Source organism: Orbicella franksi, chromosome 13, assembly GCF_964199315.1.
Source record: "Orbicella franksi chromosome 13, jaOrbFran1.1, whole genome shotgun sequence".
Taxonomy (NCBI): Eukaryota; Metazoa; Cnidaria; class Anthozoa; order Scleractinia; family Merulinidae; genus Orbicella; species Orbicella franksi.
Genome location: NC_138157.1, coordinates 23,119,660 through 23,191,748, shown reverse-complemented (window position 1 = coordinate 23,191,748; position 72,089 = coordinate 23,119,660). Strand labels below are relative to the sequence as shown.

The 72,089-nt window shown below is 39.5% G+C and overlaps 1 protein-coding gene and 1 long non-coding RNA gene across 3 annotated transcripts; both read right to left on the bottom strand.

The window, feature by feature from the left end:
- Positions 1-28,740: 28,740 nt before the first annotated feature.
- Positions 28,741-43,088, bottom strand: LOC145465121 (uncharacterized). Its single transcript, XM_081448895.1, has 3 exons — positions 43,072-43,088; positions 42,519-42,668; positions 28,741-30,040 (listed from the first exon to the last, which is right to left on the bottom strand). The coding sequence occupies exons 1-3, from the start codon at positions 43,086-43,088 to the stop codon at positions 28,741-28,743; spliced, it is 1,467 nt and encodes a 488-aa protein (XP_081305021.1).
- LOC145465489 (uncharacterized) lies at positions 42,554-49,368 on the bottom strand. Of its 2 annotated transcripts, XR_014041617.1 has the most exons (4): positions 49,221-49,262; positions 48,131-48,173; positions 46,314-46,361; positions 42,554-45,057 (listed from the first exon to the last, which is right to left on the bottom strand). It is a non-coding gene; the product is annotated as an uncharacterized LOC145465489 (long non-coding RNA). The 2 variants fall into 2 exon arrangements; XR_014041616.1 differs by having other exon boundaries at positions 48,131-49,368.
- Between the last annotated feature and the right edge of the window lie 22,721 nt (positions 49,369-72,089).

The following is a 72,089-nucleotide window of genomic DNA, read 5'->3' as shown; positions in this document are numbered from 1 at the left end:
AAGTGAGGACGATTAGCGAAAGTCCAGTGGATTTTGTGTTTCTTACGCGCAAGAAATAAAGTGAGAAAGATCTGGGAAGGGCCAGTGGATTTTGTGTTTCTTAGGCGGAAGAAATAAAGTGAGAACGATTAGCGAAAGTCCAGTAGATTTTGTGTTTCTTACGCACAAGAAATAAAGTGAGAACGATTACGGAAAGTCCAGTGGATTTAGTGTTTCTTACACGAAAGAAATAAAGTGAGAACGATTAGGGAAAGTCCAGTGGATTTTGTGTTTCTTACGCCAAAGAAATAAAGTGAGAACGATTAGGGAAAGTCCAGTGGATTTTGTGTTTCTTACGCGCAAAAAATAAAGTGAGAACGATTAGCAAAAGTCCAGTGGATTTTGAGTTTCTTACGCGCAAGAAATGAAGTGAGAACGATTAGGGAAAGTCCAGTGGATTTTGTGTTTCTTACGCGCAAGAATTAAAGTGAGAACGATCATCGAAAGTTCAGTAGATTTTGTGTTTATTACCCGCAAGAAATAAAGTGAGAACGGTTACGGAAAGTCCAGTGGATTTTGCGTTTCTTACGCGCAAGAAATGAAGTGAGAATGATTAGGGAAAGCCAGCGGATTTTGTGTTTCTTACGCGGAAGAAATGATGTGAGAACGATTAGGGAAAATCCAGTGGATTTTGTGTTTCTTACGCGCAAGAAATAAATTGAGAACGATTAGGGAAGGTCCAGTGGATTTTGTGTTTCTTACGCGGAACAAATAAAGTGACAAGGATTAGCAACAGTCCTGTGCATTTTGTGTTTCTTACCCGAAAAAAATAAAGTGAGAACGATTAGGGAAAGTCCAGTAGATTTTGTGTTTCTTACGCGCAAGAAATAAAGTGAGAACGATTACGGAAAGTCCAGTGGATTTAGTGTTTCTTACCCGAAAGAAATAAAGTGAGAACGATTAGCGAAAGTTCAGTAGATTTTGTGTTTCTTACGCGCAAGAAATAAAGTGAGAACGATTAGGGAAAGTCCAGTGCATTTTGTGTTTCCTACGCGCAAGAAATGAAGCGAGAACGATTAGGGAAAGTCCAGTGGATTTTGTGTTTCTTACGCGCAAGAAATAAAGTGAGAACGATTAGGGAAGGTCCAGTGGATTTTGTGTTTCTTGCGCGCAAGAAATAAAGTGAGAACGATTAGGGAAAGTCCAGTGGATTTTGTGTTTCTTACGCGCAAAAAATAAAGTGAGAACGATTAGCAAAAGTCCAGTGGATTTTGAGTTTCTTACGCGCAAGAAATAAAGTGAGAACGATTAGCGAAAGTCCAGTGGATTTTGTGTTTCTTACGCGCAAGAAATAAAGTGAGAAAGATTTGGGAAGGGCCAGTGGATTTTGTGTTTCTTAGCCGGAAGAAATAAAGTGAGAACGATTAGCGAAAGTCCAGTAGATTTTGTGTTTCTTACGCGCAAGAAATAAAGTGAGAACGATTACGGAAAGTCCAGTGGATTTAGTGTTTCTTACCCGAAAGAAATAAAGTGAGAACGATTAGCGAAAGTTCAGTAGATTTTGTGTTTCTTACGCGCAAGAAATAACGTGAGAACGATTAGGGAAAGTCCAGTGTATTTTGTGTTTCCTACGCGCAAGAAATGAAGCGAGAACGATTAGGGAAAGTCCAGTGGATTTTGTGTTTCTTACGCGCAAGAAATAAAGTGAGAACGATTAGGGAAGGTCCAGTGGATTTTGTGTTTCTTGCGCGCAAGAAATAAAGTGAGAACGATTAGGGAAAGTCCAGTGGATTTTGTGTTTCTTACGCGCAAAAAATAAAGTGAGAACGATTAGCAAAAGTCCAGTGGATTTTGAGTTTCTTACGCGCAAGAAATAAAGTGAGAACGATTAGGGAAAGTCCAGTGGATTTTGTGTTTCTTACGCGCAAAAAATAAAGTGAGAACGATTAGCAAAAGTCCAGTGGATTTTGAGTTTCTTACGCGCAAGAAATAAAGTGAGAACGATTAGCGAAAGTCCAGTGGATTTTGTGTTTCTTACGCGCAAGAAATAAAGTGAGAAAGATTTGGGAAGGGCCAGTGGATTTTGTGTTTCTTAGGCGGAAGAAATAAAGTGAGAACGATTAGCGAAAGTCCAGTAGATTTTGTGTTTCTTACGCACAAGAAATAAAGTGAGAACGATTACGGAAAGTCCAGTGGATTTAGTGTTTCTTACACGAAAGAAATAAAGTGAGAACGATTAGGGAAAGTCCAGTGGATTTTGTGTTTCTTACGCCAAAGAAATAAAGTGAGAACGATTAGGGAAAGTCCAGTGGATTTTGTGTTTCTTACGCCAAAGAAATAAAGTGAGAACCATTAGCGAAAGTCCAGTGGATTTTGTGTTTCTTACGCGCAAGAATTAAAGTGAGAACGATCAGCGAAAGTTCAGTAGATTTTGTGTTTATTACCCGCAAGAAATAAAGTGAGAATGGTTACGGAAAGTCCAGTGGATTTTGCGTTTCTTACGCGCAAGAAATGAAGTGAGAATGATTAGGGAAAGCCAGCGGATTTTGTGTTTCTTACGCGGAAGAAATGATGTGAGAACGATTAGGGAAAATCCAGTGGATTTTGTGTTTCTTACGCGCAAGAAATAAATTGAGAACGATTAGGGAAGGTCCAGTGGATTTTGTGTTTCTTACGCGGAACAAATAAAGTGACAAGGATTAGCAACAGTCCTGTGCATTTTGTGTTTCTTACCCGCAAAAAATAAAGTGAGAACGATTAGGGAAAGTCCAGTAGATTTTGTGTTTCTTACGCGCAAGAAATAAAGTGAGAACGATTACGGAAAGTCCAGTGGATTTAGTGTTTCTTACCCGAAAGAAATAAAGTGAGAACGATTAGCGAAAGTCCAGTGGATTTTGACTTTCTTACGCGCAAGAAATAAAGTGAGAACGATTAGGGAAAGTCCAGTGGATTTTGTGTTTCTTACGCGCAAGAAATAAAGTGAGAACGATTAGCGAAAGTCCAGTGGATTTTGTGTTTCTTACGCGGAAGAAATAAAGTGAGAACGATTAGCGAAAGTTCAGTAGATTTTGTGTTTCTTACGCGCAAGAAATAAAGTGAGAACGATTAGGGAAAGTCCAGTGCATTTTGTGTTTCCTACGCGCAAGAAATGAAGCGAGAACGATTAGGGAAAGTCCAGTGGATTTTGTGTTTCTTACGCGCAAAAAATAAAGTGAGAACGATTAGCAAAAGTCCAGTGGATTTTGAGTTTCTTACGCGCAAGAAATAAAGTGAGAACGATTAGGGAAAGTCCAGTGGATTTTGTGTTTCTTACGCGCAAGAAATAAAGTGAGAAAGATTTGGGAAGGGCCAGTGGATTTTGTGTTTCTTAGGCGGAAGAAATAAAGTGAGAACGATTAGCGAAAGTTTGGTGGATTTTGTCTTTCTTACGCGCAAAAAATGAAGTGAGAACGATTAGCGAAAGTCCAGTGGATTTTGAGTTTCTTACGCGTAAGAAAGAAAGTGAGAACGATTAGGCAAAGTGCAGTGGATTTTGTATTTCTTACGCGAAAGAAATAAAGTGAGAACGATTAGGCAAAGTCCAGTGGATTTTGAGTTTCTTACGCGCAAGTAATGAAGTGAGAACGATTAGGGAAAGTCCAGCGGATTTTGTGTTTCTTACGCGCAAGAAATAAAGTGAGAACGATTAGGGAAAGTCCAGCGGATTTTGTGTTTCTTGCGCGCAAGAAATAAAGTGAGAACGATTAGGGAAGGTCCAGTGGATTTTGTGTTTCTTACGCACAAGAAATAAAGTGAGAACGATTAGCGAAAGTCCAGTGCATTTTGTGTTTCTTACGCGCAAGAAATCAAGTGAGAACGATTAGGGAAAGTCCAGTGCATTTTGTGTTTCTTACGCGCAAAAAATAAAGTGAGAACGATTAGGGAAAGTCCAGTGGATTTTGTGTTTCTTACGCGTAAGAAATAAAGTGAGAACGATTACCGAAAATCCAGTGGATTTTCTGTTTCTTACGCGCAAGAAATAAAGTGAGAACGATTAGGGAAAGTCCAGTGGATTTTGTGTTTCTTACGCGCAAGAATTAAAGTGAGAACGATCAGCGAAAGTTCAGTAGATTTTGTGTTTATTACCCGCAAGAAATAAAGTGAGAACGGTTACGGAAAGTCCAGTGGATTTTGCGCTTCTTACGCGCAAGAAATGAAGTGAGAATGATTAGGCAAAGCCAGCGGATTTTGTGTTTCTTACGCGGAAGAAATGATGTGAGAACGATTAGGGAAAATCCAGTGGATTTTGTGTTTCTTACGCGCAAGAAATAAATTGAGAACGATTAGGGAAGGTCCAGTGGATTTTGTGTTTCTTACGCGGAACAAATAAAGTGACAAGGATTAGCAACAGTCCTGTGCATTTTGTGTTTCTTACCCGAAAAAAATAAAGTGAGAACGATTAGGGAAAGTCCAGTAGATTTTGTGTTTCTTACGCGCAAGAAATAAAGTGAGAACGATTACGGAAAGTCCAGTGGATTTAGTGTTTCTTACCCGAAAGAAATAAAGTGAGAACGATTAGCGAAAGTTCAGTAGATTTTGTGTTTCTTACGCGCAAGAAATAAAGTGAGAACGATTAGGGAAAGTCCAGTGCATTTTGTGTTTCCTACGCGCAAGAAATGAAGCGAGAACGATTAGGGAAAGTCCAGTGGATTTTGTGTTTCTTACGCGCAAGAAATAAAGTGAGAACGATTAGGGAAGGTCCAGTGGATTTTGTGTTTCTTGCGCGCAAGAAATAAAGTGAGAACGATTAGGGAAAGTCCAGTGGATTTTGTGTTTCCTACGCGCAAGAAATGAAGCGAGAACGATTAGGGAAAGTCCAGTGGATTTTGTGTTTCTTACGCGCAAGAAATAAAGTGAGAAAGATTAGGGAAGGTCCAGTGGATTTTGTGTTTCTTGCGCGCAAGAAATAAAGTGAGAACGATTAGGGAAAGTCCAGTGGATTTTGTGTTTCTTACGCGCAAAAAATAAAGTGAGAACGATTAGCAAAAGTCCAGTGGATTTTGAGTTTCTTACGCGCAAGAAATAAAGTGAGAACGATTAGGGAAAGTCCAGTGGATTTTGTGTTTCTTACGCGCAAGAAATAAAGTGAGAAAGATTTGGGAAGGGCCAGTGGATTTTGTGTTTCTTAGCCGGAAGAAATAAAGTGAGAACGATTAGCGAAAGTCCAGTAGATTTTGTGTTTCTTACGCGCAAGAAATAAAGTGAGAACGATTACGGAAAGTCCAGTGGATTTAGTGTTTCTTACCCGAAAGAAATAAAGTGAGAACGATTAGCGAAAGTTCAGTAGATTTTGTGTTTCTTACGCGCAAGAAATAAAGTGAGAACGATTAGGGAAAGTCCAGTGTATTTTGTGTTTCCTACGCGCAAGAAATGAAGCGAGAACGATTAGGGAAAGTCCAGTGGATTTTGTGTTTCTTACGCGCAAGAAATAAAGTGAGAACGATTAGGGAAGGTCCAGTGGATTTTGTGTTTCTTACGCGCAAGAAATAAAGTGAGAACGATTAGGGAAAGTCCAGTGGATTTTGTGTTTCTTACGCGCAAAAAATAAAGTGAGAACGATTAGCAAAAGTCCAGTGGATTTTGAGTTTCTTACGCGCAAGAAATAAAGTGAGAACGATTAGCGAAAGTCCAGTGGATTTTGTGTTTCTTACGCGCAAGAAATAAAGTGAGAAAGATTTGGGAAGGGCCAGTGGATTTTGTGTTTCTTAGGCGGAAGAAATAAAGTGAGAACGATTAGCGAAAGTCCAGTAGATTTTGTGTTTCTTACGCACAAGAAATAAAGTGAGAACGATTACGGAAAGTCCAGTGGATTTAGTGTTTCTTACACGAAAGAAATAAAGTGAGAACGATTAGGGAAAGTCCAGTGGATTTTGTGTTTCTTACGCCAAAGAAATAAAGTGAGAACGATTAGGGAAAGTCCAGTGGATTTTGTGTTTCTTACGCCAAAGAAATAAAGTGAGAACCATTAGCGAAAGTCCAGTGGATTTTGTGTTTCTTACGCGCAAGAAATAAAGTGAGAACGATTAGGGAAAGTCCAGTGGATTTTGTGTTTCTGACGCTCAAGAAATAAAGTGAGAACGATTAGGGAAAGTCCAGTGCATTTTGTGTTTCTTACGCGGAAGAAATAAAGTGAGAACGATTAGCGAAAGTCCAGTGGATTTTGTGTTTCTTGCGCGCAAAAAATAAAGTGAGAACGATTAGGGAAAGTCCAGTGCATTTTGTGTTTCTTACGCACAAGAAATAAAGTGAGAACGATCACCGAAAGTCCAGTGGATTTTGTGTTTCTTACGCGCAAGAAATAAAGTGAGCACGATTAGGGAAAGTCCAGTGCATTTTGTGTTTCTTACGCGCAAGAAATAAAGTGAGAACGATTAGGGAAAGTCCAGTGGATTTTGTGTTTCTTACGCGGAAGAAATAAAGTGAGAACGATTAGGGAAAGTCCAGTGGATTTTCTGTTTCTTACGCGCAAGAAATAAAGTGAGAACGATTAGGGAAAGTCCAGTGGATTTAGTGTTTCTTACGCGCAAGAATTAAAGTGAGAACGATCAGCGAAAGTTCAGTAGATTTTGTGTTTATTACCCGCAAGAAATAAAGTGAGAACGGTTACGGAAAGTCCAGTGGATTTTGCGTTTCTTACGCGCAAGAAATGAAGTGAGAATGATTAGGGAAAGCCAGCGGATTTTGTGTTTCTTACGCGGAAGAAATGATGTGAGAACGATTAGGGAAAATCCAGTGGATTTTGTGTTTCTTACGCGCAAGAAATAAATTGAGAACGATTAAGGAAGGTCCAGTGGATTTTGTGTTTCTTACGCGGAACAAGTAAAGTGAGAAGGATTAGCAACAGTCCTGTGCATTTTGTGTTTCTTACCCGCAAAAAATAAAGTGACAACGATTAGGGAAAGTCCAGTAGATTTTGTGTTTCTTACGCGCAAGAAATAAAGTGAGAACGATTACGGAAAGTCCAGTGGATTTAGTGTTTCTTACCCGAAAGAAATAAAGTGACAACGATTAGCGAAAGTCCAGTGGATTTTGAGTTTCTTACGGGCAAGAAATAAAGTGAGAACGATTAGGGAAAGTCCAGTGGATTTTGTGTTTCTTAGGCGGAAGAAATAAAGTGAGAACGATTAGCGAAAGTTTGGTGGATTTTGTCTTTCTTACGCGCAAAAAATGAAGTGAGAACGACTAGCGAAAGTCCAGCGGATTTTGTGTTTCTTACGCGCAAGAAATGAAGTGAGAACGATTAGGGAAAGTCTAGTGGATTTTGTGTTTCTTACGCGCAAGAAATAAAGTGAGAACGATTAGGGAAGGTCCAGTGGATTTTGTGTTTCTTACGCACAAGAAAAAAAAGTGAGAACGATTAGCGAAAGTCCAGTGGATTTTGTGTTTCTTACGCGCAAGAAATCAAGTGAGAACGATTAGGGAAAGTCCAGTGGATTTTGTGTTTCTTACGCGCAAGAAATAAAGTGAGAACGATTAGCGAAAGTCCAGTGGATTTTGTGTTTCCTACGCGCAAGAAATGAAGCGAGAACGATTAGGGAAAGTCCAGTGGATTTTGTGTTTCTTACGCGTAAGAAATAAAGTGAGAATGATTAGCGAAAGTCCAGTGGATTTTGAGTTTCTTACGCGCAAGAAATGAAGTGAGAACGATTAGGGAAAGTCCAGTTGATTTTGTGTTTCTTACGCGCAAGAAATAAAGTGAGAACGATTAGCGAAAGTCCAGTGGATTTTGTGTTTCTTACGCGCAAGAAATAAAGTGAGAACGATTAGCGAAAGTTCAGTAGATTTTGTGTTTATTACCCGCAAGAAATAAAGTGAAAACGATTAGGGAAAGTCCAGTGCATTTTGTGTTTCCTACGCGCAAGAAATGAAGCGAGAACGATTAGGGAAAGTCCAGTGGATTTTGTGTTTCTTACGCGTAAGAAATAAAGTGAGAAAGATTAGGGAAGGTCCAGTGGATTTTGTGTTTCTTACGCGCAAGAAATAAAGTGAGAACGATTAGGGAAAGTCCAGTGGATTTTGTGTTTCTTACGCGCAAAAAATAAAGTGAGAACGATTAGCAAAAGTCCAGTGGATTTTGAGTTTCTTACGCGCAAGAAATAAAGTGAGAACGATTAGGGAAAGTCCAGTGGATTTTGTGTTTCTTACGCGCAAGAAATGAAGTGAGAACGATTATGGAAAGTCCAGCGTATTTTGTGTTTCTTACGCGCAAGAAATAAAGTGAGAACGATTAGGGAAGGTCCAGTGGATTTTGTGTTTCTTACGCGCAAGAAATGAAGTGAGAACGATTATGGAAAGTCCAGCGGATTTTGTGTTTCTTACGCGCAAGAAATAAAGTGAGAACGATTAGGGAAGGTTCAGTGGATTTTGTGTTTCTTACGCGCAAGAAATAAAGTGAGAACGATTAGGGAAAGTCCAGTGGATTTTGTGTTTCTTACGCGCAAGAAATGAAGTGAGAACGATTATGGAAAGTCCAGTGGATTTTGTGTTTCTTACGCGCAAGAAATAAAGTGAGAACGATTAGGGAAGGTCCAGTGGATTTTGTGTTTCTTACGCGCAAGAAATAAAGTGAGAATGATTAGGGAAAGTCCAGTGGATTTTGTGTTTCTTACGCGCAAGAAATGAAGTGAGAACGATTATGGAAAGTCCAGCGGATTTTGTGTTTCTTACGCGAGAGACATAAAGTGAGAACGATTAGGGAAAGTCCAGTGGATTTTGTGTTTCTTACGCGTAAGAAATAAAGTGAGAACGATTAGGGAAAGTCCAGTGGATTTTGTGTTTCTTACGCGCAAGGAATGAAGTGAGAACGATTATGGAAAGTCCAGCGGATTTTGTGTTTCTTACGCGAGAGACATAAAGTGAGAACGATTAGGGAAAGTCCAGTGGATTTTGTGTTTCTTACGCGTAAGAAATAAAGTGAGAACGATTAGGGAAAGTCCAGTGGATTTTGTGTTTCTTACGCGCAAGGAATGAAGTGAGAACGATTATGGAAAGTCCAGCGGATTTTGTGTTTCTTACGCGCAAGAAATAAAGTGAGAAGGATTAGCGACAGTCCTGTGAATTTTGTGTTTATTACCCGCAAAAAATGAAGTGAGAACGATTAGGGAAAGTCCAGCGGATTTTGTGTTTCTTACGGGCAAGAAATAAAGTGAGAACGATTAGGGAAACTCCAGTGCATTTTGTGTTTCTTACGCACAAGAAATAAAGTGAGAACGATCACCGAAAGTCCAGTGGATTTTGTGTTTCTTACGGGCAAGAAATAAAGTGAGAACGATTAGGGAAAGTCCAGTGGATTTTGTGTTTCTTACGCCCAAGAAATAAAGTGAGAACGATTAGGGAAAGTCCAGTGGATTTTGTGTTTCTTACGCGCAAGAAATAAAGTGAGAACGATTAGGGAAAGTCCAGTGCATTTTGTGTTTCTGGCGCGCCAGAAATAAAGTCAGAACGATTAGCGAAAGTCCAGTGCATTTTGTGTTTCTTACGCGCAAGAAACAAAGTGAGAACGATTCGCGAAAGTCCAGTGGATTTTGTCTTTCTTACGCGCAAGAAATAAATTGAGAACGATTAGGGAAAGTCCAGTGCATTTTGTGTTTCTTACGCGTAAGAAATAAAGTGAGAACGATTACCGAAAGTCCAGTGGATTTTCTGTTTCTTACGCGCAAGAAATAAAGTGAGAACGATTAGGGAAAGTCCAGTGGATTTTGTGTTTCTTACGCGCAAGAATTAAAGTGAGAACGATTAGCGAAAGTTCAATAGATTTTGTGTTTATTACCCGCAAGAAATAAAGTGAGAACGGTTACGGAAAGTCCAGTGGATTTTGCGTTTCTTACGCGCAAGAAATGAAGTGAGAATGATTAGGGAAAGCCAGCCGATTTTGTGTTTCTTACGCGGAAGAAATGATGTGAGAACGATTAGGGAAAATCCAGTGGATTTTGTGTTTCTTACGCGCAAGAAATAAATTGAGAACGATTAGGGAAGGTCCAGTGGATTTTGTGTTTCTTACGCGGAACAAATAAAGTGAGAACGATTAGCAACAGTCCTGTGCATTTTGTGTTTCTTACCCGCAAAAAATAAAGTGAGAACGATTAGGAAAAGTCCAGTAGATTTTGTGTTTCTTACGCGCAAGAAATAAAGTGAGAACGATTACGGAAAGTCCAGTGGATTTAGTGTTTCTTACCCGAAAGAAATAAAGTGAGAACGATTAGCGAAAGTCCAGTGGATTTTGAGTTTCTTACGCGCAAGAAATAAAGTGAGAACGATTAGGGAAGGTCCAGTGGATTTTGTGTTTCTTGCGCGCAAGAAATAAAGTGAGAACGATTAGGGAAAGTCCAGTGGATTTTGTGTTTCCTACGCGCAAGAAATGAAGCGAGAACGATTAGGGAAAGTCCAGTGGATTTTGTGTTTCTTACGCGCAAGAAATAAAGTGACAACGATTAGGGAAGGTCCAGTGGATTTTGTGTTTCTTGCGCGCAAGAAATAAAGTGAGAACGATTAGCGAAAGTCCAGTGGATTTTGTGTTTCTTACGCGCAAAAAATGAAGTGAGAATGATTAGCGAAAGTCCAGTGGATTTTGAGTTTCGTACGCGCAAGAAATAAAGTGAGAACGATTAGGGAAAGTCCAGTGGATTTTGTGTTTCTTACGCGCAAGAAATAAAGTGAGAACGATTAGCGAAAGTCCAGTGGATTTTGTGTTTCTTACGCGCAAGAAATAAAGTGAGAACGATTCGCGAAAGTTCAGTAGATTTTGTGTTTCTTACGCGCAAGAAATAAAGTGAGAACGATTAGGGAAAGTCCAGTCCATTTTGTGTTTCCTACGCGCAAAAAATGAAGCGAGAACGATTAGGGAAAGTCCAGTGGATTTTGTGTTTCTTACGCGCAAAAAATAAAGTGAGAACGATTAGCAAAAGTCCAGTGGATTTTGAGTTTCTTACGCGCAAAAAATAAAGTGAGAACGATTAGGGAAAGTCCAGTGGATTTTGTGTTTCTTACGCGCAAAAAATAAAGTGAGAACGATTAGCAAAAGTCCAGTGGATTTTGAGTTTCTTACGCGCAAGAAATAAAGTGAGAACGATTAGGAAAAGTCCAGTGGATTTTGTGTTTCTTACGCGCAAGAAATAAAGTGAGAAAGATTTGGGAAGGGCCAGTGGATTTTGTGTTTCTTACGCGGAAGAAATAAAGTGAGAACGATTAGCGAAAGTTTGGTGGATTTTGTCTTTCTTACGCGCAAAAAATGAAGTGAGAACGATTAGCGAAAGTCCAGTGGATTTTGAGTTTCTTACGCGTAAGAAAGAAAGTGAGAACGATTAGGCAAAGTGCAGTGGATTTTGTGTTTTTTACGCGAAAGAAATAAAGTGAGAACGATTAGGCAAAGTCCAGTGGATTTTGTGTTTTTTACGCGCAAGTAATGAAGTGAGAACGATTAGGGAAAGTCCAGCGGATTTTGTGTTTCTTACGCGCAAGAAATAAAGTGAGAACGATTAGGGAAAGTCCAGCGGATTTTGTGTTTCTTGCGCGCAAGAAATAAAGGGAGAACGATTAGGGAAGGTCCAGTGGATTTTGTGTTTCTTACGCACAAGAAATAAAGTGAGAACGATTAGCGAAAGTCCAGTGGATTTTGTGTTTCTTACGCGCAAGAAATCAAGTGAGAACGATTAGGGAAAGTCCAGTGCATTTTGTGTTTCTTACGCGCAAGAAATAAAGTGAGAACGATTAGCGAAAGTCCAGTGGATTTTGTGCTTCTTACCCGCAAAAAATGAAGTGAGAATGATTAGCGAAAGTCCAGTGGATTTTGAGTTTCTTACGCGCAAGAAATAACGTGAGAACGATTAGGGAAAGTCCAGTGGATTTTGTGTTTCTTACGCGCAAGAAATAAAGTGAGAACGATTAGCGAAAGGCCAGTGGATTTTGTGTTTCTTACGCGCAAGAAATAAAGTGAGAACGATTCGCGAAAGTTCAGTAGATTTTGTGTTTATTACCCGCAAGAAATAAAGTGAGAACGATTAGGGAAAGTCCAGTGGATTTTGTGTTTCTTACGCCCAAAAAATAAAGTGAGAACGATTAGGGAAACTCCAGCGGATTTTGTGTTTCTTACGCGCAAGAAATAAAGTGAGAACGATTAGCGAAAGTCCAGTGGATTTTGTGTTTCTTACGCGCAAGAAATAAAGTGAGAACGATTAGGGAAAGTCCAGTGGATTTTGTGTTTCTTACGCGCAAGAAATAAAGTGACAACGATTAGGGAAGGTCCAGTGCATTTTGTGTTTCTTACGCGGAAGAAATAAAGTGAGAACGATTAGCGAAAGTCCAGTGGATTTTGTGTTTCTTACGCGCAAAAAATGAAGTGAGAATGATTAGCGAAAGTCCAGTGGATTTTGAGTTTCGTACGCGCAAGAAATAAAGTGAGAACGATTAGGGAAAGTCCAGTGGATTTTGTGTTTCTTACGCGCAAGAAATAAAGTGAGAACGATTAGCGAAAGTCCAGTGGATTTTGTGTTTCTTACGCGCAAGAAATAAAGTGAGAACGATTCGCGAAAGTTCAGTAGATTTTGTGTTTCTTACGCGCAAGAAATAAAGTGAGAACGATTAGGGAAAGTCCAGTCCATTTTGTGTTTCCTACGCGCAAAAAATGAAGCGAGAACGATTAGGGAAAGTCCAGTGGATTTTGTGTTTCTTACGCGCAAAAAATAAAGTGAGAACGATTAGCAAAAGTCCAGTGGATTTTGAGTTTCTTACGCGCAAAAAATAAAGTGAGAACGATTAGGGAAAGTCCAGTGGATTTTGTGTTTCTTACGCGCAAAAAATAAAGTGAGAACGATTAGCAAAAGTCCAGTGGATTTTGAGTTTCTTACGCGCAAGAAATAAAGTGAGAACGATTAGGAAAAGTCCAGTGGATTTTGTGTTTCTTACGCGCAAGAAATAAAGTGAGAAAGATTTGGGAAGGGCCAGTGGATTTTGTGTTTCTTACGCGGAAGAAATAAAGTGAGAACGATTAGCGAAAGTTTGGTGGATTTTGTCTTTCTTACGCGCAAAAAATGAAGTGAGAACGATTAGCGAAAGTCCAGTGGATTTTGAGTTTCTTACGCGTAAGAAAGAAAGTGAGAACGATTAGGCAAAGTGCAGTGGATTTTGTGTTTTTTACGCGAAAGAAATAAAGTGAGAACGATTAGGCAAAGTCCAGTGGATTTTGTGTTTTTTACGCGCAAGTAATAAAGTGAGAACGATTAGGGAAAGTCCAGCGGATTTTGTGTTTCTTACGCGCAAGAAATAAAGTGAGAACGATTAGGGAAAGTCCAGCGGATTTTGTGTTTCTTGCGCGCAAGAAATAAAGGGAGAACGATTAGGGAAGGTCCAGTGCATTTTGTGTTTCTTACATACAAGAAATAAAGTGAGAACGATTAGCGAAAGTCCAGTGGATTTTGTGTTTCTTACGCGCAAGAAATCAAGTGAGAACGATTAGGGAAAGTCCAGTGCATTTTGTGTTTCTTACGCGCAAGAAATAAAGTGAGAACGATTAGCGAAAGTCCAGTGGATTTTGTGTTTCTTACGCGCAAAAAATGAAGTGAGAATGATTAGCGAAAGTCCAGTGGATTTTGAGTTTCGTACGCGCAAGAAATAAAGTGAGAACGATTAGGGAAAGTCCAGTGGATTTTGTGTTTCTTACGCGCAAGAAATAAAGTGAGAACGATTTGCGAAAGTCCAGTGGATTTTGTGTTTCTTACGCGCAAGAAATAAAGTGAGAACGATTCGCGAAAGTTCAGTAGATTTTGTGTTTCTTACGCGCAAGAAATAAAGTGAAAACGATTAGGGAAAGTCCAGTCCATTTTGTGTTTCCTACGCGCAAAAAATGAAGCGAGAACGATTAGGGAAAGTCCAGTGGATTTTGTGTTTCTTAGGCGCAAGAAATAAAGTGAGAACGATTAGGGAAGGTCCAGTGGATTTTGTGTTTCTTACGCGCAAGAAATAAAGTGAGAACGATTAGGGAAGGTCCAGTGGATTTTGTGTTTCTTACGCGCAAGAAATAAAGTGAGAATGATTAGGGAAAGTCCAGTGGATTTTGTGTTTCTTACGCGCAAGAAATGAAGTGAGAACGATTATGGAAAGTCCAGCGGATTTTCTGTTTCTTACGCGCAAGAAATAAAGTGAGAACGATTCGCGAAAGTCCAGAGGATTTTGTGTTTCTTACGCGCAAGAAATAAAGTGAGAAAGATTTGGGAAGGGCCAGTGGATTTTGTGTTTCTTACGCGGAAGAAATAAAGTGAGAACGATTAGCGAAAGTCCAGTGGATTTTGAGTTTCTTACGCGCAAGAAAGAAAGTAAGAACGATTAGGCAAAGTGCAGTGGATTTTGTGTTTCTTACGCGAAAGAAATCAAGTGAGAACGATTAGGCAAAGTCCAGTGGATTTTGTGTTTCTTACGCGCAAGTAATGAAGTGAGAACGATTAGGGAAAGTCCAGCGGATTTTGTGTTTCTTACGCGCAAGAAATAAAGTGAGAACGATTAGGGAAGGTCCAGTGGATTTTGTGTTTCTTACGCACAAGAAATAAAGTGAGAACGATTAGCGAAAGTCCAGTGGATTTTGTGTTTCTTACGCGCAAGAAATAAAGTGAGAACGATTAGCGAAAGTCCAGTGCATTTTGTGTTTCTTACGCGCAAGAAATAAAGTGAGAACGATTACCGAAAGTCCAGTGGATTTTGTGTTTCTTACGCGCAAGAAATAAAGTGAGAACGATTAGGGAAAGTCCAGTGAATTTTGTGTTTCTTACGCGCAAGAAATAAAGTGAGAACCATTAGGGAAAGTCCAGTGGATTTTGTGTTTCTTACGCGCAAGAATTAAAGTGAGAACGATTAGCGAAAGTTCAGTAGATTTTGTGTTTATTACCCGCAAGAAATAAAGTGAGAACGGTTACGGAAAGTCCAGTGGATTTTGCGTTTCTTACGCGCAAGAAATAAAGTGAGAACGATTAGGGAAAGTCCAGTCCATTTTGTGTTTCCTACGCGCAAAAAATGAAGCGAGAACGATTAGGGAAAGTCCAGTGGATTTTGTGTTTCTTACGCGCAAGAAATAAAGTGAGAACGATTAGGGAAGGTCCAGTGGATTTTGTGTTTCTTACGCGCAAGAAATAAAGTGAGAACGATTAGGGAAAGTCCAGTCCATTTTGTGTTTCCTACGCGCAAAAAATGAAGCGAGAACGATTAGGGAAAGTCCAGTGGATTTTGTGTTTCTTACGCGCAAGAAATAAAGTGAGAACGATTAGGGAAAGTCCAGCGGATTTTGTGTTTCTTACGCGCAAGAAATAAAGTGAGAACGATTAGCGAAAGTCCAGTGGATTTTGTGTTTCTTACGCGCAAGAAATAAAGTGACAACGATTAGGGAAGGTCCAGTGAATTTTGTGTTTCTTCCGCGGAAGAAATAAAGTGAGAACGATTAGCGAAAGTCCAGTGGATTTTGTGTTTCTTACGCGCAAAAAATGAAGTGAGAAGGATTAGCGAAAGTCCAGTGGATTTTGAGTTTCTTACGCGCAAGAAATAAAGTGAGAACGATTAGGGAAAGTCCAGTGGATTTTGTGTTTCTTACGCGCAAGAAATAAAGTGAGAACGATTAGCGAAAGTCCAGTGGATTTTGTGTTTCTTACGCGCAAGAAATAAAGTGAGAACGATTCGCGAAAGTTCAGTAGATTTTGTGTTTCTTACGCGCAAGAAATAAAGTGAGAACGATTAGGGAAAGTCCAGTCCATTTTGTGTTTCCTACGCGCAAAAAATGAAGCGAGAACGATTAGGGAAAGTCCAGTGGATTTTGTGTTTCTTACGCGCAAGAAATAAAGTGAGAACGATTAGGGAAGGTCCAGTGGATTTTGTGTTTCTTACGCGCAAGAAATAAAGTGAGAACGATTAGGGAAAGTCCAGTGGATTTTGTGTTTCTTACGCGCAAAAAATAAAAAGAGAACGATTAGCAAAAGTCCAGTGGATTTTGTGTTTCTTACGCGCAAGAAATAAAGTGAGAACGATTAGGGAAAGTCCAGTGGATTTTGTGTTTCTTACGCGCAAGAAATAAAGTGAGAACGATTAGGGAAAGTCCAGTGGATTTTGTGTTTCTTACGCGCAAGGAATGAAGTGAGAACGATTATGGAAAGTCCAGCAGATTTTCTGTTTCTTACGCGCAAGAAATAAAGTGAGAACGATTCGCGAAAGTTTAGAGGATTTTGTGTTTCTTACGCGCAAGAAATAAAGTGAGAAAGATTTGGGAAGGGCCAGTGGATTTTGTGTTTCTTACGCGGAAGAAATAAAGTGAGAACGATTAGCGAAAGTCCAGTGGATTTTTAGTTTCTTACGCGCAAGAAAGAAAGTAAGAACGATTAGGCAAAGTGCAGTGGATTTTGTGTTTCTTACGCGCAAGAAATGAAGTGAGAACGATTATGGAAAGTCCAGCGGATTTTGTGTTTCTTACGCGAGAGACATAAAGTGAGAACGATTAGGGAAAGTCCAGTGGATTTTGAGTTTCTTACGCGCAAGAAAGAAAGTAAGAACGATTAGGCAAAGTGCACTGGATTTTGTGTTTCTTACGCGAAAGAAATAAAGTGAGAACGATTAGGCAAAGTCCAGTGGATTTTGTGTTTCTTACGCGCAAGTAATGAAGTGAGAACGATTAGGGAAAGTCCAGCGGATTTTGTGTTTCTTACGCACAAGAAATAAAGTGAGAACGATTAGGGAAAGTCCAGCGGATTTTGTGTTTCTTACGCGCAAGAAATAAAGTGAGAACGATTAGGGAAGGTCCAGTAAATTTTGTGTTTCTTACGCACAAGAAATAAAGTGAGAACGATTAGCGAAAGTCCAGTGCATTTTGTGTTTCTTACGCGCAAGAAATAAAGTGAGAACGATTAGGGAAAGTCCAGTGGATTTTGTGTTTCTTACGCGCAAGAAATAAAGTGAGAACGATTAGGGAAGGTCCAGTGAATTTTGTGTTTCTTACGCGCAAGAAATAAAGTGAGAACCATTAGCGAAAGTCCAGTGGATTTTGTGTTTCTTACGCGCAAGAATTAAAGTGAGAACGATTAGCGAAAGTTCAGTAGATTTTGTGTTTATTACCCGCAAGAAATAAAGTGAGAACGGTTACGGAAAGTCCAGTGGATTTTGCGTTTCTTACGCGCAAGAAATGAAGTGAGAATGATTAGGGAAAGCCAGCGGATTTTGTGTTTCTTACGCGGAAGAAATGATGTGAGAACGATTAGGGAAAATCCAGTGGATTTTGTGTTTCTTACGCGCAAGAAATAAATTGAGAACGATTAGGGAAGGTCCAGTGGATTTTGTGTTTCTTACGCGCAAGAAATAAAGTGAGAAGGATTAGCGACAGTCCTGTGCATTTTGTGTTTCTTACCCGCAAAAAATAAAGTGAGAACGATTAGGGAAAGTCCAGCGGATTTTGTGTTTCTTACGCGCAAGAAATAAAGTGAGAACGATTAGCGAAAGTCCAGTGGATTTTGTGTTTCTTACGCGCAAGAAATAAAGTGACAACGATTAGGGAAGGTCCAGTGAATTTTGTGTTTCTTACGCGGAAGAAATAAAGTGAGAACGATTAGCGAAAGTCCAGTGGATTTTCTGTTTCTTACGCGCAAAAAATGAAGTGAGAATGATTAGCGAAAGTCCAGTGGATTTTGAGTTTCTTACGCGCAAGAAATAAAATGAGAACGATTAGGGAAAGTCCAGTGGATTTTGTGTTTCTTACGCGCAAGAAATAAAGTGAGAACGATTAGCGAAAGTCCAGTGGATTTTGTGTTTCTTACGCGCAAGAAATAAAGTGAGAACGATTCGCGAAAGTTCAGTAGATTTTGTGTTTCTTACGCGCAAGAAATAAAGTGAGAACGATTAGCGAAAGTCCAGTCCATTTTGTGTTTCCTACGCGCAAAAAATGAAGCGAGAACGATTAGGGAAAGTCCAGTGGATTTTGTGTTTCCTACGCGCAAGAAATAAAGTGAGAACGATTAGGGAAGGTCCAGTGGATTTTGTGTTTCTTACGCGCAAGAAATAAAGTGAGAACGATTAGGGAAAGTCCAGTGGATTTTGTGTTTCTTACGCGCAAAAAATAAAGTGAGAACGATTAGGGAAAGTCCAGTGCATTTTGTGTTTCTTACGCGCAAGAAATAAAGTGAGAACGATTAGCGAAAGTCCAGTGGATTTTGTGTTTCTTACGCGCAAGAAATAAAGTGACAACGATTAGGGAAGGTCCAGTGAATTTTGTGTTTCTTACGCGGAAGAATTAAAGTGAGAACGATTAGCGAAAGTCCAGTGGATTTTGTGTTTCTTACGCGCAAAAAATGAAGTGAGAATGATTAGCGAAAGTCCAGTGGATTTTGAGTTTCTTACGCGCAAGAAATAAAGTGAGAACGATTAGGGAAAGTCCAGTGGATTTTGTGTTTCTTACGCGCAAGAAATAAAGTGACAACGATTAGCGAAAGTCCAGTGGATTTTGTGTTTCTTACGCGCAAGAAATAAAGTGACAACGATTAGGGAAGGTCCAGTGAATTTTGTGTTTCTTACGCGGAAGAATTAAAGTGAGAACGATTAGCGAAAGTCCAGTGGATTTTGTGTTTCTTACGCGCAAGAAATGAAGTGAGAACGATTATGGAAAGTCCAGCGGATTTTGTGTTTCTTCCGCGAGAGACATAAAGTGAGAACGATTAGGGAAAGTCCAGTGGATTTTGTGTTTCTTACGCGCAAGAAATAAAGTGAGAACGATTAGGGAAAGTCCAGTGGATTTTGTGTTTCTTACGCGCAAGGAATGCAGTGAGAACGATTATGGAAAGTCCAGCGGATTTTCTGTTTCTTACGCGCAAGAAATAAAGTGAGAACGATTAGCGAAAGTTTTGTGGATTTTGTCGTTCTTACGCGCAAAAAATGAAGTGAGAACGATTAGCGAAAGTCCAGTGGATTTTGAGTTTCTTACGCGCAAGAAAGAAAGTGAGAACGATTAGGCAAAGTGCAGTGGATTTTGTGTTTCTTACGCGAAAGAAATAAAGTGAGAACGATTAGGCAAAGTCCAGTGGATTTTGTGTTTCTTACGCGCAAGTAATGAAGTGAGAACGATTAGGGAAAGTCCAGCGGATTTTGTGTTTCTTACGCGCAAGAAATAAAGTGAGAACGATTAGGGAAAGTCCAGCGGATTTTGTGTTTCTTACGCGCAAGAAATAAAGTGAGAACGATTAGGGAAGGTCCAGTGGATTTTGTGTTTCTTACGCACAAGAAATAAAGTGAGAACGATTAGCGAAAGTCCAGTGGATTTTGTGTTTCTTACGCGCAAGAAATAAAGTGAGAACGATTAGGGAAAGTCCAGTGCATTTTGTGTTTCTTACGCGCAAGAAACAAAGTGAGAACGATTCGCGAAAGTCCAGTGGATTTTGTGTTTCTTACGCGCAACAAATAAAGTGAGAACGATTAGGGAAAGTCCAGTGCATTTTGTGTTTCTTACGCGGAAGAAATAAAGTGAGAACGATTAGGGAAAGTCCAGTGGATTTTGTGTTTCTTACGCGCAAGAAATAAAGTGAGAACGATTAGGGAAAGTCTAGTGGATTTTGTGTTTCTTACGCGCAAGAAATAAAGCGAGAACGATTCGGGAAAGTCCAGTGGAGTTTGTGTTTCTTACGCATAAGAAATGATAAAGCGAGAACGATTAGGGAAGGTCCAGTGGATGATGTGATTTTAACTCGCAAGAAATAAAGTGAGAACGATTAGGGAAAGTGTAGTGGATGATGTGATTTTAACGCGTAAGAAATAAAGTGAAAACGATTAGGGAAAGTGTAGTGGCTAATGTGTTTCTTACGCGTAAGAAATAAAGTGAGAACGATTAGGGAAAGTCTAGTGGATGATTTGTTTCTTACGCCTAAGAAATAAAGTGAGAACGATTAGCGAAAGTCCAGTGGATTATGTGTTTCTTACGCGCAAAAAATAAAGAGAGAAAGATTAGGGAAAGTCTAGTGGATTATGTGCTTCTTACACGTAAGAAATAATAAAGTGAGAACGATTAGGGAAAGTCTAGACGATGATTTGTTTCTTTCTCGTAAGAAATAAAGTGACAACGATTAGGCAAAGTCCACTGGATTATGTATTTCTTACCCGCAAGGAATGATAAAGTGAGAATGATTAGGGAAAGTCCAGTGGATTACGTGTTTCTTAGGCGTAAGAAATAAAGTGAGAACAATCAGGGAAAGTCCAGTGGATTATATGTTTCTTACGGGGTAGAAATAAAGGAAGACCGATTAGGGAAAGTACAGTGGATGATGTGTTTCTTACGGGTAAGAAATAAAGTGAGAACGATTAGGGAAATTCTAGTGGATGATGTGTTTCTTACGCGTAAGAAATAAAGTGAGAACGATTAGGGAAATTCTAGTGGATAATGTGTTTCTTACGCGTAAGAAATAAGGTGAGAAAGATTATGGAAGGTCTAGTGGATGATGTGTTTCTTACGCGTAAGAAATAAAGTGAGAACGATTAGGGAAATTCTAGTGGATGATGTGTTTCTTACGCGTAAGAAATAAAGTGAGAAAGATTAGGGAAAGTCTAGTGGATGATGTGTTTCTTACGCGTAAGAAATAAAGTGAGAACGATTAGGGAAAGTCTGGTGTATGATGTGTTTCTTACGCGTAAGAAGTAAAGTGAGAACGATTAGGGAAAGTCCAGTGGATGATATGTTTCTTCCGTGTTAGAAATAATTCATACCACAGTCTAACAATAGAAATTGGATGACTCTTTTCCGAGGGAAAGTTCCGCTGTCTTTCTGAGAATGTCACGCATTCTTTATTGTACACGGGATATCGCCATGCGATGAAATCGTTCTTGTCAAACCATGAAAATTATCTACACCGATAATGATGAAATATAATCCACCATGGAACTGTACTGTTTTTTTAAACAACAAAAATTATCAAATGACTGATAAATACAGATGGCATAGGGTAAAATATAGACTGGACCATTGGACGCTTGGATCTTTGGACTATTTTTTGGACTGCTTTTCTGACTATTTCTTGGATTAAATTTTGGACTATTTTTTTAAGGGATGGGAAGGTAGTTTTGTTAGGGGGGTTGTTTATCATATGTTCTTCCTCAGGGAGGGGTAGGTAGATTAAAGGGAATGGAAATAACTCTTGTGACGGTTCTTATCCGCGAGAGAAATATAGTCGAGGCCAACTGGTGCAAACGATCCATTAGTTAGCAAAATATAAGCAGCAAGTTGCATTGGCACAAGTCAATAAGCGACACAGCGAACAAGAATCGAAAAATGTTTCCCTAATGCTGGTAACTTTTATGTAATAATTACGGTCCCCTCCCCTCATAGATGACAACTTTTACTTACATTCTCCTCTCGTGTTAATAGGTTGTGCGCATGCGAGGATGTGTTGTGTGACTATTGCTTTCAGATGGTTTATCATGTGTAATGATTCAAGTGGTGTAATTAGCACTTCTCCCCCTCACGAAAACTACGTACACTCCCCTCCCTAAGGAGGAACATATGATCAACCATTTCCCCTGACAAAACTTCCTACCTACCCACCTCTTCCTAAGTGTTAATTTTTGATGAGTAAGAATCATATATTTTGACAAGATTCCCCTGCCCACCCCTCCCAAAGAGAAAAAACTACCTACCCTCTACCTACCCCTCCCTGAGGAAGAAGATATGATAAACCACCCCCCTGACAAAACTACCTACCCACCCCTTGAAAAATAGTCTAAAATTTTGTCCAAGAAATAGTCCAAGAAATAGTACAAAAAATAGTCCAAAAATAGTCCAAAGGTCCAAGGGTCCAATGGTCCAGTCCCTATTTTAGCCTATGCCAATACAGACACCTTAGCACTAGACTGCACCAAAGGAATTTGAACATCACCAAAGATTTTCAAAAATTGGAGAATGAATTTATTGATGAACCAAAAACTTCAAGCGAGATTACTGCTGATTTTATTGAATCAAACGGTGACAATAGGCATAAGAATTAATACCATCATCATGAAGATATCATTTATCATCAAAACATGATAGTGATACTTTATTCAATTCATAAGATCCGATTACGTGATGATCTGACTTTATTGTTTTCATCTTATGAAACATTTGTGTATATTTTAAGCCATGACTTATGATGTGATGTCATCGCTTTATGCTGGCACGCTGAACTCCTTTGGATAGTGATTTCGTCACGTTTATGTTCCTCGCGCTTTTGTCGCGCATTTTTTATCCCTATGTGGAAGCGAAATGCACTCTGGGAGTTGCTGTTAGTGGGTTCAGCGGAGTGCTTTTAATTCTAGCTTTCAAAAGAGAATTTAGGATTGTATTTTGGTTTATACAGTATCGGATAAATTTGCATTCACGGGCAAACTCATAACAAGAACATATCCTCCATACATACAAGTTTAGATAGACAAGTAAGTCGCACAGGCGATAGGTGAGGGTTTTGCGGCGTTCCTTGGCTGTTTAAATTTGCGTTCACGGGCAAACTCATAATAAGAACATATCCTCCATACATACAAGTTTAGGTAGACAAGTAAGTCGTACAGGCGATAGGTGAGGGCGTTGCGGCTTTCCTTTGCTGTTTGAAGGATTAGCAGAGGGCCTTTAATCCATATGACAAGTATACAGTTAAAACAACAAATTAATTTCCGGTGAGGTAATTAGTGTTTCCAAATATTTTTAAAGATAATAGGGTGTCGATTTCAGAGAGAGCAACTTTTCGTTTGCTCTTTTCATTTTCTGTTTGTAGGATCAGCGGAGTGCTTTTAATTTCAGTTTTAAACGAAGATTTGGGGGTTGATTTTGGTTTATACACGGTCGGATAAATTTGGGCTTATTGGCGAACTCATAATAAGAACATATCATCCATACATACAAATTTAGATAGACAAACAAGTGGCACACGCGATAGCTGAAGGGTCTATATTAAATTTACAGATTGGTAGCGCAGTTGTACTTTTGCCAGTCTTGAAGTGAATTGAATGAGCATTGTGTGAACAGAATGAGCACCATGAGAGCACTGTATGAGCATTGTTGAGAACTGAAATATACTGTTTACAGTGGTGATAGTGAAGTCAGGGTACGATTCATTTGCAGTTTTTAGTTTTTATGAAGTTTTCGAAATGTGCTGTATTATATTTTTAAGCGATGACGTATTGTGTGACGTCATCGCTTTATGCTGGCGTGCTTGCATTCCTTTGGATAGTGATTTCGCATAGTTTCGTCCCGTTTATGTCGCGCACGATTCACCCTCAGTGGAAGGGAAATACACTCCGGGAGGTACTAAAAAAGCACTGTGTGAGCATTGTATGAGCTCTGAGATATCTGAACTAAACTTATGTTTGTGGGACACGCGATAGGTCAAGGGTCTACATTAAATTTATGTATTGGTGAGCGTTGTTTAGGGCTGAACTAAACGTATCTGTGGGCTGAAATAGTTGTGAAACTGAACTAGAATTGAAGAAGAACATTGAAGAGGTTCGCTGTGAAAGCAGTTGAGATAGCAAAAAGCAATAGGGAATAGTGTTACGAAAAATTGAGCTAGCTGAAAGTTTTGTCTTTATCAGAACTGGCTAATGTAGCTTAGATTATGGTCTCTTTAATGCAATACAGACTGGCGGTTCCGTTACACAACATTTACATGAAAGCCACAGAATACTCAAGTCGTGTAAGGGAAAAGTTTTGGTTTGTGCCATTGTTTACATTTTACCTGGAGGCAATGCAATGTATCTTTCAACTTTAAAAAAAGTAATTCGCTGAAGAACTAATCATTTTGCTGTAATGAAAACAGCTTATAGCTGTCGCGCATGATAAGAGCACAAATTAGGTTTGGTTTGTGAAAAACAACTAGAAGAGTCTAGAAGACGTGATTTAACCACAGGATTTTCAGCTGAAAAACACTCACAATGGAAAACAGGTCATTTTTGTAATAAAAGTTACAATTCATTTGCAGGTTGTAGTTTTTTGTAAAGTTTTACAAATGTGGTATTTTAAATTTTCTGTCAACGGAAGAGTGGTTGTGATTAAACAATAGATAATAGCTTTGTCAGAGGTAAATCAATAGGAAGGTTCATTAAAAACAGGTATAAGGTTAAAACAACAAATTAATTTCCGGTGAGGTAATTAGCGTTGCCAAATGTCTGTTATTTCAAGATATGGTGTTGATTTCAGAGAGAAACAATGAAAATACTGTTTGTTGTTTTCAAGTTTGCGTATGTTGTTGATGTACTTTAAACAACAAGTTTCACTTTATCCGGAGAGATGAATGTTTATTCATTTCTTTGCAGCTTCTAGGATCAGCAGAAAGAGTTTATTCGCCTTTCGGGGAACTAGGAACTTGTCCTTTGCGGCTGTCTTTTGCAGTTTGTAGGATCCGCGTAGTGTCTTTAATATCAGCATTTAAAAGAAGATTTTTATTGTGGATTGTGGTTTATGGAAAGTCGGATAAATTTGCGCTCACCGGCAAACTGATAATACGAACACATCGTCTATACATACAACTTTAGATCTACAAGCAAGTTGCACACGCGATAGGTCAAGGGTCAACATTAAATTTACGTATTGGTGAGCGCTGTTTAGCCCGGACTTTTTGCTGTCTTGAGGTGAATTCAATTGAATGAGCACTGTCAGAGCAGTGTATTAGCACTGGAATATCTGAACTATGCTTGTCTTTGAACTGAAATAAACTGTATTGGTGAAAGTCTGGATCCGCCACTGGATTTCTCTTGGGGATCTATCACATTATTCTTTTACATTGTTTTATTTCATAAGTCTCACTGCCGGTCATAATTTGAAAAGTAAACAGAAGGGAGAAAGGTGAATTGTATTAATCAGCTCAAAGAGGAACAATGGAACAAAGGGAACAAGTAAGCATTACATGCCGTTTACTGTAGTCTGCATGATTGATACTCTTTTTGATTATGATTTTTTTGATGCCCTTGGCGGTTTTACCATTTTCACCGTTGTCCTTGGTGTAAGAATACATCTTACTTCGAAGACCAATGAATTCTGTTATAATTATTTCTCCAGCAGCTTCATCCTTGAATGTGCCGATTACTTTCTTATTGGATTTATCGTAAAATTTACTGATTTCTGGATAATCACTGTTATCAAATTTGTCTTTATTTTTGAAGAAATCCTTATACACATCTTTTGTTTGAATTTCTTATGTTAAACTATCAGTGTCAGTGAATAATAACTTGGCTTTTGATTTATATTTTTGTTTGATGTAATTATAATGAAAGTCGTACATTAAAGTCTTACTCAAGACCAAAATACATATACCTATATAAGCAGGTCTATTCAAGGTGAGTGCTTCTTTGATTTTGTGTACTGCTACTAAATAGACTGTTCGCAGTCCCCTATTTTTCCGTAATATCGTAGATGTCGATCGTTGAGTTCGACGGGCCGCCATCTTGGTCTCTTGATGCCAGCGAAGCTAAGGAGAGTACAAAATGCCCGTGGGTAGTGGCGGTGGGGTTTATAGCGTGGGAATGAAGGGGCGGAAAAAATAGGGAGACCGTAACAGCTTCCCTCTGTCTCGTGTTCGCTGCGTTAGTTGTTCCAGCAACGGCAACACCGGATTGGTCGAAGGGACAATAGAGTTCATCAGAGCGTAGCAGAGCGTTGACAACTTGAGTAACAGAAAGTAGACTACGAGTAGTCCCTCTTTCGCTTAGTCCGTCGTGCGTGACGCGAAAGAAAACCGCGAGAAAAAAATGGCCGCGCGAAATCCTGGAGGCGAGGAGCGCGCGAAAGGAGGGACTACCGCCTAAGCCCAAGAGTTTGAATTACGCGTTGGTCTCACAACGCAAAAATATGATTGGCTTATGTTAGGAGCGTTGACAACATGTTGTCAACATTCGAGATACCTGTGACGTCTTGCAGGAATTTTTTGGAACCGGAGCAAATCGAAGCGTTGGATTCGAGCTTCGCAAGCCGTGATGTTCTTGCGAATCTGCCACCAGGCTTTGGAAAGATTTAAATTTATCCAGTGTTTCGTTTGGCAAAGCTTTCTGCCTCCAACTCGACTGCGAGCGTGTTAGTGATTTCGCCGCTCAACAGCATCGTCTAAGTCAGCAACGACTATAAATTCACTGAGCTTGGCCTTTTTCTGCCGTCCATTTGAAAGATTGAACCGGCTTCTTACTTGAAACCTGACATTCACCTGAAATTGTCCGCTGCTATCGGCAAACATTTCACCGCAGTTGGATGATCTCCTATGTATAATGTATAATGTATAATGTATAATGTAAATAAATTCTCGGTTGAAACTCTGTTGAAATTTTCGCGATAACTTTTAGACGCAGCGAAAATCGTTACAAGAGGCCTCTTTCGCCGTCTTCTTTTTAAAACTTCTTTGGCAGTTTCGCTGAATGAACACTGAACGCAGATATACTTCTCACGGCAAATGTTTTTGCCTGGCTACTTGAAGAGTAGAGTAGAGCAATTTTATTCAGATCTCCTGGGGCTATTGATAACAGGCGATAATAAGAGGACGTCAAGATGAGAAATCCTACACCGAAAAATCACTCGGCCGTGAAAGGGCAAACTCTTGGGCTTAGGAGGTAGTCCCTCCTTTCGCGCGCTCCTCGCCCCCAGGATTTCGCGGAGCCATTTTTTTCTCGCGAATTTCTTTCGCGTCACGCACGACGGACTAAGCGAAAGAGGGACTACTCGTAGTCTAAACAGAAAGTGACATTCATCACTTCGCGGCTCAGGCCAAAATGGCGTCAGTTTCAAGAGAATTTGCTGGAGAATGTTTTGATTTTGATCGTCTGTCTGCTTCTTGTCTTGGAGGATTGGTGTTAAAGTGCGAGCAAAAGGAGGCTGTTTCTCGTTTACTCGAAAGGAAAAGATGTTTTGGCGGTTCTTTCAACTGGTTTTGGCAAGAGTTTCGAATATACTAGTATCAAAGTTTCGTTTTGGCGAAGGAAATGGCTGAAAGCTCCATTGGTTGTTCTTCAGGCAGACCTTCCTGCCTTGTAATTGTGCCGCTACGTAGCATCATTAAGGAGCAGATCAGGTTTCTGAGGTTTTTTGATGTTTCATTGCGGTGAAACGATGTTCATTCTTTTCAAACGCTGTTCACCTTGACTTTCCGCGTCGGTGTTTTCGCGATTAAGAGCTGTCCTGATGAACTCGATCAAGGTACTTGCATTGCGAATCTTTAATGCGCACTTCGCGCAAACACGAGAGATTTCTCATCTTGTTGACTTCAACATCAAGATGTATTTTCAAAAGATCTCGCAAGGGAATTTTGTCAACTCCAACCCTTTGAGGGATCTTTAATAAATTTTCGGTCGAAATGTACTCTTCTTTCCCCCGAACTCACCCACTGAAATTTTACAATTAACGCCGCAAAGACGGCACGCATCTGAATAATTGGAATTCTCTGCGCGCTTTGCCGCTTTTTTTGGAGTCAGAGAAGAGTTCTTCTGTCCCGCATTCATTCGACTCAACTTAGTAAACGTTCAAAATGTTTCGAAATTCACAGAGGCGCCAAAATTCGGCCGCGCCCCTTGAACACGAGACACATTGAAGCTGTTACAGTCTCCCTATTTTTTCCCTCCCGCCGTGCCCTCCACCACCCCTACCCACGGGCATTTTGTACTCTCCCCAGTTTCGCTCGCGTCAAGAGACCAAGATGGCGGCCCGTCAAACTCAACGATCGACATCTACGATCTTACGGAAAAATAGGGACTGCGAACAGTCTAGCTACTAAATTTTTATCGAAAGTTTTGGATGAAACATAAGTTGGCTTAACAAGTAACAAGCTTCACATCAACTCACTTACGAACATTCTCCACTGTCTTACCAAACACTGCATTATTCATCGGTTTGAAGAAGTCTTTTTCAAACGAGTTTTTAGCATTAGTTGTTTTCTGTGAGTTGAAATCAATGTAGCTCTTCAACCAGGGTGATTGATTGAATTTTAAAACACGATGGATTTTGGTCAGCTTTAATCCCAAGGAGAGATACAATTGTAGATTCCTATAGTGGAGAACATATTTTTGTTTGTTGCTTAATGTGGGGATCAATTTATGAACCTGCCCTATTGAGATATTAAATTTGTCTTTTATTTGCCGGCAATATTCTGAAAGCATATTTTCGGTGACTTTTACCTGTTCAGGAGCAAGAAGAAAATCGTTGTGTAGATCATGCAATTCATGAGGGTATACCAGTTCCACTTATAAAATCAATCCTGTTTTGCCATCATCTGTGTATTTACTGAGATCTACTTTATTGGCCTGCTTGTCTGTCATCCATCTGAATTTACCAATTAGAAGATACTGACTCATAGCCCAACCATATAGGTTATTAGCATCAAGATAAGTGATGTACTTTGACGGTTTGGTCTTGTCATATGATTTCATGTACTTGTTATTAGCCCCACCAAATTTGTTGGCGATATAGCTTGTTCCTCCACGCATACCCTTCTCAATAAATTGAAACATATCAATATCACTCATTAATTCAAGTTCAATATTTGTCATCTTAAGCATGGCATCCCGAGATAAACCTGGACTCGTGAAATAATGAGCTGGATCGAGCTTATAGTATTCAAGGCATGGTTTCCTGAAATTTTCAAATACATCAGCGAGTAACAGAATATCTGACATCAAATATAGATCATGATACTCACCCATATTCTTGAGCTCAAATCCTTTCCAAACACGCTTGGCATGTTTATAGTCATCATCAGAGATATGTTCATCATTTAGAATACTGTAGAATTAATCTTTTGTTGGTAGCTTGGTTTCATTGAACTTTTCAAATGAGTCCATATAGTCGTATGGATAAACACCTTTCTTTGACATCAATTCAAGTGCTTTTCCTTGGAAAACTTCAGATGTGTATTTTAATGATTCCTTGGGCAGATTATCGACTAGTTTATCCAAACTCATGAACTGGAAACTATCAATAAATACCAAATTGTGGCCTAACATGAATGCCATATATTTCTCCATACTATTCGGGATGCAATTAATCTTCATTTCTTGCTCCTCACCTTTCTTATTGGTATAGGTGTTATTCTTAGCTATTTGACCAATCTGCTGCGTTATAAAATGGCTGTCATAACCTCTAAGATTATGAAATATGACTGGTATCTTATCTGTTAGTTGAAAATTGAGGTTGCAAGCTTCATGAGCAGACCCTCTGTATTTACCTGTCACGTGACAATGATCTCTGACTCTTTTGTCCTTGTTGTTATACTTCTTGCCACAAATGTGGCACTCTGTTGCTTGTTTGAAAGTCTCTTCGTCAGCAGGAGTCATCTTGATTGGTTTATTGAACTTGTATTTGATAGTATTTCTGCAGCATTTCACTTCATCTATTATTTTTTCCATGAATTTGCAAACCGCATTTTCACCTCGGTAAATTTGAGCTGGTTTGAAATACTTATCATCATAACAGCAGACGACTTTATAACTGAATCCACAATCAGTATGTTTTTGATAAGCTTCAGTATATGAATCATTATCATTTGGTTTACAAGAATCTACTTTTTCTGTAACTGCTTCGAAATCAGCATAAATCACAAATGGTGCTTGTAACTGTAGGCTGTGATTTTGAAACTTAATTTTCTCACCCTTCTCAGGCATTTTTATTGCTTGTTCACCGTTAATAACAATACACTCAGTCTTGTGTTTACTAAGAAGATCTTCAGATGACAAACACTGTAGACAGTACATACAAGAGTGTTTTCTATGCTCATGTTTGGTTTGATTGTACATGAACCTATCAAAGTCTTTGATCAACAAATAGTGTTGTTTGTCCTCATTGGTTATTAATAGAAGATTCAAATGATCATCAAATCGTTCTTTGGAAACATACATTGGATATGCTTGTTTATTTTCATAACCGAAAACATTAATTCTGATACTGTTCTGTTTCTCAATTTTATTGAAACTAGTGACTTTAACCGGAAATTCAACATTAGAATAATCTAACTTATTAATAAGTGATCTGTCTGATTTCTTGATTCTCTCCGGATGAATCTCTTGTGGATTCAAATACCTGATATGACACCATCTGAAACATTCCGATTGTCCTTATTTTTCACATTGATCAGGCGTTTTGTTGGGTTTCTCAACTCTTTCGGAAGTTGGATATATGACTTGGCTGACAGTGGAACATATTTGACAATATTCAGATAATGGTTATCAATTTTATCGATTTTTATGATTTCTAGAGGGGTGGCAAGAGTATTTTTTGGTAATGAGCCGATTCCGCACAGTGTTTCTAGCAGAAGAATTGTTTGATTTCTAGAGGGTTGGGAGACATGAAATTTCCTCATGAGAGGGCTTAGGACGGAACATACTCTTAGAGGCCTGAAAATACATTTTTCGAGTTGAGGCCCGGCGAAGGTATTTTTTGGTTTCTAGGGAAGTAAGAAGGCCGCTTTTTTGCATAATGTCCTAGTACCGCCGTTTACTATACTACTATCAAAGTCTTCTTGAATTAGTTTAGAGTCCCTAGGGCTGAAAAAATATCGCCCAAGTTCCCGGAAATCGACCCAAAGTTGGTCAAAATCGCGCTGCACGTAGCCCGCTCTCGGCGACACTCTAGTCATAATGATTGGACGGGACTACTGGTCATCGCTAACGACCTCCCAGGGGACTGCGGTCATCTCAGCAAGCCCAAAACATCCCCAGCAATGGTATATAATTCATGGCAGAATACCATATATGCATCCGCGTATAGTTACATGTAATAGTGAGTACTTGGTGTACAGCAACATATTATGTCCCCAGTTACTGTACCAGCTTCCTGTACTTTACTTACTTCGTATACTTAACTCGCTTGATCTACTCTGCTTGCTTGGTGACCTTTACTTTCTTGATTTACTTTACTTGCTTGATATACTTTACTTGCTTGGTGTCCTTTACTTGCTTGGTGTCCTTTACTTTCTTGGTGTACTTTACTTGCTTGATGTACTTTACTTGCTTGGTGTACTTTACTTGCTTGATGTACTTTACTTGCCTGATGTACCTCACTTGCTTGGTGTCCTTTACTTGTTTGATGCACTTTACTTACTTCATGTACTTTACTTGCTTGGTGTACTTTACTTGCTTGATATACTTTACTTGCTTGGTATACTTTTCTTGCTTGGTGTGCTTTACTTGCTTGATGTACTTGACTTGCTTGGTGTCCTTTACTTGCTTGGTGTACTTTACTTGCCTGATGTACCTTACTTGCTTGGTGTCCTTTACTTGCTTGATGCACTTTACTTACTTCATGTACTTTAATTGCTTGGTGTACTTTACTCGCTTGGTGTACTTAACTTGCTTGATGTACTTTAATTGCTTGGTGGCATTTTTGCAAGTGCGGCGCATTTTGCCAAGTGTGGCCAATTTTTTTTTTAAGGTTGCGCATTTTGACAACTTTGCCGCGTTTTTTGAAGTGTAGCACATGTTTCCAAGTGTTACTCAACTTTCCAAGTTTGGCACATTATGGCAACTTTAGCGCATTTTTCTAAGTGTGGCGTAGTTTTCCAAGTGTGATGCATTTTTTCAAGTTGGGCACATTTTTCTAAGTCTAGCGCATTTTTCCAAGGTTGCTTCATTTTACCAACTGTGTCGCATTTTTTCAAGTGTGGCACATTTTCCGAGTGTTGCCCATTTTTCTAAGTGTCGCACATTTTTCCAAGTCTGGCGCATTTTTCCAAAAATTGCGCAGTTTTCCAATTGTCGCGCATTTTTCCAAAAATTGCGCAATTTTCCAAGCGTGGCGCATTTTTCCAAGTGTGGTGCATTTTAACAAACGTTGAGCAATTTTCCAAGTGCTGCGCATATTACCAACTGTTTTGCATTTGTTTACAAGTATTGCCCAGTTTTCCAAGTGTGGCACATTTTTTGAAAGGGTTGCGCATTTTTCTAAGTGTGGCGCAGTTTTCCAAGTGTGGCGCATTTTTCCAACTGTGCCGCATTTTTTCAAGTGTTGCCCAGTTTTCCAAGTGTGGCACATTTTTTCAAGTGTGGCGCATTTTTCTAAGTGTGGCGCAGTTTTCCAAGTGTGGCGCTTTTTTCCAAGTGTGGCATATTTTTCCAAGTGTAGAGCATTTTTCCAAGGTTGCCGCATTTACCAACTGAACCGCATTTTTTTAAGTGTGCCACATTTTTCCAAGTGTGGCACAATTTTGGAAGCGTGGCGCAGTTTTCCAAGTGTGGCGCATTTTTCCAAGTTTGGTGCATTTTGCCAAACATAACGCAAAAACAGTTCCACGCTCGGTTTCGAGCTTCTAGTCCCGAAATATAGCCCCACTTTATTTTCAGACTTAAAAAGTAGCCCAGACCGCCTTACGCGTAGCGTGATTTTGACCAACTTTGAGTCGATTTCCAGCATCTTAGGGATATTTTCCCGTCCTGGGGACTCTAAACTAACACGTGATGGCCTTGGTTTTCGGTGAAATGGAGAGAGGTAAAACGATGGCACGCTCGCTTTCGAGCGTCTAGGCGGAAATATAGCCCCACTTTATTTTAAGACTGAAACAGTAGCCAGGACCGCTTTACGCGCAGCGTGATTTTAACCAACTTTGGGTCCATGTCCAGCAGCTTGGGGGATATTTTTCAGTCCCAGAGACCCTAAGCTAACTCGTAATGGCCTTGGTTTTTAGTGAAATGGACAAAGGAAAACTAATTAAACGCTCGGTTTCAAGCTTCTAGGACAAAATATAGCCCACTTCATTTTAAGACTGAAAAAGTACCCGACACCGCCTTACGTGCAACGTGATTTTGCCCAACTTTGGCTCGATTTCGAGCAAGTTGGGGGATATTTTCAGTCCCGGGGACTCTAAACTAACTCGTGATTGCCTTGGTTTTCGGTAAAAAGAAAAAAGGAAAAATATTTGAACGCTCGACTTCGAGCTTCTAGGCCGAAATAAAGCCCCACTTCATTTAAAGACTGAAAAAGTAGCCAAAACCGCCTTACGCGCAGCGTGATTTTTACCAATTTTGGGCCGATTTCCATCAACTTGGGTGATATTTTCCAGTCCCAGGAACTCTAAACTAACTCGTGACGGCCTTGGTTTTCGTTGAAGTGGACAGAAATAAAAATAATTTAACGCTCGTTTTCGAGCTTTTAAGCCGAAATATAGCCCCATTACATTTTAAGACTAAAAAGCAGCCCAAACCGATTATGCAAAGCGTAATTTTGACCAACTTTGGGTGGAGTTCCAGTAACTTGAAGGATATTCTCCACTCCCAGGGACCCTGAACTAAATCGATGTGGCCTTGGTTTCCGGTGAAATGACCAGAAAAAAATTTGAACGCTCGGTTTCGAGCTTCAAGGCCCAAATATAGCCCCACTTCCTTTTAAGCCTCAAACAGTAGCCGAGACCGCCTAAAGCGCATCGTGATCTTGACCAACTTTGACTCGATTTCCCGGAACTTCGGAGATCTATTCCAGTCCCGGGGACTCTAAACTAACTCCTGATGGTCTTGGTTTGCAGAGAAATGGACACAGGTAAAACGATCTTTGCTCAGTTTTGAGCTTTCAGGCCGAAATATAGCAAATCGAAAGGAAATCGAGCAGATGTTGCTTAAGATCGCGATGTGCGCAAGGCGGTCTCGGCTACTCTTAGGGCTATATTTCGGCCTAAAAGCTCGAAACCGAGCGTGCGATTGTCTTACATGTGTCCATTTCTCAGTGAACCAAGGCCATCAAAAAATTAGAGTCCCCGAAACTGGAAAATAACCCCCAATTTACGGGAAATCCAGCCAAATTTGGTCAAGATCACGATGCGCGCAAGGCGGTCTTGGCTACTGTTTTAGTCTAAAAATGAAGTGGGGCTATATTTCGGCTTAAGCTTTGAAACCGAGCGTGCGATGGTTTTCCCTGTGTCCATTTCTCTGCAAACTAAGGCCATCAGGAGTTAGTTTAGAGTTCCTGGGACTGGAAAATAATCCCCAAGTTCCGGGAAATCGAGCCGAAGTTGGTCAAGATCACGATGCGCGTAAGGCGGTCTCAGCTACTCTTTCAGTCTTAAAATGAAGTGGGGCTATATTTTGGCCTACAAGCTCGAAACCAAGCGTGCGATTAATTTACCTGTGTCCATTACTCTGGAAACCAAGGCCATCAGGAGTTAGTTTAGAGTTCCCGGGATTGGAAAATATCCCCGAAGTTCCGGGAAATCGAGCCAAAGTTGGTCAAGATCACAATGATCGTAAGGCGGTCTAGGCTACTCTTTCAGTCTTAAAATGAACTTGTGCTATACTTCCACCTAAAAGCTTAAAACCGAGCGTGCGATCGTTTTACCTGTGTCCATTTCTCTGCAAAGCAAGGCCATCAGGAGTTAGTTTAGAATACCCGGGACTGGAAAATATTCCCTAAGTTCCGGAAAATCAAGCCAAAGTTGGTCAAGATCACGATGCACGTAAGGCGGTCTCGGCTACTCTTTCAGGCTTAAAATGAAGTTGGGCTATATTTTGGACTAAATGCTCGAATTCGAGCCCCCGATACTCTTACCTGTGTTCATTTCTCTTCAAACCAAGGCCATCAGGAGTTAGCTTAGAGTCTACGGGACTGGAACATATCCCCCAAGTTCCTGGAAATTAAGCCAAAGTTGGTCAAGATCACGATGCGCGCAAAGCGGTCTCGCCTATTCTTTCAGTCTTAAAATAAAGTTGGGTTATATTTCGGCCTAAAAGCTTGAAACCGAGCGTGCGAGCATTTTACCTGTGTCCATTTCTCTGCAAACCAAGGCCATCAGGAGTTAGTTTGGAAAATATCTCCCAGTCCCGGGGACTGTAAACTAACTCCTGATAGCCTTGGTTTGCAGAGAAATGGACACAGGTAAAACGATGGCACGCTCGGTTTTGAGCTTTACGGCCGAAATATAGCCCCACTTTATTTTAAGCCTTAAGGAGTTGCCCAGACCGCCTTATGCGCGTCGTGATCTTGACCAACTTTGGCTCGTTTTTCCGGAAATTGGGGGATATTTTCTAGTCCCAGGGACTCTAAACTAAGTCCTGATGGCCTTGGTTAGCAGAGAAATGGACACAGGCAAAAGGATCGCATGCTCGGTTTCGAGCTTTTAGCCCGACATAAAGCCTCACTTTATTTAAGACTGCAAGAGTAGCCGAGATCGCCTTACGCGCGTCGTCATTTTGACCAACTTAGGCTCGATTTCCCGAAACTTGAAGGATATTTTTTAAACCCAGGGACTCTAAATTAACTCTTGATGGCCTTGGTTTAATTTGCAGAGAAATGGACAGAGGTAAAACGATCTTTCCTCGGTTTCGAGCTTTTATGCCGAAATATAGCAAATCGAAAGGAAATCGAGCCAAGGTTGCTCAAGATCGGGATGTGCGCAAGGCGGTCTCGGCTACTCTTTCAGTCTTAAAATGAAGTGGGGCTATATTACGGCCTAAAAGCTCGAAACTGAGCGTGCGATCGTTTTACCTGTGTCTATTTCTCTGGAAACCACGGCCATCAGGAGTTACTTTAGGGACCCGGGACTGGAACATATCCCATGAATTCCGGGAAAGCAAGCCAAAGATTGTTAAGATCACGACGCGCACAAGGCGGTCTCGGCTACTCTATTAGTCTTAAAATGAAGTGGGGCTATATTTCGACCTCAAAGCTCGAAACCAAGCGTGCGACCGCTTTACCTGTGTCCATTTCTCTGCAAACCAAGGGAAACAGGAGTTAGTTTACACTCCCTGGGACTGAAAAATATCCTTCAAGTTCCGGGAAATGGAGCCAAAGTTGGTCAAGGTCACGATGCGCGTAAGACGGTCTCGGCTACTCTTACACTCTTAAAATGAAGTGGGGCTATATTTTGGCCTAAAAGCTCGAAACCGAGTGTGCGATCGTTTTACATGTGTCCATTTCTCTGCAAACCAAGGCCATCAGGAGTTAGTTTAGAGTTCCCGCGACTGAAAAATATCCCCCAAGTTGCAGGAAATGCAGCCAAAGTTGGTCAAGACGACGATGCGCGTAAGGCGTTCTTGGCTGCTCTTTCAGTCTTAAAATGAAGTGGGGCTATTTTTCGGCCTAAAAGCTCAAAAGCAAGCGTGCGATCGTATTACCTGTGTGCATTTTAATGAAAACCAAGGCCATCAAGAGTTAGTTTAGAAGCCGTAGAACTGAAAATATCCCCCAAGTTCCGGAAAATCGGGCCAAAGTTGCTCAAAATCACCAAGGGCGTTAGGCGGTCTCTGCTACTCTATCAGTCTCAAAATGAAGTGAGGCTATATTTCAGCCTAGAAGCTCGAAACCGAGCGTTCAAATATTCTTCCTCTGTCCATTTCACTGAAAACAAAGTACATCACGAGTTAGTTTAGAGTCCCCAGGACTGAAAAATATAACGCAAGTTCCTGGAAATCGACTCAAAGTTGGTTTTTCACTTAAAACCATGCCCGTCACGAGTTAGCTTGGAGTTCCCGGGACTGGAAAACATCCTGCAAGTTCCTGGAAGTCCACACAAAGCTGGTGAAAATCAATGATGGCCTTGGTTTCAGTAAAATAGACAGAGGAGGAGGAGGAGGAGGAGGCTCGGTTTCAAGCTTCTAGGCCGAAATATAGCCCCACTTCATATCAAGAGTGAGAAAAGGCTGCCGAGACCGCCTTACGTGGAGGGCGATTTTCACCAACTTTGGGTCGATTTCCAAGAATTTCGGGGATATTTTCCAGTCTCGGGGAAACTAAACTAGCTCGTGATTGCCTTGCTTGTCAGTGAAATTGACAGAGGAAAAATATTTGAACGCTCGGTTACGAGCTTCTAGGCCGAAATATAGCCCCACTTCACTTTAAGAGTGAGAAAAGGTAGGCGAGATCGCCTTACGAGCAGGGCGATTTTCACCAACTTTGGGTCGATTTCCAGGAAGTTACGGAATATTTTCCAGTCCCGGGGTCTCTAAGCTAACTCTTGATGGCCTTGGTTATTAGAGAAATTGACAGAGAAACAATATTTGAGCGCTCGGTTTCGATCTTCTAGGCCGAAATATAGCTACACTAAACTATCAGGAGTTAGTTTAGAGTCCCCAGCACTGGGGAAATTTTTCTTACCCTTAAAGTAAAGTCGGGCTATATTTCGGCGTTGAAGCTCCTAAACCGAGCGTTCAAATATTTTACCTCTGTCCATTTTACTGAAAACCTAGCCCATCGCGTGTTAGTTTAGAACTCCCGGGACAGGAAAATATCCCGCAAGTTCCTGGAAATCGATCCAAAGTTCGCTTAAAATCGCCCTAGGCGTAAGGCGGTCTCGGCTACCTTTTCTTTAAAGTGAAGTGGGACTATATTTCGGCCTAGAAGCTCGAAACCGCGCGTTGAAATATTTTTCCTCTGTCCATTTCACTGAGAACCAAGGCTATCAGGAGTTAGTTTAGAGTCCCCAGCACTGGGGAAATTTTTCTTACCCTTAAAGTAAAGTCGGGCTATATTTCGGCGTTGAAGCTCCTAAACCGAGCGTTCAAATATTTTACCTCTGTCCATTTTACTGAAAACCTAGCCCATCACGTGTTAGTTTAGAACTCCCGGGACAGGAAAATATCCCGCAAGTTCCTGGAAATCGATCCAAAGTTGCTTAAAATCGCCCTAGGCGTAAGGCGGTCTCGGCTACCTTTTCTCACTCTTAAAGTGAACTGGGGCTATATTTCGGCCTAAAAGCCCTAAACCGAGCGTTCAACTATTTTTCCTCTGGCCAATTCACTGAAAACCAAGGCCATTACGCGTTAGTTTAGACTCCCCAGGACTGGAAAATATAACGCAAGTTCTTGCAAATCGACCCAAAGCTGGTAAAAATCGCCCTGCGCGTAAGGCGGTCTCGCCTACCTTCTCTCACTCTTAAAGTGAAGTGGGGCTATATTTTGGCCTTGAAGCTCGAAACCGAGCGTTCAAATATTTTTCCTCTGTTTATTTCACTGAAAACCGAGGCCATCACCTGTTACTTTAGAATCCCTGGGACTGGAAAACATCTCGCTAATTCCTTAAAATCGGCCCAAAGTTGGTGAAAATCGCCGTGCGCGTTAGGCGGTCTCGGCTACCTTTTCTCACTCTTAAAGTGAAGTGGAGCTATATTTCGGCCTAGAAGCCCGAAACCGAGCCAAACAGAGCGTTCAACTATTTTTCCTCTGTCCACTTCACTGAAAACCAAGGCCATCACGAGTTAGTTTAGATTCCCCAGGACTCGAAAATATAACGCAAGTTCCTGGAAATCGACCGAAAGTTGGTAAAAATCGCCCTGCGCGTAAGGCGGTCTCGGCTACCTTCTCTCACTCTTAAAGTGAAGTGGGGCTATATTTTGGCCTAGAAGCTCCAAACCGAGCGTTCAAATATTTTTCCTCTGTCCATTTCACTAAAAACCAAGGCCATCACGAGTTAGTTTAGAGTCCCTCAGACTGGAAAATATCACCCAAGTTCCGTCAAATCGAGCCAAAGATTTTCAAAATCACGATGCGCTTAAGGCGGTGTCGGCTTTTGCTCAATTTGCCGAAACTTGGGGAATATTTTCCAGTCCCGGGGATTCTAAACGAACTCTTGATGGCCTTGGTTTGCAGAGAAATAGACACAGCTAAAATGATCGCATGCTCGGTTTCGAGCTTTTAGGCGCAAATATAGCCCCACTTTATTTTAAGACTGAAAGAGTAGCGGAGAACGCCTTGCGCGCATCGTAATCTTGACCAACTTTGGCTCGATTGGCCGGAACTTGGGGGATATTTTCCAAACCCAGGGACTCTAAACTAACTCTTGATTGCCTTGGTTTGCACAGAAATGGACACAGGTAAAACGATCTTTGCTCGGTCTCGAGCTTTTAGGCCGAAATCTAGCAAATCGAAAGGAAAGCGAGCCAAAGTTGGTCTGGGTTACTCTTTTAGTCTTAAAATAAAGTGGGGCTATATTTCGCCCTAAAACCTCGAAACCGAGCGTGTGATCTTTTTACCTGTGTCCATCCCTCTGCAAACCAAGGCCATCAGGAGTTAGTTTAGAGTCTCCGGGACTGGAAAATATCCCCCAAGTTCCAGGAAATCGAGCCAAACTTGGTCAAGGTCACGATCCGCGCAAGGCGGTCTCGGCTACTCTTTCGGTCTTAAAATTAGGTGGGGCCATATTTCGGCCTAAAAGTTCGTAATCAAGCAAGGGATCGTTTTACTTGTGTCCATTTCTCTGCAAACCAAGCCCATCAGGAGTTAGTATAGAGTCCTTGGGACTGGAAAATATCCCCCAAGTTTTTGGAAATCGAGCCAAATTTGGTCAAAGTCACAATGCGTGTAAGGTGGTCTCGGCTACTCTTTCAGTGTTAAAATGAAGTGGGGCTATATTTCTGAGTAAAAGCTGGAAACCGAGCGTGCGTTCGTTTTACCTGTGTCCATTTCTCTGCAAACCAAAGCCATCAGGAGTTAGTTTTGAGTCCCCGGGACTGGAAAATACCCCGCATGTTCCAGAAAATCAAGTCAAAGTTGGTCAAGATCAGGATGCACGTAAGGCGGTCTCGGCTACTCTTTCAGGCTTAAAATGAAGTGGGGCTATATTTTGGCCTAAAAGCTCGAGTTCGAGAGTGCGATCCTCTTACCTGTGTCCATTTCTCTGCAAACCAAGGCCATCAGTAGTTAGGTTAGAGTCTCCGGGAATGGAAAATATCCCACAAGTTCCGGGAAAGCAAGCCAAAAGTGGTCAAGATCACGATGCGCGCAAGGCGGTTTTGTCTACTCTTCCAGGCTTAAAACGAAGTGGGGCTATATTTCGGCCTAAAAGCTCGAAACCGAGCGAGCGATCGTTTTACATGTGTCTATTTCTCTGCAAACCAAAGGCATCAGGAGTTACTTTAGAAAATCCGGGAGTGAACAATATCCCCCAAGTTCCGGCAAATCGAGCCAAAGTTGGTCAAAATCTTAATGCGCGTTAGGAGGTCTCGGCTACTCTTTTAGTCTTAAAATGAAGTAGGGCTATATTTCGGCCTAAAAGCTCGAAACCGAGCGTGCGATAGTTTTACATGTGTCCATTTCTCTGCAAACCAAGGCCATGAGGGGTTAGTTTAGGGTCCGCGGGACTGGAAAATATCCCCCAAGTTCCGCCAAATCGAGGCAAACTTGGTCAAGATCACGATGCGTAGAAGGCGGTCTCGGCTACTCTATCAGTCTTGAAATGAAGTGGCGCTATTTTTCGGCCGAAAACCTCGAAACCGATCGTGCGAACGTTTTATCTGTGTCCATTTCTCTGCAGACCAAGACCATCAGGAGTTAGTTAAGAGTTCCCGGGACTGGAAAATATCCTCCAAGTTCCGGGAAATCGAGCCACAATTGATCAAAATCACTATGCACGGAAGGTGGTTTTGGCTACTCTATCATTCTGAAAATGATGTGGGGCTATATTTCGGCCTACAAGTTCAAAACCGAGCGTTCAATAATTTTTCCTGTCTCCATTTGACTGAAAACCAAGGCCATCACCAGTTAGTTTAGAGCTCCTGGGATTGGAAATATCCCCCAAGTTCCCGCAAATCGAGCCAAAGTTAGTCAAAATCACGATGCGCGTAAGCCGATCTCGGCTACTCTATCAGTTTTAAAATGAAGTGGCGCTATATTTCGGCCTAGAAGCTCGAAACCAAGCGTTCAAATATTTTTCCTCTGTCCATTTCACTGAAAACCAAGGACATCGCCACTTAGGTTAGAGTCCCTGAGACTGGAAAATATTCCTTAAGTTCCGCCAAATCGAGCCAAATTTGGTCAAAATCACGATGCGCGCAAGGCGGTCTCGGCTACTCTATAAGTCTTAAAATAAAGTGGGGCTATATTGATTTAGAAGCTCAAAACCGAGCGTTCAAATATTTTTCCTCTGTCCATTTCACTGAAAACCAAGGCCATCACCAGTTAGTTTAAAGTCCCTCGGACTGGAAAATATCTCCCAAGTTCCGGCAAATGGAGCCAAATTTGCTCAAAATCAAGATTCGCGTAGGGCGGTCTTGCTACTCTATCAGTGTTAAAATAAAAAGGGGCTATAGTTCGCTCTAGAAGCTCGAAACGGAGCGTTCAAATATTTTTCCTCTGTCCATTTCACTGAAAACCAAGACCATCACGAGTTAGTTTAGAGTCCCTGAGACTGGAAAATATCTCCCAAGTACAGGCAAATCAAGCCAAAGTTGGTCAAAATCACGATGCGCGTGAGGCGGTCTCGGCTACTCTATCAGTCTTAACATGAAGTGGGGCTATATTTCGGCGTAGAAGCTCGAAACTGAGCCTTTAAATATTTTTCCTTTCTGCCTTTCACTGTAAACCAAGGCCATCACGAGTTAGTTTAGAGTCCCTGGGACTGGAAAATATCCCCGAAGTTCCGGCAGATCGGGCCAAAGTTGGACAAGATCACGATGCGCGTAAGGCGGTCTCAGCGGTCGATTTTCAGCAACTTGAGGGAAATTTTCCAGTCCCAGGGACTCTTACCTAACTCGTAATGGGCTTGGTTTTCGGTAAAATTGACAGACGCAAAGGGATCGCACGCTCAGTTTCGAGCTTCTAGGCCAAAATAGAGCCCCACTTCATTTTATGGCTGAAAAAGTAGCCTAGACCGGCTCACGCGCAGCGTGAGTTTGACCCAACGTTGGGTCGATTCTCTGGAACTTAAGTTTAAATGCTTGGTGTACTTTACATGCTTGGTGTACTTTACTTGCTTGATGTACTTTAATTGCCTGGTGTACTTTACTTGCTTGATGTACTTTACTTGCTTTGTGTACTTTAATTGCTTGATGTACTTTAATTGCTTGGTGTACTTTACTTGCCTGATGTACCTTAATTCCTTAATGTACTTTACTTGCTTGGTGTACTTTACTTGCTTGATGTACTTTAATTGCTTGGTGTACTTTACCTGCTTGATGTACTTTACTTGCTTGGTGTACTTTACTTGCTTGATGTACTTAACTTGCTTGATGTACTTTACTTGCTTGATGTACTTTACTTGCTTGGTGTACTTTACTTGCTTGATGTACTTTACTTGCTTGATTTACTTTAATTGCTTGGTGTACTTTACTTGCTTGGTGTACACTACTCGCTTGATGTACTTTACTTGCTTGGTGTACTTTACGTGCCTGGTGTACTTTAATTACTTTGTGTACTTTACTTGCTTTGTGTACTTTAATTGCTTGATGTACTTTAATTGCTTGGTGTACTTTACTTGCTTGATGTACCTTAATTCCTTAATGTAGTTTATTTGCTTGGTGTACTTTACTTGCTTGATGTACATTAATTGCTTGGTGTACTTTACCTGCTTGATGTACTTTACTTGCTTGGTGTACTTTACTTGCTTGATGTACTTTACTTGCTTGATGTACTTTACTTGCTTGATGTACTTTACTTGCTTGATTTACTTTAATTGCTTGGTGTACTTTACTTCCTTGATGTACTTTACTTCCTTGAGGTACTTTACTTGCTTGATTTACTCTACTTGCTTGATTTACTTTACTTGCTTGATGTACTTTACTTGCTTGATTTACTTCAATTGCTTGGTGTACTTTACTTGCTTGGTGTACTTTACTTGCTTGGTGTACTTTACTTGCTTGATGTACTTTCCTTGCTTGGCTTACCGTACTTGCTCGGTGTACTTTACTTGCCTGGTGTACTTAACTTGCTTGCTGGTCTTTACTTGCTTGGTGTACGTTAATACAGGTGAAACTTGTATTAAGCGGACACCCTTTGGACCCTCGCTAATGTCCTCTTGATATGGGTTGTTCGCTCTAAGCAGATTCAAATATATTGTGCAATAATATTAACCCGTTTGTAACATATTGTAACATATTGTAAGATCAAGGACTGCCGGTAGCACAATGTCCAGTCATTCAATGCATCAATCTGGAATAATCTGCTTAGCTTTAATATGACATCGGTGAACAATGTTGACGGAGTCTGAGCTGGGCTTTCAGAATTAAAAAGCCCTTGAAGTGTCTGCTTATTACAGGTTTTGTGCAACAAAATGGGTTAATATTGGTGTCCGTGTCCGCTTAACTGAGGTGTCCGCTGAATGCACGTTTATTTTGGAGTAAATGTAAGAAAAAAAGGTGGGACTTGAGCAGGTGTCCATTTAATAGACTGTGTCCGCTTAATATGGGGTCCGCTTAATACAGGTTTCACTGTACATACTTGAGACTTTTCGCCATCTCGATCGAGATGTTTTTGCGTACTGTTAATTCGTTGATTACTAAAGATGCGTTCCTTACTTTCCAGCTGTTGTTACTGAGAAGAAGCTAATTCAGGGCGTGGGGAGAGGGGTTTCTACCCTATATAAGGTATGTGCCGCCTTTTTGAAGGCTATGGCTTGTGAACCGTTTTGGTTTGAAAATGGGTAGAATGATTTCGCCGGTTTGGTCCGCAAAAGTATGGCTTAATTTTAAATAAACCATAATATAGACATTACTTGAAATTTATGTCTCTTTTTGTCGAGTTTATCATCTTCAAACAAAAACGAGAGGAATCAATTTTAATACCACGATAAAGCGCGATTTGCCTCGCAGAATACACTGAACGGTCATGCATATTTGAAAACAGCATTTTAGAGGTCAAGCCTAGAAAAGGGTATGAAAAGTGACATTTATTGGTCTGAAATGGGGTCAGGATTTAGAGAACTGGACGGCACGCGCCTGCCAATGATTCCAAGGAATACTGCACCCCCTTCCGGTATTTGGGAAGCCTACAGTGTTTATTATTTTAAAGTGCTCTACAGCCTGCGAATGCAGACGTATTTCCGCCTGTCGCTTGTCTACACCGAAAAATAACGTCAGCGAACTCGAGCCAGAAAACGGTTCTGTGACATAGCAACTTTTGTTTTCTGTTGGCCAATCAGATTTCATGATAGAATTAAACTCGAGTGGCTCGCGGCTAATCTCATACCCAGATTTCACTCTGTTTGACCCTGAGAAGTGAAATCTCCCTTCTGCTTGGTCTTGGAAGATCTGGGTTCTAGATTAATTCGCGGCTCCCCCGCTCGATGGTCGATTAATAAAACACCAACGAATATTTCTCATGTTTTCATTCCGCCGTTCCTCACTAACCAAACGCCTGGAACAGGCTATTTGCAGTTAACTGTAAGTCCGCATGTGTTAATTACACTGGACACCAACCGGAGGTGCACCAATCTCTGGTGGTTTCAAGTACGAAATTTGAAGCTAAAATTTGAAAGTTCTAACAAAAAAATTCTGTAATAGGAGATTTCGAGTCCACATGGAGGAGGGTGACTCACTATGGAAAAGCACTACTTTTCGGCGGAGAGGGGGACAAGACATGCTTTACAGCTGAAGAGTAAATGATTGCCATGCCGTCCCACATGTTTGATACCAAAAGAAAATATTCACTGTCAGTTTTGCTTTTTGTGCTCATGTTGACTTCATAAAATATCCAAAAACACTGACGTTCTCCTTTCAGCGCGCGCGGATTACTCGACTTTTCGTCCTCAGTGCGCGTGCCATCGTAAAACTATAGGGAGCCACCTTAAATACTGATTATGTGAAAAGAGTTTGGGGAAATACAACACTAAAATAAGGTGGCATTGTGGGAAGCTTTATTATAACAAAATAGAGAAATTTACAGAGACCGTGGTAGTGTGAAATTCTTCAGAATGTGCAATGCTCTTACTTACAAACACTATTGAGTACAAGCTGAATAATGCGATAACAGCCAATATCCCTCATTGGCACTGCTCTTAAAAAACATTTGCCAGGAGTTGTAAAATAAGCCCTATTTATATTCGATTTTAAGTAAACCAGTAATATTAGTGTTTTAATATAAATCACTGACTTAACGCTTTTCTCAGTACTGTGAAAAAATCCAATTTCATGTTAAATCACACCTGAAAAAAGTAAAAATCGATCTACATTTGTCAGGAACGGGAACGGGAAAAGAGCATTTCGACATTATTTAGCTATTCGAAGGAAGATATGATTATCAATCTTGTTTGACCATGCAGTCGTAGCCACCTTAATTGCATCCTCCGCAAGGCCTTTCGTTAGTACAATTACGAGACAAAGTCAGTTGGATGAATGATTTACAGTTCCCAGAACTGAATTGTCAGAGAAAAAGATTAATCCTCTTCAAGGTTTTTCTTCCAACTTTTTCCTTTACGGTTCCTCTTGCCTAGAAGATAATAAATTATAAAAGGTGAGTGCCTTTGTTCTTATTTGTTGTGTCTGTTGACTACTTGATCCTAGCAACTTTAAAGAAAAGTATCCAATGAAGACGCTTATTGAGAATAAGGGGAACCATCCTCGTAAATGGATCAAGAACGTTAAAAGGTTAAGTGTCTTTTCTTTGGCTCTTTCAAGTTAAAATACTGTGTATAATGTGTAATTATGAATCATAGTTGGCCAGGAAATATGGGATCCGTAGAGTAGGCAGCATAGAGGTTTCGGTGCTTCACAAATTCAACTGTGTTCGTTCTCAATTGGTTTCAAATTTTCTGGACTCCTAAACGACACTGGTCTGTATACGAAAAAGATCACCTTCCCTGGTTCCGATTGGTCATTTTTCTTCGAAGTGGCCAAATTCCATGCAGGTCAGAAATGGGTCGAGGGCTTCATTTTGAAATATTTGCAAAGCTCTATTTCAGTGCCCTCCAAACCGTCCACTTAAGTTCTATTCCTGTCTTAACATGTAATTAACGGCCTGTTGAGTTGATCTCTGTATACTGGAATTCAAAATGCTTCATTGTGCCCATACTAGTTCCACTCCTTTCTACAGCTAGAGACAATTTATGTATTTAAAAAGTAATTAGTTTTGCTCTGCTCCACCCCTTTAAATGTTGAGCTTACTGCAAAATTACCCACATGGAATTGTTTTGTGTTGCTACAGCATTGGAAAAGGAGAGGGAGGGCAGCCTATCAAAGAGTTTATGTTTGGTGTTTCCTGGGTTGAGTTTGCAAATTGCTGGAAACGTTATACCTTTAAAACAATCCCAAGTGCGTTTATCTTTGGAGAAAGCTGCTTTAGGTAGCCTTGCTGATAGCTTCAGTACAAGGCAGGAAAAAAAACACCACTTGCGATTGCCCAGGGCAAGTAAATTTTGCTCTTGGGCTAGTGAAAATGGAAGATTGATAGTCCGGTGGGCAAGTGAAATTAGCCTCAGCAGTCTTGTTAAGGCCGCTGCACACTAGCCGATTTTTTGTCGGCCGACAAAAAATCGGCTAGTGTGCGGCGGCCTTTAGTTGATAAGGAATGAACAAAGCAGACTTATTGGACAATTAATATTTTAGTGGGGGCAACTGAAAACTGAAATGTACTGGCCCACTGAGCAACAGGATTTCATTGTTTTCCTGCCCTGCAGTACCATTCATTTTCTATTGGTGCCATTTTGTTCAGTTCATTTTTCCACATTTACTTTGATGTAAAAATACCTGTTGTAAGACCTTGGTGTAGGCCATCTACTAACTGCTTGTCAGCACCTAAAACAACAAAGAAGTGAGTCAATTTAAATCACTATTACTGTTACTGTTATTAAAAAGCATAAAATGTAACCCCTTTACAACGACCACAGAGGAGAAACAAAACTGGGGTCGTATAACATGTGTACCAGGGTAGATTCTAATTATGATAGCAGTACTGATGTGCGTAATGAAATATGCATTTTCCTTTAAATCATGTGACCAACGACTACCTTTTGGAGTCCGAACATCATGCTTTCACTTTGAATAATTTACTTCTTTGATACCATCATCCAAAATGCCTGATGAGCAATTATAAATTAGGGACAAGAAAGGCGGCAAATAGTAAAGATCAATTCCATTGACGTCATGACGCGCGTTCCAGTACGACTTTCCGGCCTTGCTTTTCCCTCGTGTAAGCCAGCTGTTTACTCCTCATTTTAACGCTTTTTTCACTGTTTAAACAGCCTAGTTCGAAGATAAAGTATGGAATCATAAAATTCCGTCCAAAATAAATGTTTCTTTGTCATTTCGATTTAACCATCTACCGTGAGCGACAGTCGTATTTGTACCGGGCCGAACAGTCGCAGATGACGAGCTCCGTATGTACTGAGCTGAGCTATAACTGTTTTTTGCTGTTCAAAATGTATTTTATTAGGATCAAACTTTTTTTCTTGCTGATCACGTTGTACAAACACCCTGATCCTGCTGTAATCGAGCTGTTTATCAGTATTATTTTGTTTTGTGGTTGAAATTAAGCCTGAGAGGCAAATCTACATAGGTCTCGCAGATGTAAAATGGATGCAGGAGAAAGAAATCCTCGTCATTAATCAAGCCTATGTGGTAGAATAGAATAAATTCCCTGGTTTTGGTGAACGAAGCCATTTTTGTTAAGACTCGTAGAGGCCGCACACGCCGTTGCGCATGCCGTACAGCACAATCTCAATCAAGTCCGTCCTTCATTCATTCATGAGCGCGCACTTAAATAAATAACCACGCGTGACACCACGCGTGTTTTCCTGATTTTTTTGACGTCAGCGTGACCAAATAAATGCTAATTTTCTCGCGTTCCCTTGGGTGAATTTTTCTTTAATTTGGCTCAGTTCTAACCACAAACAATTCCAATAAAATACCCTATTTTTGTGAAAATCTCTCAGAGCTAATCTAATATATTTAGAATAATGACAAATTACAGATTATTGGAAAAACCGTCTGAACAACCTTGACTTTTTACCAATTCAAAGTGTCAGGCAGTATCGTTTCCATGATGTGGAGAAGTATGAAACAATTTCACCAAAGGAAAGTATAAATATTAAGGAGTTTAGGTCAAAATGAGGAATACATCTGCCTGTCATTAGATTAGATGTTGCCATGGTAACGGCGTTAATCCAAAAGTTGACAACCAAAACATAAGCCTTATTTTAACAGTACCCATACTGGTAAATCTCTTCGGGTAAAACTTTAAGAGAAATTAACTAAGTTTCCTTTTCTAACTCGCGCTCTATAGGGAGGGTGTTCGTAATTACCCTAGGGAGCCACCTTAAAAATAACCAATGAAAATGCTTCGTGGAGGCTGCTTTTGGTGTTTTTACTTTATGTGCACCACAACATAAATAGTAATTTTGCAATATATTGCTTATTTTGTTGCCTTTTAACGCAGCCTAACCTTAATAAATCAGTAACTGAAAGACTGACTGACTGATTTACTGACTGACTGACTGACTGACTGACTGACTGACTTACTGACTAAATTAATACATTAAGAAATAAATAAATATTATGACATTTACCTTTTCTAACCAGGGCAGCCTTTGTGAACTCTTCATCCAAAGCCTGTTGATCAGATGTTGATATAAGAATCATGAACAAGTACTGTGAAACTAAAACAACTGATATTTTACTAGGCAGAGTTCATACTTAAGTTTTCACTTGTATTAAATGATTCTAAAAACTCATCACATGTGATCAGTCAGTCACATTGGATGAATTTCGCACTCGGATGGTAATATTTACCACTAATTAACCGAGAGTGAGGTCTTTACGGGAAAATCTCAAACCGGGACCATGCCGCATTAACCGAGCAATAGAGAGTTTAAGAAAGCCACGACGGCAACGGCAACGTCGCTAAACAAAAGGTTTAATGAGCAGAACAATGACTGTGCACGCGCGTTATGATTCTTGGTACATTTCTTTGCCGTCCCCTGCAAAACAAGAACGTGAAATGGCCAAATTCCGCGTTGTCTGAACAACGTAAACCACAACAGCTAAGGTTTGAAATTTCTATTTCAAATTTATCTCTGTGTCCCAGATTCAGTTTCGTGATACTTTTGACAGTCATAAACAAAGTAAATGACTTAAGAGTATCACGAGATTCGTAGGTAACATATAAATTCATTTTTTAATCGACGTTTTCCTCGGCGTCGTCGTCGTAGCTTCTTAAACTCCCTAATAGCAAAGTCAATACGGCAAGGCCGTGGCTTGAGATTTTTCCTTATGGACTGAATGTTCGAGGTTAATAAGTTGTTTATTATATGGCTTTTTGCTTTAGTTTAGCAGGCCCGTAATCGACCCGTGGGCATTACGGGAGAATAATGCCGTATAATAAGCTAATCAGAGCTCGCATTCTAAAGGCTACAAACACAAGCCATCTAACAAAGCGTTGTATTGTTTTTCCATTTTTTAGAAGAGAAGTTTTCATTCCTTTTCATCCACCTTATTGCCAAATTACATCATTTGATTAGAAACTTCTGCAAGGAATTACTTTCCAACATGCCTGTCTGAGCATTTACTTAAACCTTTTGTGTAAAACATTGTGGTAACTGAAAAAACGTCAGTACTGTAGTGCTTTAATACACAGCTAATCCCAATAAACAGATTTACCAATTTGTCCACATCATCCTGGTCCATTCTGGCATTACTGCTGGTACTAAATATATAGAAATCAACAAAATTGAGACAGAATACTTAGTTGTTTGAGCCACTAGTTGGACATTTGTATAGAATTCTGTATAGTTTCTTTCAGTACCTCTCATTTCAATAAAAATATCATGAAATAAATGTTTTAATTTTAATTATAACTTAGAGATATATCATTGCCATCAGAAAGTAGCACAACTATTGCATTTCTAAAGTGCATTTATACTGCCAAATAAAATTTATAATTCATCACCTTCTTCCTTTCCAGTTTCTGGCACTTTAGACCTATGAGATTCCATTTCTGCAGGTATGAAAGATGAAAAGACCACAGTCAATTATAACCATTTGTCATGGTTTGAACATACAAAGCGTATTACAAAGAGAACTGTTATTTATAGCATTAATTTTGATAGACAGTCAAGTCCTTTCTAGGACATAATTTGCTCTAACTTTGTCACAATAAAAGGGCATAATATTGTTCCAAAAAGGTATTTTCAGTATTTGGCGAACATTCTGAAGTAAAATTTCGTCATCATCAACAACAGTCTCCAAAGGGGTTGATACCTATAAAAACAATAATCTAGAACTTACTTTATTAACATATTACAGAAATTGATTATAAAAAATTCATTAATAATCAATATAATTACTTTTGTGCTCTTGCCTGGCAAAGTCAGTCATCCCACACATCCTCTTCCCAGTGAAAACAAGTGCTTCATCTACAAGTACTCTAAATCCTAAGACATCGCCACACTTCCATTTGGTTAAAGATGTTTTTGGGATAAAGAAATGCTTTGTCTGAAAAAAAAAATACAATTACATAGCCAAAATGAGATTGGTTAAACAGTATTAAGCTATAATGAGCAATGTGTCTTACATGTATGTGTGATTAATTCCTGCAGCCTGACTTACATGTAACTCAGGATTGTGTCATTTGTACATTATTTTTCACTCAAGCAAATTATAAGTTATTGCATTTGACATGTTATCCAAAAGTATATAATAAACCAAAACCAAATTAAGCAAGACCTTTTCAGGAACAACGGAACAGCTTTGAACAATCCTGTTGACCACTGCCGTCATCTCTGCCACTTCCTCCTCATTATAATCAACAGCACTGTCTGCCCTCCCTTCATCTTGATCCAGAAGCTGCATGTGCCTGGGCACTACTATCTCAGAGAAGAGGCTCTCTACTATATCAAGATAGGCTTCTTTCAATTGGAGTTTCCCTAGTATGTAAAAGGAAACAAATTTCAAAATTAAGCTCCCTTGCGGTATTTTATTGATGTCAGTCTAAGGTAAAGCTATTACAAATAATTTGCCAAAAGTACATGTTGTAAGATTTTTTAATTTTCTTACTGTTAATGAATAACCCTCTATGACTCAATTCTTAAATACCATGACCACATCCGTAACATATAACTGTTTCCCAGCTAACAGTCTAGGGAGTTTTGAAACCCAGGTTTCATAAATTTCATTCTATATTACTACCATTGATCTCATTCTTAATCTCCATAGCAATGTATGTCTGCTCAACAAAACTGTCTGTACAAAGATCAAGTCACAATCAAAAATATATAGTCTTGTGTTTGTAGCCCATCTTCATCTGTTGTCAGTGGTTATAGAGAGACTCAATTTTACAAGTACATTTAATTGTTCACAATGACTGCCTACTTTCTTGCACGATCACTGGCTTACATGTATTTTTATCATCAGTAGGAGTACAGACTCACAGCTGACATCATCGTGAACAGTTTCAGCGACATCTAGCATATGATTTTGCTTTCTCAATATAGCCAAAAATTGCATCTAAACAGGATTAACAGATAGCTAGCCTGAAGATCAGCTTGTGAATATAATGAATTCAACTGTGAAGTGAAAAAGATTGGGTAAATTATTGTAGTTTGGCATGAAAATTTACCGCAATACAGTAGAACCCTTTTTTTGCTGTGTTCGAGTATTTGATGAAAATAAACTAAAATAATAGAATAATTCAGTATGTTTTCAGGAATTTCCCAGTGGAATAAAGGCCGTGATTTCAATTTAGCTTTTAACCGGTGTTTTCCTCTAGTGAAGCCTCCATTTGACAATTTTGGATTTTGTTAACAGTGAAACCTGTATTAGGCAGACCCCATATTAAGCAGACACCCTCTTTTAAGTGGACACCAGCTTTAATAAGTCCCAAAATTTTTTTCCCACATTTACAGTAATTAAAAATCAACCAGCATTCAGCAGACACCTCTTAATTAAACAGATGCAGACACCAATATTAAGACATTTTGTTGCACAAAACCTGCAGTAAGCGGACACTTAAAGGGCTCATTTTACTTCTAAAGGTTCAGCTGAGACTCCTGTACATTGTTCAGCAATATCGTTTTTAAGCTGAGTGATTATTCCAGATTGATGCAGTGATCAACTGGACATTGTGCTATGAGCAGTCTTAGCTATTCTTTGATGTTACATGCTAAGTTGTGTTACAAAACGGTTAATAATTGACTATTATTGCACAACATACTAGAACCTGTTTTGAGCAGACAGCCTGTGTTAAGCAGACACTAGTAAGGGTGTCTGCCTAGCAATCACTAGAAGGGTGTCCGCCTAATACAGGTTTCACTGTAATGAAAATAAAAAACACAGCAAGCAGATTCTTATGCATCTGTGTTCTTATTGATGATAAATTTGGTCATAAATATTACATTGTCAAAGTTGTATGGATGAAGGCAAGTGGATCTGCAGACTACTTTGACAATGAACTTTATGATGCAATTTACCATTAATAAGAGGACAGATACTTAAAAAACCAGTGTCAATTTGTTAAATTTCACAACTTTTATAAGACCCACATTCATAAATATCACATATTTTTAAAAGTATGGTATGGATTCACATACTTTGCAGGTTGATAAACTGGTAAATAATTATCCATGTTGCAGTTATACAACTTTAACATACTAATAACAAAACTTGTAATTATATATACAAATTTATACCAAAAAATATCTTACCATATTCATCTATACAGGTGATACTCTGAATCTCCACAGACAAGCAGTGGTGATTAAATTTTTTCAAAATGAAATGATTTAGAAAAAGAGGAACAAACATTCCATCCTGTGCAAATCATAATAATAACAATCACATTCTAACTGGCTGCGGTACTACTACAGTGCAGCTCAGATATATCCGAACCAAAAAATACGCCTAATTCGCGTCAGCCCAATACGCGTATGTGCGTATACATACATATATATGCACATACGCGTATGCATATACACATAATTATACAGTATATACGCATATGCCTGATTAGTACATGTATGTATGAGCTAACCTATTGTTTTTTTCTTTTCTTAACAGGTCATTGTTGTTTTCAATGGCTTGACAGCTTGCCCCAGAGCAAGAAAGAGTTTTCTTTATTTTGAACACATGTATACAGTATATACACATATGCCTTCAGACAACTTATTAGCAAAATGTAAGCTCAAACTAACATTTTGCAATTGGGCACTTGACACAAAATTAACTGACTGAATATTAATTAAAAGAGAGAGTATTTTGCCGTTAAATCATAAATTTACTGTTTTTTTGTCAAATAGAACCGGGGATACACGCTTCAGCAATTTCATCTTCATGGAGCAAACACAACCGAAAGATAACATTTTTTTGACGCAAAGTGAACACGGGTCCAAGCAAGCAACTTGGAGACGTGTGCTGAAACACCCAACTTTTCCTTGAAGAAAATTAAAAATAACAAAATGTGAGCAGCGCACCATAGAAACTTCCAGTATTTTACCATTTGAATGAACGGTTTGTGTCAGATACATGTACATGTATAATGGGAGATATCATTTTTCCACAAGGTCTTCAGAATACTTCAAAGTAGCCTTCAAACAGTAAACATCTCGCAAGCGACTTGCCGACGCATGCTGAAACACAGAACTTTTCCCTGAAGAAAAAAAATAACTAGATGTGAGCAGCGCGCCATAGCAACTTTGGTAAACAATTCTTTGGCTAAAGGATTATTTCACAGTTTAAATGAACCAGAGATATCATTTTTTCAAAAAGGATCCTCAGAACGGTTCAGACAATAAACATTTTGCAAATGACTTGCCAACGCGTGTCGAAACACAGAACTTTTTCTTGCAGAAAAAATAACTAAACATGAGCAGCGCACCATAGAAACTTGGATAAACAATTTTTTGTCAAGGAAAGAGTATTTTACCATTTGAATAAATGATCTGTGTCAAATATAACCAGAGATTTTATTTTTTTGACTAGGATCTTCAGAATGCTTAATTCAGACAAAGAAACATTTGCAAACAACTTGCCGACACGTGCTGAAACATAGATCTTTACTTGTAAAAACATAGAGTTCACGTGTTAAAATAGGGAGTTCAAGAGACTGCTTCAATTTTCTTCCCATTTTTGGTAGCTAAAGATCAAGCAAGTGTTAATAAACGGTAGTTTGTCAGTGAATTTGCGAAGTGATTGAAAACTCAAAATATAATAGCTTTCATTGATTGGCACGATGTTTTAACAATATGCAAATTTCGCTTTGAAGCATTTTCGTTCCCAGAAATACAATGTCCTTTGTTTGACTAACAATGCTTCACATAAAGAAACCTATGAGAATGCATAACAAAGAGACATATATGCACGTATATACCTGTATATGTGGGCATATACATGCACATATGTGCGCGTATTGATGTACGCGTATATGCAAAATATGGTCTTATAAAATGCGTATGCGTAGTTTGCATATATCTGAGCTGCACTGTAATTTGGGGTACCTAACTAACCTAGCAAGAAATCAGGCAGGCTCCTAAGTGCATACAACTATATTGGAAGTAAGTAATATACTAGGCTAAATAAAAATACATATGATTAAACAAGGGTAAATAGATTATGATGAAACATTCAAAAGTTTTAGTGGCAATGTATAAAATATAGTGCTAGCAATTATAACTGATCTGTTGTTTCTGGTTGTTTCTAGCTATAATTAGTACACTAGTACAATTTGTTAGTTTTATAACATTGGCTAACATGTACGGTCAACGGCCTTAAACGAGCTTACACGTAAACTATCACGATGTAGCAGGATGTATCCTGCTACATCGCTGCCAGTCATTAGCAGATAGCAGACTGAAGTTTGAATTAATAGTGTTGGCAGATAAGGTTACTTCTGAACTAGGTGGGGTTAAGATTAATTTCTGTGTGATTGTTCTTGGATAAAACGTATTTTACTACACAGATGTTTTACACACGGTGTAAGCTTATATATTAAAGCTAATAGTTTGCAACAACTACATGTACGTATAAATGTACATTTAAGTAAAGTGAGTTAATTTTTTTAAATAAAGAGATGATCAGGTCATTGCTGTACCTTCTACAACTCTAAAACATGGTATGTGGTGATACTGGAATGAAGTTTCCTAGCGCATTCGCGACACAAAAACGTTTGAGGCCCACAGTAACGGCATCTTATTGCAGTTGAAGTTTTCAGGCACCAAATACAAACTGCCCCAGTTGGAAGGGAAGATTTCTCAATGGCAACATAACCAAGGCGATCTCTGATCTTAGTCCACTTTGTCTCTTGCTGTATTCGGCGATTTTCATGAGTAGTAAACGCTCCTCCACTACTCTGACGGCCTAAGGACAAAGAAATAGCTTGCCTTCTTGAACCCCTTCTGTCAAGGAAAGTAGCTTTGAAAGAAACAGCCTTTCAACGCTTCAGGATTAGGGGACCAAACTACCCCATAAGTAGAAATTCGTCCGCCATGTTGGATTTAGATTGGGAAATTTTAAGCTAAACGAGGATTGGTCAGATTTCTAGTACGTCCCTTTCCATTGTCAGAAACCGCTGTCAAACGAGACTGTACTCGCAACCACTCGGTTTAGGCCTACTCCTGAGGAGGTTAGTCCGAATGTGTTCAAATATTCAATTTGGGGAAGACGCGGGAATTTTTAAATCAAGTAAGCTACAGTTATTTCATCGTGCTTTTGACCAAAGATGTTGCTCATGTTTAGTTTACGGTCATTTGAAGGAAGTCTAGCTTTGATATCTATGTTTAACCAGGTCACTACAATAGCTGTCGCTGCTTTACAACCCTAGCTTGAATTGAAAGGCCCAAGTTGTGCATGCTATTTCACGGTAAGATCACAAAATGTTTTTAATTGTGCAGGTTATGGTTATGAACAAGTAAAATCTGGATATGGGCTTTATGAGCAGTGCTTCATTCCACTGAAAATTATGGTCACAAGATCAACTTGTGAGCTAGGCCCTTCGGTATATACTTGAGCGAACTACAAACTACAAATTTAGTCTTAGTGAAGTATCCATCATACCTCAATGGAAAGTAGATATTTGTTTGGTCGGTTCTTGATTTTTTTCCCAAAGTTCCTTGTTCTCTTGCAGCATTTCATCGCTGTTGCTCGCATTTTGGTGGATTTGCAAAATATTCTTTCCTGCCTCGAGTGTGTTTATTGTCCATTGTTCACTGATAGTTAGATTGTTTGATATTGCATTATATTAGTGTACTTAACAGGTAGTGGATGCTGCCTGTAAGTTAGCATGTATAGAACCATATGTCGTGGAACAGAATAATTTTTTGTGGATAAGATACAGCAATAAAGAGGGGTGAGGCGTTGTGTGACACCTAGTCACAAAAGAGATAGGTGAAGGTGAATGAAGAGGGTTAGCAGAAGAAAGGAAATTAAATAGCCCCAAAAACTGGAATAGCAAAATTGTGTTTTGTTGTCTTGCTCTTGTTCTGAAAAAGAATGAAAAAAATTACCAACAGGGCTCTACACTCAACCTCATTCCCAGGGTCTCTCATCTTACCGCTCCCTGGAGTGAGTGAAGAGAGACCCTGGTTGGCCATGTTGCAAGAAGAAATGGAAATTATCAGTTGAGCAGAGTCGTTTGATTATGTTACAGCATTTTTAGAGGTCACAGGTCTGCATGGTTTCCGCTGTTAAGTGCACGTCGCTTCTCAGAGTTTGACACCTCTGTAATTTGCCATGCCGTGCTTATACTTTGTTTAGGTTCGTTTCTATTGCAAGATATGTTTTAAGGCTCTAAGTATTGGCTCTCCAGGGACAAAGATTAAAATATTCCACGAAGATATTGCTTACTTGCATTCGATATTGTGACACCGCAGGTGACGCCGGGCCCGGCTATTTGATTAGAACTGTTTGCAAAGTGCGTTGCACGAATATCATATTTATCTTCGTCCAGCTTTTCTTCAGAGACTGTCGTAGCTTTACTTTGGGAAAGTTATACGTTTTCCTGGAGACATTCTTATGTTTTTTGCACCAATTTGATCGTGTGCATTCAGAGGAGAAACAACAAGTACTACGGGATGAAATTGTGCTGCTCGACGCCCACAGTTGAAATATGAGTGACTTTCCATAAATCCAGTGGGTAAGACGGCAACACTGAAAATCACGACCACTAAATTGCCTGAGACAGACTTGCTTAACCTTTAGGTAAACGTTGGAGTAGATATTATTCGAAATTTCAGCCTGAAAGCTAAGTATTGATAAACGCCGTAGATAATGGCAGTCGCAGGGCAATACTTTGAATTCGACAAAGCTCAACGCAACAAATTGCTGATTACAGAGGACCCCTCCCTGATGTTCTCAATTGTCAAAGTGGGATGTGACCAGACCCAGCCAGGGTCTCTCGTCGCTCGCTCCAGAGGGCGGTAAGATTAGAGACTCTGGGAACGAGGTTGCTCTACACTAGATTTTCAACTTGCTAGCTTAGTGGCTAGTGACACCTTATGTTACTAGTCAAATAAAAATAATTAACTAGCCAAGTGTTGACGTTGGCTGGGTAAAACAACAGCAGAATTACTAGTAAGACTTGAAAGCACAATGCAAGCGACTCTCTTTAATACCTATTGTTGGTAATTACTTTGTGTGTAAACCAGCTCCAATCGATTCATGGGAGACTCTTGCCAGTGACAGGAGTGCGTGGAAAACAAATTGCACCAAAGCCCTACGAGAGGGAGAAAAGCTTCTGCACATCACAGCGGATACCAGGAGAGAACGTCAGAAGGCCAGGGCCCTTGCTCCACCCACTGATTCCACTTATGTCTGTGGTTCTTGTCATTGCATCTGCCGATCACGAATCGGACTCCAAAGCCATCTCAGAAAATGTTTAAGGAAATGTACAATTACTAACACACGCTAAAATTATGGACTAGATTGTCCAATAATACCAATACTACTACTAAACCAGTTCCAATAAAAGACTTTCAGAACTCTGTTTTTCTTTGAGACTTCCTTGTAAAAAATATCGATATCCCAAGACGTCATTGTAAAAACTGTCAAGGCCTCCTCACTCTCTTCACAGACAGGAGCTGTAGAATTCAAACTGTTTCAAAAGCAGCATTAGTGGAATTTGACTAATAATAAATGTCAAAGGAAATAAATCTTTCTCACGTAATTATTTCTGCAGTAGTAAGTTTTGTCAGTATGGACACAATGACAAATCACTTATGTTGTTATGCTAAAGAAAATGTTATCCCTTTGCAGTTCTGTACGATTTTGTGCATGATTTTCTCAGTTCAAGATGCTCAAGTGTATCTCTTGCAGGAACTACAGTGCAAGGATTTTCTGGCTGTGATGAAGGAAAATCATCCATGCATTGAGGAAAAGTACCAAGTGATGAAATGACACATCTTGATGAAGAGGTGGCTAACAGCAATTGCGTGAACTGAGGAGGATTCAGGTTGTCTGCCCAAAGGTGTCACAGCAACAAAGATGCTACACATGCACCCCTGCCCACACACGCCAACCTTTGTCTTCAACCATGCACTCCAGTGTTGCACCATCACCACAGCTGCATTGCCTCCATGTTTGCTGCTGTAACACCTTTGTGCAAAAGCATGGTGAATCCTCTCCACCTCATGTCACTGGTGTAAGCTACTTCTTTGTCGAGGTGTGTCAGTTCATTGCTTGAGACTAACCCAAAGCAGCTTGTGGAAATCAGAAACCTACTAACCACAGGGCTCGACATTAATGGTAGACACCTCGCCACAGACTAGGAGACATTTTGTTTTGACCAGTAGGTTTCTGATTTCCACTAGCCACTTTGGCTAGTAAACAAAATGAAATTGGCCAAACTAGTTGCTGTCTTCCTCAATGAAGACAAACACTAACACTTTTCTTGGAAACAAGGTAAGAATTTCATTGTGGTGTTATCATGTTTACTTTTCATTGTTTGGTACTTGAAAGGGTATAAAAACTGAGCATGTTATTATGTTGAAAGAAATATTTGACAAACAAGACAGCATTTTCTGAAAGCATACATCGATGTTCTTTTCTTGTTACAAATTAGTAGCACAAAACATGAGCACCCTGATAAAATCATGTACAAAATCATGCAGAACTGTAAAGGTATAACATTTCATTTAGCGTAACAACATACAGGTGATTTGTTGTTGTTTCCATACTGACAGAACTTACCATTGCAGAAATAATTACGTGAGAAAGATTTATTTCCTTTGACCTTTATTAGAAGTCAAATTTTGCTAATGCTGCCTTTGAAACAGTTTGAATTCTACAGCTCCTGTCTGTGAAGAGACTGAAGAAGTCTCGACAGTTTTTACAATGATGTCTTGGGGTCTGGATATTTTTACAAGGAGGTATCAAAGAGTCCTTAAAGTCTTTTCAGGAAAATCACTCGATTTTTCTTTGTGATCTGTTGGCTTGAGAGATTTGATGTGAGGAAAACATGAGGCCATTGAACAAAATTAAAACCAGTGCAATTCGGTCATAAATTGGTTCGCCCTTGTGTTTAACATTACCAGTCAAGCGTGACACAAGGTGTGCCAACTGTATGTCAACTGGTCAAGAGGTTTCAGATGCAAAATTGCATTGTGTATTTTTTCCTTTAAAATTAATTCCATAATGTATTAAAGAGAGTCGCTTGCATTGTGTTTTCAAGTCTTGCTAGTGATTCTGCTGTTATTGCACCCAGTCAACATCAACACTTGGCTAGCAATTTTTTTTTGTTTAGTGACATATAAGTTGTCACTAGCCACCAGGCCAGTAAGTTGAAAAAATAGCGCCCAGCTCTGTAGCCAAAACTTAATTCCTACTCTAGCCTGTGGCAAGTTGGCTACCATTAGTGTCGAGCCCTGACTAAATTAACAGGATAAAGCAAAACAAACGTCTAACCATAGGAAGAGAATACATTAAGAGTTCACTGGTTACTCTACTGAGAATGAGCCAGGCAGCAAAAAGAGAAACAATTGTAATCTATATACATTGCTTACTGGTAAGCCCTAAGTTCGCTCACTGCTTCTAATAATCAACTACATGTATCAAGGCAGGCTAAATTTGGCTACTTGAATATCAAATTTAATATATGGCATGTCACTGAGATGTTTTGTCAGAATTCTTCTCAAGTTAAAGGTGTTATCGCAAGTGTGCACTGTCAGCAATTACTTTTTGGCAATGTTGGGAAGGGGTGGTGGGCCGGCCGGGGGTTGTAGGTTGGGGTGGTGAGTTGATGGCCTAATGGTTAGTTAGTTGGACTTTGGATCAATACGTCCAACATGGAGCCCAAGCTGGGGTTGCTGTGTCATGTTCTCAGGCACGACACCTTACCCTTGCAATGCCTTTCTCCACCCAAGAGTGTAATGGTACTGGCCAATTTGTTAGGGCAACCTGACAATTGCTGGGGGTCACCTGCAATGGACTAGCATCCCATCCAAGGGGAGAAGCAACACTCCTAGACACTTCATGTTACAGAAACTGGAGGGGAGCACTCGTGCTGATGATCCATCTGGCTTCTCTGTTCCCTTGGGAATGGAACAGACTTTCGTGCCCTGTAGCCAGGGAAGACATCACTGGAATGTACCCATTCTTAGCCACAAAGACTGGCAGGGGGATTTGGTGTCCTGTTTGAAACAAACCTTTCACCATTTAAGTCCAACACCCTTTACTGGATATACCATGAAACGTTTAAGTGAGGGAGGGAAAGGGCATTTGTTAACATGCACTTTTAGCAAGCAGTTATGCAACAGACGACTGGAAATGTGAAATGGCAGATTGGGACCAGGGCAGTTGTGGATTGTGTAATGGGGTGGGAAATCAGGGAATGGTACCCCTTGAGTCTGGTGGTACAGACAGGTTGATTCAGGAGTCCACAGTGAAGGAGAATTCCTCAGTAGTGATTTGGTTAGCACATGTTATTGTGGTCACCAAGGTTAGAATTCAGACCTCTGAATGAGTCTTTTTGTTATAGGAAAAAGATAGGTTATAAAACAACAGTTATTCATGCTTGATATTCAGATGACACACCTTATTTGGATGATGCGCAGCTTCTGATTGGCTGTTGAAAATTGGGAAAATGATGTATTGCATGCTTGGTTGGGATGATGTCACATGTTTTATACTATAACAGAGCAGCAGATGGGGTGGAAAGAAAGTCATGGTTGGTGATCCTTTTATCATTTCAGAGACGTCTCCATCCTTTTGGCATTTAGCTCAAGATGTTTGAGTGTGTTCTTGCAGGAACTACAGTGCAGGGATTTTCTAGTTGTGATGAAGCATTATCTTCCATGTATTTAGGAGAAGTCTCAAGCAATGAAGTGACACACCTCAACAAAGAAGTAGCTTACATCAGTCACATGAGGTGGGGAGGATTCACCATGCTTTTGCACAAAGGTGTTACAGCAGCAAAGGTGGAGGCAATGCAGATGTGGTGATGGCGCGGCACTGGAGCGCATGGTTGGAGGCAAAGTTTGGCGCGCGTGGGCAGGGGTGCATGTGCGGCATCTTTGTTGCTGTGACACCTTTGGGCAGATAACCTGAATCCTCCTCAGTTCATGCGATTGCTGTTAGCCACCTCTTCATCAAGATGTGTCATTTCATCACCTGGTACTTTTTCTGAATGCATGGATGATTTTGCTTCATCACAGCCAGAAAATCCTTGCACTGTAGTTCCTGCAAGATATACACTTGAGCATCTTGAACTGAATGCCTGAAGGACAGAAATGTCACTGACATGAAGGAAAGATCCGCCACCATGTCTCACTCTCCACCCCACCTACTGCCATTATGGCTTGGAACATGTAACATTATTTCTACTGGGCATGGAATGCATTATTCTCCCAATTTTCAACAAATATCAAAAGCTGAGTTTCATCCCTATCAGATGTGGCATTTAAATATCAAAAGGAATAACTGTTGTTACAAAGGCTGCCTGTCTTTTTTCTATAATAAGAAATGGCTCCTTCAGAAATCTGAATAGTGGCCTTGGTTACCACAACACCACATGCCAACCACATCACCACTGGGGGATCATCCTTCATTGTGGGTTCTTGAATCAACTTGCCTGTACAGCCGCACTCAAGGAGCATCACTCTCTGATGTCCTCTCCTTATTCCATGATCCACCATTGCCCTGGTCCCAAGCTGTCATTTTACATTTCCAGCCATCTGCAGTGTAGCTGTCTGTTTGAAATGCATATTAACCAATGTCCTTTTCCCTCCCTCACTTGAACGTTTTGTTGGTACATCCAGTCAAGAGGGTTAAACTTTTATGGGAAAAGGTTTGCTTTAAACAGGAAATCAAATCCCTCGTCTGGTCTTTGCGGCTCGGAATGAGAACACTCTAGTGATTATTTCACCGGCTGCAGGGCAGGGAACTCTGTTCCACCCCTTCAGGATATGGATGAGCCAGATGGCTCATCAGTGCTGGTGCTTACCTTTGGTCTCTGCAACATGAAATGCCCAGGGGTATTGCCACTCTCTTTCTGGATGGGATTCTAGTCTATCACAGGTTACCCCTTGTTTTTGTCAGGTTGCTCCTACAATCGGTCAGTACCATTTTCACTCCTTGGAGGGGAGAGGTACTGGGAGAGTCAAGTGTCTTGCTCGAGAACATGACACAGCAACTCTGGCTTGGGCTCCATTTTGGACCTATTGATCCAGAGTCCAACTGATTTACCATTAGGCCATCAGCTCCTACCCCCGCACAACCTCCCACTACCCCTTCCCAACATTGGCAAAAAAGTTATTGTCAACAGTGCACACTTGTGATGTCAACTTTAAATCATGAAGAATTCTGATTCAACATCTCAAAGGCAGACCATACATCAATTTGGATATTCGAGCAGCCAAATTTAAGCTGGCTAGATACATGTACATGTAGTTGACTGATGCTAGCAGCTGGCAATGAATTGACTTAGGACTTACTGGTAGGTAACGCTTAAGTATAGTCCTTTCCCACCTTTTCCAGTTAATTTGTCTGGTACAGTTTATACCTTATAATGGGACTTTGGCTTGGGAAGCATTAATGGATATGGAAAAGACAAAATTTATAAGTTGGCCAGACTACCACAGGCTATTTTAAGGGAATGTCCATAGATAATAAAGAGTCTCCAAGCAGCTTTGCTGGTCAAACCTAAAATTTTATATTATAAATAACTTTTAAGCAAACTTCCCTTCATTGGGTGAATTTAAGTTTGGGATAGCAATGAGAAACAGAAAACCTCTAAATTAGTAAAACTTGAAGTTGTGCATCCAGATTGGCATGTATTGGTATGGTGGATACTTCGCTCATAATTAATTTTAAGTCTGTTCTTGATCAGATTGATCATCTAAAATGGTGATAAGAGTGAGGAGTTTAATATGAAATCGAAGGTCTGTAGTGACTGGATCTTAAAGAGCTCATGTAACTCTCATGACTTGTAATTTAATACCAACCAGAATTTTGCAAGACTCAAAAGCAAGATGTCGAAGTCAACATATTTTGTCAGTGTCTAATCTTCCAACACATGCGAAAGAAAATGGTCAGCCTTTCAACCTGTTTAGGTTCAGCTTTGAAATGAAAAAAGTCAGGAAAGAAGTCAGGATGGATAACCCCACCTTCTCCTTCCTCTGCTCTAATTTTATTGCAGAATATATTTGTGATTGTGACAAATGTTAATGTACTTTGCATTTTTAGTATGGAACATGAAACTTAATATGAAATATTCTTGGAGGTATTTTAAAACAGGCATGATTCATGACAACTATATGGGAAACTACTTGAGAAATTCAACTGCATAGGATGGGATCAGTGATGATGTTATTAGAAACCTGCAAGTGGCGATGGAGCTTGTGGAGTTTCAGGACAGCACAACAGCGTCAAGTTGATGCAAAATGAATCACCAGCCCTGCGTGTTGTCGGAATGCAGAGTGTGAATACTTGGTTTGGTTTAAGTTGCTTGAGGTAGATTACAGTACATTCAAAGTGCATTGTATGATGAAGTTAATGTTGTCAGTCTTGTTCATTTGCTTATTCTTTGGTAAGAAGGTTTAAGGGGTTTATTTCAACACCTGCAGTGCACCAGGTGCTAAAATTTTCCCCTTTACTTGATCATGCAACAAAAAGCTAACTGTTGCTTTAAAAAGGCAGAAACAGCTGTTTACAAGTGTCTTTGTAAGGATTAGATGATAAAAATTCCCCATAATCGTTTTTTTTATTTTAATTTTTATAGAGAGACGATAGAGTATTGATTTGAAAATAATATACTCTATCATCCAGTTTAACATTTCACACTCTGAGCAATCAGGGATGGTTAGACCAAATAGTCTAAAGCTGTGAAAAGTCCCCTGCAAGGCAGGGATCACACAGAGTGCGCAGATGTACATGTACACATAACCACACATTGTATGCTTGAATGCATGAATGTAAGGCCTCAATATAAGAGATGGTATGTTTCAACTAAGTGGAAAAACAGCAATCTTACATCATGCCTTTTCGTCTCAAAAGAAATTTTAAGACAAAAAGAATTTGAAAATTACTCTTCAAGAACAAAATTCTACTGAAGATTAGTCATAGTAGATGAGCAGACCTCCAGCTCCCCTCTTATGCAAATCCTATGGTCTCAACAACTTTTCATTAAAGAAGATTATAAAGCATCGCATGTTTAACCCAAAGGATCCTAACCCAAAGGATCTATAACAAAGGGCAGAATTATATCTATGGCTTCCTGGGTTTTATTTGTGTTAGTGTCACTTACCTCTTGAATATGTCAAGCTTCAATCTGGTGTCAGAAGGGACGAGAGGCAGCAAATTTGTGTATTAGTAGCAGAGTGTGATCAAGGAATTTTTGCCTTCAAAAGCACCAGAACTGTGAATTTGAAGTTATGAATATTGCTATCTTAACTGATGCAGATCAGGAACACCCTGAAAAGATTCTGTATTCCTCAGTTAAGCAACCATTTTATGCCACAGAAACATGTTATTTTAAGGGGTCAAGTTTCAGAACAACTTGCATTAATATCGATGGAATTAATGTTAATCCTAATGATTATTATAATCCAGCAATGTATTATTATAATCCAGTAATAGATCATTATAATCCAGTAATAGATTATTATAATCCTTTACTGAGGTTCGAGCCATGCCTTAATTAATCAGGATTAATATTAATCTTATGTAAGATTAATATTAATCTGATAAATATCAATCCTACATAGGATTCCTATTAATCCTTTGTAGCATTAATATTATTCCTACCTAGGATTAATCTTTGACCAAAGCTTCTGAAGATTGACATCATTTAACAATCTAAGGCATCCTTATCACTATCTCTTGGCAATTTGTTAAATAATGGTATCAATCGCTTTACATAACTATATAAGCTGTGGAAATATTTCGTTCATATGACACAGACTTGGCAGCACAAATTTGTACAAGTCTGTCAATAAAGAAAATATTCTATTCCAACCACAATGGATATGCTTCTTGTGCTAGTAGTTTGTGAAGAAAACTCTTTTATGTTGTTACACTCAGTCAACTTTTGCAATCTTTATTAATGGTTATGATATTTTAGTAGCAGAAGTTGGCAGTTGTGTCAGCTCTGCTGGTAATACAGTACAGTTGCAACTGACTTTTTTGCAGGGCCATGAAAATTCTTAATGTAGAATAGAATAAAGATCTTGAGTAACTTAAAAAATAACAAAGTGAAATGGATGTCAGTACGCACGTCATCAAAGGAAATCTGTGAATCCCTTCCAGTTATTGCTGAAAGACTTAGCCTTTCTGAGTTGGATCCATAGAGATTGCCATTTCCTTGGGAGCATTTCATAAAATGGACCGTCTACGTATATACTGGACTTAGAGTAGGAGTTTGTGATGAAGGACAGGGTTTCAGGATTGATGTCATAGAAGGGGCTATTGTTGCTGGTTGGTTAGCTGGTGAGGTCCACGAGCGCGCCTGACTTACTGAAGAGCTGCCGCCAATCTCAGCTGTACGGAAGAACCCTAGCATTATGTTGGCAAGTGACCTTGCTGATAATATATCCTGTATGCGTTGATAACGATACTTTATACATGTCTTGTTATTCACTGTAATGAGAATGTTGCCACTTCTAACCTGGGACAATGATGCCAACTGTTCAACTGCTTCAACAATCCATAAAATTTGTATCTAGAGAAACATATAGCTTTCTTGAAGTAAAGCTACAGCATCTCCAAAGAAAACCATTCAAGGACAAATAGTATGATTTCTGTGATAAGGATGTACCTACTGCTTGCAAACAGTTCTTATCACAGCCTGGCCCGGCATCATAATATATAATGCAAGTAAGTAAAATGTTCACGGAAAGCTTCGTATTTTGTCCCTTGAAAGCAAGCATGTAGAGACTTCAAACAAATCTTGCAATAAAAATGAGTCTAAACAATGCGTAAGTACATGACAAACTCTAAAGGCAAAAATTACACATTTGGGTATAATGGGAGTTGTACAGGCCTGTCGCAACTTTTTAATTTCTGAGATTAATATTAATCCAAATGATATTAATAATCTAATCCTTCCAATTTTTTTGCCTTGCCTTAATCTATTACTGAATTATAATAATCTATTATTATTATAATCCATGGATTAATATTAATCCGAGTTGTCCTGAAGTTTTGATGAATTCAACAATCAAGCTGAACATGAGGTTATTGATTGATTATGATGTGAGTGGGCCAGCTGGCAGAATCCTGTGAATTTGAGGACCTGTGTGAAAGTTTAATCATGAGATATTAGTTATTGGTTTTCAAGATTCCAGTATTAAGAGAACGGCCAGTCTCTGCCTCACCACTATGCATACTGCACACCGTGTCCATTGTAATGTTGGGATGTCACCTCTTCATGCCCCCCATACTGATGGCTGAAATGGTAGTGCACAGGTCTATGCACACAAGTGGTTTGGACATACAGCCTGATCTAATCTCGGTTAGGTTGTTTTGTTTCATGCCTTATTGGGTATTTGATCCAGACTGAGGGCAAGTCACTTTCCCTTTACTATATAACATTGGACTTGGTTGGTCGACTGGACAGTCTGATATATTTTGAGATGGTGCTGCCATTGGTTCAGGGGCTGTTTCTGTTATGCTCTCCTGTGTTGGATTACCCAGGGTGTTTAGCTGAGAAGCTTGGGGTTTGGAGGAGAGCAGCACAGGCACAGGATTACTGTGGGTAGTATGTCAACAGTCGGTTGCTTCATGAAGACCATGGAAAGAGAGCATATATTGTTGGGGACATTGCTGGAGGCAAAACTGCTTTTTAGATATCTTTTTAATCATTTTATCTTTTATTAATTGTAACACTTGATATGCATTTTTATCAAATGAATAAAGACATTATGATTATTACTATTATTATTACTGTTGGAGGTAACTCTTTGACATTTATTTTGTAATTGTAGGTTGTGGACCTAGGACTTCTTCTTGTTCTAGATCTGTAAACTTTGCACCAATTAAAGGGCTCGTGTAACACTAGAAAGTACAATATAAATGACACAATGAAGGCTTTTCCTTGATGCGAATTAATAGAAGTAACAAGATGAAAGAGTAAAACAAAGCAATGACAAATGATTAGTCACAAACAGAGGTAAATAGGCACCCTGCAAAGAAGTAAGTGAGGTTGGCCATAAATGAAAACTTCCTTGAAATTACAAACATGAATGAAGGGAAGAAAACACCAATATAATAGTAAGATAGTAAAAATCATATGGAAGCGTTTTGCAAAAGTAAAATTATATAAATACCTAAATGAACTTCAAGTTCATTTTTGAAAGCTGACAAATTGCCTGCTATAACGACAAGTGGTTGGTCGTTCTATGACTCAATTATCCTGGTAAAGAATGCCGAGTAATATTATATACATTAACCTTCCTGCCCTCAACATTCAGCTTTTACAGAATGATTTGCTTTTGTTGACTTAAATTCAAAAACATCGTTTGAGTTGAGATGACTTCAACAGAAAACAACAAACTGCAGCATGCTGAAACATACAGTCACATTTTTTTTGCAAATCAAGTGTGAAAAATATTTCTCAACAGGCTGATGTTGACAGAAACTTTGGCTAAGTCTTGCACCTTACATGGCTGCTTGATTGGAACATACAATTTTATTCCCCTTCAGGTCCATCATTCATGTACCTGATTTATCTATCTCCTGCAATCAGCCCACCCTCAGCTTTTTCAGCCATGCCCAAGTCAAAGGTCTGTTGCACTAATGTGTGCATAATTCCTCTCTTGCAGTCAAGAGGTGAAGCCAGCTTGACTTTGGACATGAAACGTTGTCCAGTGGATCTTAAAATTGCAACTGCACCAGGGACTGTTAGGGAATGTTATTCAGTAATCAGCTTTTAGGGCTGCCTTTGGCAGATGAAATAGCTGTTTTAAACACTGCCAATAGATTACAATTGTTGTTGGCAATGAGAGATCCTGGTGTAATGAGATGATACAAAGCTAAATATGCTAAAGTAATAATTAAACTGAAATAGATGTCTTTATGAAATATTGTATGCAGTAGACAATATTATGTTATATTCATCAAGAAATAGTTTGTTTCACAGCTTTCGTGAAAACACCCCGAAGAGAACAAGCCATTTATAGGAATTAGTTGGTACAAACCGGTACACATAACAATTAAAATGAAATGAAATAATTTCCACAATAATGATATGATGACAAATTACCGGTATATAATAACGAAAGGTGCATAGAAGAAACATCACTCAATTATTTTCATGCAAATGAAAATAATTTATTGCAAACTTAAATAAAAAAGATGAATAAGCTACACCTGTGCCATGGTCCTTAATTAATTTTGTTACTGGATTTTGTTTAGTTATATTGAACAGGATGATGGCCTATGAACTGATTTTTTTTAAAACACAAAATGCATCCAAATTGTGGTCGAAGACTAAAAGAAGAAACAAAGAAAACATGTCTTAGCAACAATGGACTCATCATGCCCTGTAGGGTACAAGGCATTGTGGAGACTGGTCATCATTTTCATCTGACTTGCAGTCTTTTTGTGGCCTTTGCCCTGGCCATGTGGCATTGCATTTAGCTTGGAGAAGTTTCTCTGATTAGCTCTTGAAACCTTCCTTCCTCAGCAACATCAGACAGAGAACTTCCCAAGATTTCGGCGTGGGTGAGGATTGGTGCTTGTAAGCTGATCAGAGCTCAACGTTGTGACTGCTGGGGTCACCAATGCAACCCAATTTTTTCACTGGCAACTAACTTTCCATGCTTTTTGCTGACTGAAATACTTTTGCTGGTGACTAAAATTAATATGAAAACTAAGGGGCCAGCTGGCCCCGAGGTTTTTTCCTGAAAGTCGAGCCCTGCTGAAAGTATCAATCAGTCATCTTTCATGTTTTTAAGAGAAAAATTGTTGGCAGCTGCTGTCATTTTGTGTAGCATACGGTGTTGATCCATTGCCTTAGTGGTAATAAGTTGGCAAGGCTTTTACAATAAGGCGAGAGATCTTTCCTTTCTAGTTTGCAGCCTTTCTTTTGCAATAACTGGTAGCACACTACAGACAACTCTTGCCTTGCAGACCCCCTGCTATTATGGACAGCCTGATGTTACTGATAGAGGCTATATATGAAAAACCATAATTTATGATGTCAAAATTGGCAAAATAGAAAATAACTACATCTGCACTTAGTTAAGTCGGTAAAAATCCTGTGATATCACACCAACTGTAAAAATCTCAGAAAAAAAATATAATAGGATATTAAAACTGAAACATTAAAGCTAATATTAAAACTAATACAATGGACTACAAACTACTAAGTGTTAGAGTGAAAATAGCATTTATTATTAAATCTTAATAATAAATCTTAATCACTTTCTGAAACAGATGGTGTCTTATGGCCTTAATGAATGAAAATCAATCTGTCAATTTTCTGACACTGTCTGGCAGAGAGTTGAATGATGGAGCAGCCATTGATTTATGGCTATTATCCTATCCCTATTGCAAAATTGTGGACACTTCATATGATCCCACACTGATTCTTTTAGTGTTTCTCAATCGTTACGAGGGACACCTTGAATGTATTGAGTGATTTGTCATTGTTCTGTTGTCTTGGAGTGTTTACTACCGGTAGTTTGTACACTATTTTGACCTATACTACATATATTACAATTTTTTGCTTAAAAGCACAAAGCAGTATGTGCACTGTATGTGGGTTTACATGACTTGTATTGAGTCATTTTCATCTCACCCCTGTACTGCAGGCAGCCCTGCTATAACGGCAACAAATGACGATCTCAAGGATGTGCACTATAACAAGAGTCAACTGTATTGGTGTCCACTTCTATGGTGAATTTGATAGAGGGATGGTAGTTGTTGAGGGTTTCAAGGAAAGTTACTGCTGAACTTGAACCAGTTGTTAGTGAAGTGTTTTTTCTAAGGTAATAAGTCTGATGTCAGAATCTGTGTATTGGGTGATGGTTGGGAGCCTCATTTCTTGATAAATTTTATGGTTTAGCTTTCTGTGTAGTAGTTAAAACAGGGGTGCCACACCAGGTCAGGAAATGGTCAGGAAAAAATTCTTCTAAGGTCAATGAATTTTTTGTTAATTTAGGGAAAATTGACATTTTGAAGAAGAGTCAAGGAAAATATTCAGCACGACTGGTTTAATACCTGTAAAAGCTGGAGAACATTTTGGGTCACTGTGATCTCAACTTTGTTTTTTCCTTAATAAAGAAGGAAAATCTGTTGAAAATTTTAAGTTTAATGAATGGGTAGAAATGAATGAAGCCACTGCTATCTGCTATGTGACATTTATCTGACAGCATTGCAAATCTTACTTTGGGAACATTTGTGGTGATAAGGAAAGCACTGGTATTGAGGAAAGAGTTCCCTAATTTGGATACATGTATGTTATTAATATTCCTGAAACTGTGATCAATACTATATCTTGTAACTACTGAGGATTTAATAATAATAATAGAAAAATAATAATAAACTGATATTTTAAAAGGAGGCCTCCAATCACCTAAAGGTGGTTTCCAGGAGGGTCCTCTAAAAAATACAAGTCTAAAATATACATTAAAATTAATGTCTAAAATACAGAAGTAATAAAAAATAAAAACGTGAGACTAAAACTAAGGTTTTAAACTAGAACTAGGATTACAAATCTACTTCCAACCAAGGTTAAAATGATTAACCAAGGAACAAGGTAAAACTGAATGGCAGTCAGTGAGGAGAATTACAAAAATGTCAGTTCTGACACTGGACAAGATAAAAATGAAGGACATTCAGTATAGAGAATTCCAATATCGGTTCTGACACTGGACGAGATAAAACTAAATGACAATCTGTATGGAGAATTGCAATATTTATTCTCACACTTGACAAGATAAAACTGAGCGACAATCAGCATGAAGAATTACAACAATTGTTCTGACAACAGACAAGATAAAACTGAACGGCAGTCAGTGTGGAGAAGTACAACATTATCAGTTCTGAGACTGGACAACACAAAACTGAATGGCACTAAGTAGAGAGAATTACAACAATCTCAGTTCTGACACTGGACGAGATAAAATTGAATGACAATTTGGACGGTGAATTAAACAATATTAGTTCTGATACTGGACAAGATAAAACTGAACGACAACCTGTATGGAGAATTGCAATATTTATTGTCACACTTGACAAGATAAAACTGGAGGACAATCAGTATGAAGAATTACAACAATTCTTCTGAACACAGACAAGATAAAACTGAATGGCAGTCAGTGTGGAGAAGTACAACATTATCAGTTCTGACACTGGACAACATAAAACTGAATGACAATCAACATGGAGAATTACAACAACATCAGTTCTCACACCAGACAAAATCAGTTCTGACACTGGAAAAAAAAATGAATGACTATCGGTATGGAGAATTACAACAATATGAGTTCCGACAATGGACAAGATAAAACTGAACAACACAATCAGTATGGAGAATTACAACAATATCAGTTCTCACTCTGGACAAGACAAAACTAAAGGACAATCAGTATGGAAAATTGCAATATCAACTCTGACACTGGACAAGATAAAAATGAATGAGAATCAGTAGGGAGAATTACAACAATATCAGTTCTGACACTGGACAAGATAAAAACAAAGGGCAATCAGTATAAAGAATTGCAATATTAATTCTGACTCTCGACAACATAGAACTAAATGACAATCAGTATGAAGAATTACAACATTATCAGTTCTGACAATAGACAAGATAAAAATGAAGGATGAGTATGGAAAATTGCAATATTAATTCTGACACTGGACAAGATAGAACAGAACGACAATCAGTATGGAGAATTACAACAATATCAGTTCTGACACTGGACAAGATAAAACGTTACGACAATCAGTATGGAGAAATACAACAATAGTTCTGACAACAGACAAGAGAAAACTGAACGGCAGTCATTGTGGAGAATTAGAACAATATCATTGCTGACAACGAGCAAGGTAAAATTGAATGGTAGTCAGTACAGAGAATTACAACAATATTAGTTCTGACAATGGACA

Coding starts and splice junctions, on each gene's coding strand:
- LOC145465121 (XM_081448895.1), bottom strand. Junction 30,041..42,518: donor AAGTACACCGAGCAAGTACG/GTAAGCCAAGCA, acceptor GGAATGTTTCAG/ATGGTGTCATATCAGGTATT.